Source organism: Schistocerca americana, unplaced genomic scaffold (genome assembly GCF_021461395.2).
Source record: "Schistocerca americana isolate TAMUIC-IGC-003095 unplaced genomic scaffold, iqSchAmer2.1 HiC_scaffold_13, whole genome shotgun sequence".
Classification (NCBI taxonomy): Eukaryota; Metazoa; Arthropoda; class Insecta; order Orthoptera; family Acrididae; genus Schistocerca; species Schistocerca americana.
In genome coordinates, this window is record NW_025725371.1 from 15,150,410 (window position 1) to 15,222,498 (window position 72,089).

Genomic DNA, 72,089 nt, shown 5'->3' on the forward strand with positions numbered 1-72,089 from the left:
ATTCCTCTAACACTAGTTATAGATTCCGATGATTCACTTCAGCTTTTGTGTAAACCTCTGACCTTCTTATTGACGATGAAACACAGAAATTGCATCGGAATTAAATACAAAAGGCACAATGCCGACTTACGTACAAGAAAACTGACTCTTCTTACTGTCTATGTTTTGAACCATTCCTGTGACACTAGTTATAGAATCCGATGCTTCACTTCAGGTTCACTATATCCATCTGACCTTCTTACTGACGATGAAACACTGAAATTGCATCGGATTTAAATACAAAAGGCACAATGCCGACTTAAGTACAAGAAAACTGACTCCTCACACTGTCTATGTTTTGAACCATTCCTGTGACAGTAGTTATACATTCCGATGCTTCACTTCGGGTTTACTGTATCCCTCTGACCTTCTTATTGACGATGAAACACAGAAATAGCATCGGAATTAAATAGAAAAGGCACAATGCCGACTAACGTACAAGAAAACTGACTCTTCTTACTGTCTAAGTTTTGAACCATTCCTGTGACACTAGTTATAGATTCCGATGCTTCACGTCAGGTTTACTGAATCCCTCTGACCTTCTTAATGACGATGAAACACAGAAATTGAAGCGGAATTAAATAGAAAAGGCAGAATGCCGACTTAAGTACAAGAAAACTGACTGTCCTTACTGTCTATGTTTTGAACAATTCCTGAGACACTAGTTATAGATTCCGATGCTTCACTTCAGGATTACTGTATCCCTCTGACCTTCTTATTCACGATGATACACAGAGATTGCATCGGAATTAAATACAAAAGGCACAATGCCGACTTAAGTACGAGAAAACTGACTCTTCTTACTGTCTATGTTTTGGACCATACCTGTGACTCTAGTTATAGATTCCGATGCTTCACTTCAGGTTTACTGTATACCGCTGACCTTCTTATTGACGATGAAACACATAAATTGCATCGGAATTAAATACAAAAGCCACAATGCCGACTTAAGTACAAGATAACTGACTCTTCTTACTGTCTATGCTTTGAACCATTCCTGTGACACTAGTTATAGATTCCGATTCTTCACTTCAGCTTTACTGTATCCCTCTGACCATCTTATTGACGATGAAACACAGATATTGCATCGGAATTAAATACAAAAGGCACAATGCCGACTTACGTACAAGAAAACTGACTCTTCTTACTGTCTAAGCTTTGAACCATTCCTGTGACACTAGTTATAGATTCCGATGCTTCACTTCAGGTTTACTGTATCCCTCTGACCTTCTTAATGACAATGAAACACAGAAATTGCATCGGAATTATATATAAAAGGCACAATGCCGACTTAAGTACAAGAAAACTGACTCTTCTTACTGTCTATGTTTTGAACCATTCCTGTGACACTAGTTATAGATTCCGATGCTTCACTTCAGGTTTACTGTATCCCTCTGACCTTTTTATTGACGATGAAACACAGAAATTGCATCGGAATTAAATACAAAAGGCACAATGCCGACTTATGTACAAGAAAACAGACTCTTCTTACTGTCTATGCTTGGAACCATTCCTGTGACACTAGTTATAGATTCCGATGCTTCACTTAAGGTTTACTGTATCCCTCTGACCTTCATATTGACGATGAAACACCAAAATTGCATCGGAAATAAATAGAAAAGGCACAATGCCGACTTAAGTACAAGAAAACGGACTCTTCTTACTGTCTATGTTTTGAACCATTCCTGTGACACTAGTTATAGATTCCGATGCTTCACTTCAGGATTACTGTATCCCCCTGACCTTCTTATTGACGATGAAACACAGAAATTGCATCGGAATTACATACAAAAAAGCACAATGCTGACTTAAGTACAAGCAAACTGACTCATCTTACTGTCTATGTTTTGAACCATAAATGTGACACTAGTTATAGATTCCGATGCTTCACTTCAGGTTTACTGTATACCTCTGACCTTCTTATTGACGATGAAACACAGTAATTGCATCGGAAATAAATACAAAAGGCACATTGCCGACTTAAGTACAAGAAAACTGACTCTTCTTACTGTCTATCTTTTGAACAATTCCTGTGACACTAGTTATAGATTCCGATGCTTCACTTCAGGTTTACCGTATCCCTCCGACCTTCTTATTTACGATGAAAAACAGAAATTGCATCGGATTAAATACAAAAGGCACAATGCCGACTTAAGTACAAGAAAACTGATCTTCTTACAATCTATGTTTTGAACCATTCCTCTGACACTAGTTATAGAATCCGATGCTTCACTACAGGTTCACTATATCCCTCTGACCTTCTTACTGACGATGAAACACTAAAATTGCATCGGATTTAAATACAAAAGGCACAATGCCGACTTCACTACAAGAAAACTGACTCTTTTTACTGTCTATGTTTTGAACCATTCCTGTGACACTAGTTATAGATTCCGATGCTTCACTTCAGGTTTACTGTATCCCTCTGACATTCTTATTGACGATGAAACACAGAAATTGCATCGGAATAAAATACAAAACTCACAATGCCGACTTAAGTACAAGAAAACTGACTCCTCACACTGTCTATGTTTTGAACCATTCCTGTGACACTAGTTATAGATTCCGATGCTTCACTTCAAGTTTACTGTATACCTCTGACATTCTTATTGACGATGAAACACAGAAATTGCATCGAAATTAAATAGAAAAGGCAAAATGCCGACTTAAGTACCAGAAAACTAACTCTTCTTACTGTCTATGTTTTGAACCATTCCTGTGACACTAGTTATAGAATCCGATGTTTCACTTCAGGTTTACTGTATCCCTCTGACCTTCTTATTGACGATGAAACACAGAAATTGCATCGGAATTAAATACAAAAGTCACAATGCCGACTTAAGTACAAGGAAACTGACTCTTCTTACTTTCTATGTCTTGAACCATTCATGTGTCACTCGTTATAGATTCCGATGCTTTACGTCAGGTTTATTGTATCCCTCTGACCTTCTTATTGAGGATGATACACAGAAATTGCTTCGGAATTACATACAAAAGGCACAATGCCGATTTAAGTACAAGATAACTGACTCTTCTTACTGTCTATGTTTGAACCATTCCTGTGACACTAGTTATAGATTCCGATGCTTCACTTCAGGTTTACTGTATCCCTCTGACCTTCTTATTGACGATGAAACACAGAAATTGCATCGGAATAAAATACAAAAGGCACAATGCCGACTTAAGTACAAGATAAGTGACTCTTCTTACTGTCTATGTTTTTAACCATTCCTCTAACACTAGTTATAGATTCCGATGATTCACTTCAGCTTTAGTGTAAACCTCTGACCTTCTTATTGACGATGAAACACAGAAATTGCATCGGAATTAAATACAAAAGGCACAATGCCGACTTACGTACAAGAAAACTGACTCTTCTTACTGTCTAAGTTTTGAACCATTCCTGTGACACTAGTTATAGAATCCGATGCTTCACTTCAGGTTCACTATATCCATCTGACCTTCTTACTGACGATGAAACACTGAAATTGCATCGGATTTAAATACAAAAGGCACAATGCCGACTTAACTACAAGAAAACTGACTCTTCTTACTGTCTATGTTTTGAACCATTCCTGTGGCACTAGTTATAGATTCCGATGCTTCACTTCAGATTTACTGTATGCCTCTGACCTTCTTATTGACGATGAAACACAGAAATTGCATCGGAATTAAATACAAAACTCACAATGCCGACTTAAGTACAAGAAAACTGACTCCTCATACTGTCTATGTTTTGAACCATTCCTGTGACACTAGTTATAGATTCCGATGCTTCACTTCAGGTTTACTGTATACCTCTGACCTTCTTATTGACGATGAAACACAGAAATTGCATCGAAATTAAATACAAAAGGCACAATGCCGACTTATGTACAAGAAAACAGACTCTTCTTACTGTCTATGCTTTGAACCATTCCTGTGACACTAGTTATAGATTCCGATGCTTCACTTAAGGTTTACTGTATCCCTCTGACCTTCATATTGACGATGAAACACCACAATTGCATTGGAAATAAATAGAAAAGGCACAATGCCGACTTAAGTACAAGAAAACGGACTCTTCTTACTGTCTATGTTTTGAACCATTCCTGTGACACTAGTTATAGATTCCGATGCTTCACTTCAGGATTACTGTATCCCTCTGACCTTCTTATTGACGATGAAACACAGAAATTGCATCGGAATTAAATACAAAAAAGCACAATGCTGACTTAAGTACAAGCAAACTGACTCATCTTACTGTTTATGTTTTGAACCATAAATGTGACACTAGTTATAGATTCCGATGCTTCACTTCAGGTTTACTGTATACCTCTGACCTTCTTATTGACGATGAAACACAGAAATTGCATCGAAATTAAATAGAAAAGGCAAAATGCCGACTTAAGTACAAGAAAACTGACTCTTCTTACTGTCTATGTTTTGAACCATTCCTGTGACACTAGTTATAGAATCCGATGTTTCACTTCAGGTTTACTGTATCCCTCTGACCTTCTTATTGACGATGAAACACAGAAATTGCATCGGAATTAAATACAAAAGGTACAATGCCGACTTAAGTACAAGGAAACTGACTCTTCTTACTGTCTATGTCTTGAAGCATTCATGTGTCACTCGTTATAGATTCCGATGCTTTACTTCAGGTTTACTGTATCCCTCTGACCTTCTTATTGAGGATGAAACACAGAAATTGCTTCGGAAATAAATACAAAAGGCACAATGCCGACTTAAGTACAAGATAACTGACTCTTTTAACTGTCTAAGTTTGAACCATTCCTGTGACACTAGTTATACATTCCGATGCTTCACTTCAGGTTTACTGTATCCCTCTGACCTTCTTATTGACGATGAAACACAGAAATTGCATCGGAATTAAATAGAAAAGGCACAATGCCGACTAACGTACAAGAAAACTGACTCTTCTTACTGTCTAAGTTTTGAACCATTCCTGTGACACTAGTTATAGATTCCGATGCTTCACTTCAGGTTTGCTGAATCCCTCTGACCTTCTTAATGACGATGAAACACAGAAATTGAAGCGGAATTAAATAGAAAAGGCAGAATGCCGACTTAAGTACAAGAAAACTGACTGTCCTCACTGTCTATGTTTTGAACAATTCCTGAGACACTAGTTATAGATTCCGATGCTTCACTTCAGGTTTACTGTATCCCTCTGACCTTCTTATTGACGATGATACACAAAGATTGCATCGGAATTAAATACAAAAGGCACAATGATGACTTAAGTACGAGAAAACTGACTCTTCTTACTGTCTATGTTTTGGACCATACCTGTGACTCTAGTTATAGATTCCGATGCTTCACTTCAGGTTTACTGTTTACCGCTGACCTTCTTATTGACGATGAAACACATAAATTGCATCGGAATTAAATACAAAAGCCACAATGCCGACTTAAGTACAAGATAACTGACTCTTCTTACTGTCTATGCTTTGAACCATTCCTGTGACACTAGTTATAGATTCCGATTCTTCACTTCAGCTTTACTGTATCCCTCTGACCATCTTATTGACAATGAAACACAGATATTGCATCGGAATTAAATACAAAAGGCACAATGCCGACTTACGTACAAGAAAACTGACTCTTCTTACTGTCTAAGTTTTGAACCATTCCTGTGACACTAGTTATAGATTCCGATGCTTCACTTCAGGTTTACTGTATCCCTCTGACCTTCTTAATGACAATGAAATACAGAAATTGAATCGGAATTAAATAGAAAAGGCACAATGCCGACTTAAGTACAAGAAAACTGACTCTTCTTACTATCTATGTTTTGAACAATGCCTGTGAAACTAGTTATAGATTCCGATGCTTCACTTCATGTTTACCGTATCCCTCCGACCTTCTTATTGACGATGAAACACAGAAATTGCATCGGAATTATATATAAAAGGCACAATGCCGACTTAAATACAAGAAAACTGACTCTTCTTACTGTCTATGTTTTGAACCATTCCTGTGACACTAGTTATAGATTCCGATGCTTCACTTCAGGTTTACTGTATCCCTCTGACCTTTTTATTGACGATGAAACACAGAAATTGCATCGGAATTAAATACAAAAGGCACAATGCCGACTTATGTACAAGAAAACAGACTCTTCTTACTGTCTATGATTTGAACCATTCCTGTGACACTAGTTATAGATTCCGATGCTTCACTTAAGGTTTACTGTATCCCTCTGACCTTCATATTGACGATGAAACACCAAAATTGCATCGGAAATAAATAGAAAAGGCACAATGCCGACTTAAGTACAAGAAAACGGACTCTTCTTACTGTCTATGTTTTGAACCATTCCTGTGACACTAGTTATAGATTCCGATGCTTCACTTCAGGATTACTGTATCCCTCTGACCTTCTTATTGACGATGAAACTCAGAAATTGCATCGGAATTAAATACAAAAAAGCACAATGCTGACTTAAGTACAAGCAAACTGACTCATCTTACTGTCTATGTTTTGAACCATAAATGTGACACTAGTTATAGATTCCGATGCTTCACTTCAGGTTTACTGTATACCTCTGACCTTCTTATTGACGATGAAACACAGTAATTGCATCGGAAATAAATACAAAAGGCACAATGCCGACTTAAGTACAAGAAAACTGACTCTTCTTACTGTCTATCTTTTGAACAATTCCTGTGACACTAGTTATAGATTCCGATGCTTCACTTCAGGTTACCGTATCCCTCCGACCTTCTTATTTACGATGAAAAACAGAAATTGCATCGGATTAAATACAAAAGGCACAATGCCGACTTAAGTACAAGAAAACTGATCTTCTTACAATCTATGTTTTGAACCATTCCTGTGACACTAGTTATAGAATCCGATGCTTCACTACAGGTTCACTATATCCCTCTGACCTTCTTACTGACGATGAAACACTAAAATTGCATCGGATTTAAATACAAAAGGCACAATGCCGACTTCACTACAAGAAAACTGACTCTTTTTACTGTCTATGCTTTGAACCATTCCTGTGACACTAGTTATAGATTCCGATGCTTCACTTCAGGTTTACTGTATGCCTCTGACCTTCTTATTGACGATGAAACACAGAAATTGCATCGGAATTAAATACAAAACTCACAATGCCGACTTAAGTACAAGAAAACTGACTCCTCACACTGTCTATGTTTTGAACCATTCCTGTGACACTAGTTATAGATTCCGATGCTTCACTTCAAGTTTACTGTATACCTCTGACATTCTTATTGACGATGAAACACAGAAATTGCATCGAAATTAAATAGAAAAGGCAAAATGCCGACTTAAGTACCAGAAAACTAACTCTTCTTACTGTCTATGTTTTGAACCATTCCTGTGACACTAGTTATAGAATCCGATGTTTCACTTCAGGTTTACTGTATCCCTCTGACCTTCTTATTGACGATGAAACACAGAAATTGCATCGGAATTAAATACAAAAGTCACAATGCCGACTTAAGTACAAGGAAACTAACTCTTCTTACTGTCTATGTCTTGAACCATTCATGTGTCACTCGTTATAGATTCCGATGCTTTACGTCAGGTTTATTGTATCCCTCTGACCTTCTTATTGAGGATGATACACAGAAATTGCTTCGGAATTACATACAAAAGGCACAATGCCGATTTAAGTACAAGATAACTGACTCTTCTTACTGTCTATGTTTGAACCATTCCTGTGACACTAGTTATAGATTCCGATGCTTCACTTCAGGTTTACTGTATCCCTCTGACCTTCTTATTGACTATGAAACACAGAAATTGCATCGGAATAAAATACAAAAGGCACAATGCCGACTTAAGTACAAGATAAGTGACTCTTCTTACTGTCTATGTTTTTAACCATTCCTCTAACACTAGTTATAGATTCCGATGATTCACTTCAGCTTTTGTGTAAACCTCTGACCTTCTTATTGACGATGAAACACAGAAATTGCATCGGAATTAAATACAAAAGGCACAATGCCGACTTACGTACAAGAAAACTGACTCTTCTTACTGTCTATGTTTTGAACCATTCCTGTGACACTAGTTACAGAATCCGATGCTTCACTTCAGGTTCACTATATCCATCTGACCTTCTTACTGACGATGAAACACTGAAATTGCATCGGATTTAAATACAAAAGGCACAATGCCGACTTAAGTACAAGAAAACTGACTCCTCACACTGTCTATGTTTTGAACCATTCCTGTGACAGTAGTTATACATTCCGATGCTTCACTTCGGGTTTACTGTATCCCTCTGACCTTCTTATTGACGATGAAACACAGAAATAGCATCGGAATTAAATAGAAAAGGCACAATGCCGACTAACGTACAAGAAAACTGACTCTTCTTACTGTCTAAGTTTTGAACCATTCCTGTGACACTAGTTATAGATTCCGATGCTTCACGTCAGGTTTACTGAATCCCTCTGACCTTCTTAATGACGATGAAACACAGAAATTGAAGCGGAATTAAATAGAAAAGGCAGAATGCCGACTTAAGTACAAGAAAACTGACTGTCCTTACTGTCTATGTTTTGAACAATTCCTGAGACACTAGTTACAGATTCCGATGCTTCACTTCAGGTTTACTGTATCCCTCTGACCTTCTTATTCACGATGATACACAGAGATTGCATCGGAATTAAATACAAAAGGCACAATGCCGACTTAAGTACGAGAAAACTGACTCTTCTTACTGTCTATGTTTTGGACCATACCTGTGACTCTAGTTATAGATTCCGATGCTTCACTTCAGGTTTACTGTATACCGCTGACCTTCTTATTGACGATGAAACACATAAATTGCATCGGAATTAAATACAAAAGCCACAATGCCGACTTAAGTACAAGATAACTGACTCTTCTTACTGTCTATGCTTTGAACCATTCCTGTGACACTAGTTATAGATTCCGATTCTTCACTTCAGCTTTACTGTATCCCTCTGACCATCTTATTGACGATGAAACACAGATATTGCATCGGAATTAAATACAAAAGGCACAATGCCGACTTACGTACAAGAAAACTGACTCTTCTTACTGTCTAAGCTTTGAACCATTCCTGTGACACTAGTTATAGATTCCGATGCTTCACTTCAGGTTTACTGTATCCCTCTGACCTTCTTAATGACAATGAAACACAGAAATTGCATCGGAATTATATATAAAAGGCACAATGCCGACTTAAGTACAAGAAAACTGACTCTTCTTACTGTCTATGTTTTGAACCATTCCTGTGACACTAGTTATAGATTCCGATGCTTCACTTCAGGTTTACTGTATCCCTCTGACCTTTTTATTGACGATGAAACACAGAAATTGCATCGGAATTAAATACAAAAGGCACAATGCCGACTTATGTACAAGAAAACAGACTCTTCTTACTGTCTATGCTTGGAACCATTCCTGTGACACTAGTTATAGATTCCGATGCTTCACTTAAGGTTTACTGTATCCCTCTGACCTTCATGTTGACGATGAAACACCAAAATTGCATCGGAAATAAATAGAAAAGGCACAATGCCGACTTAAGTACAAGAAAACGGACTCTTCTTACTGTCTATGTTTTGAACCATTCCTGTGACACTAGTTATAGATTCCGATGCTTCACTTCAGGATTACTGTATCCCCCTGACCTTCTTATTGACGATGAAACACAGAAATTGCATCGGAATTACATACAAAAAAGCACAATGCTGACTTAAGTACAAGCAAACTGACTCATCTTACTGTCTATGTTTTGAACCATAAATGTGACACTAGTTATAGATTCCGATGCTTCACTTCAGGTTTACTGTATACCTCTGACCTTCTTATTGACGATGAAACACAGTAATTGCATCGGAAATAAATACAAAAGGCACATTGCCGACTTAAGTACAAGAAAACTGACTCTTCTTACTGTCTATCTTTTGAACAATTCCTGTGACACTAGTTATAGATTCCGATGCTTCACTTCAGGTTTACCGTATCCCTCCGACCTTCTTATTTACGATGAAAAACAGAAATTGCATCGGATTAAATACAAAAGGCACAATGCCGACTTAAGTACAAGAAAACTGATCTTCTTACAATCTATGTTTTGAACCATTCCTCTGACACTAGTTATAGAATCCGATGCTTCACTACAGGTTCACTATATCCCTCTGACCTTCTTACTGACGATGAAACACTAAAATTGCATCGGATTTAAATACAAAAGGCACAATGCCGACTTCACTACAAGAAAACTGACTCTTTTTACTGTCTATGTTTTGAACCATTCCTGTGACACTAGTTATAGATTCCGATGCTTCACTTCAGGTTTACTGTATGCCTCTGACATTCTTATTGACGATGAAACACAGAAATTGCATCGGAATAAAATACAAAACTCACAATGCCGACTTAAGTACAAGAAAACTGACTCCTCACACTGTCTATGTTTTGAACCATTCCTGTGACACTAGTTATAGATTCCGATGCTTCACTTCAAGTTTACTGTATACCTCTGACATTCTTATTGACGATGAAACACAGAAATTGCATCGAAATTAAATAGAAAAGGCAAAATGCCGACTTAAGTACCAGAAAACTAACTCTTCTTACTGTCTATGTTTTGAACCATTCCTGTGACACTAGTTATAGAATCCGATGTTTCACTTCAGGTTTACTGTATCCCTCTGACCTTCTTATTGACGATGAAACACAGAAATTGCATCGGAATTAAATACAAAAGTCACAATGCCGACTTAAGTACAAGGAAACTGACTCTTCTTACTTTCTATGTCTTGAACCATTCATGTGTCACTCGTTATAGATTCCGATGCTTTACGTCAGGTTTATTGTATCCCTCTGACCTTCTTATTGAGGATGATACACAGAAATTGCTTCGGAATTACATACAAAAGGCACAATGCCGATTTAAGTACAAGATAACTGACTCTTCTTACTGTCTATGTTTGAACCATTCCTGTGACACTAGTTATAGATTCCGATGCTTCACTTCAGGTTTACTGTATCCCTCTGACCTTCTTATTGACGATGAAACACAGAAATTGCATCGGAATAAAATACAAAAGGCACAATGCCGACTTAAGTACAAGATAAGTGACTCTTCTTACTGTCTATGTTTTTAACCATTCCTCTAACACTAGTTATAGATTCCGATGATTCACTTCAGCTTTAGTGTAAACCTCTGACCTTCTTATTGACGATGAAACACAGAAATTGCATCGGAATTAAATACAAAAGGCACAATGCCGACTTACGTACAAGAAAACTGACTCTTCTTACTGTCTAAGTTTTGAACCATTCCTGTGACACTAGTTATAGAATCCGATGCTTCACTTCAGGTTCACTATATCCATCTGACCTTCTTACTGACGATGAAACACTGAAATTGCATCGGATTTAAATACAAAAGGCACAATGCCGACTTAACTACAAGAAAACTGACTCTTCTTACTGTCTATGTTTTGAACCATTCCTGTGGCACTAGTTATAGATTCCGATGCTTCACTTCAGATTTACTGTATGCCTCTGACCTTCTTATTGACGATGAAACACAGAAATTGCATCGGAATTAAATACAAAACTCACAATGCCGACTTAAGTACAAGAAAACTGACTCCTCATACTGTCTATGTTTTGAACCATTCCTGTGACACTAGTTATAGATTCCGATGCTTCACTTCAGGTTTACTGTATACCTCTGACCTTCTTATTGACGATGAAACACAGAAATTGCATCGAAATTAAATAGAAAAGGCAAAATGCCGACTTAAGTACAAGAAAACTGACTCTTCTTACGGTCTATGTTTTGAACCATTCCTGTGACACTAGTTATAGAATCCGATGTTTCACTTCAGGTTTACTGTATCCCTCTGACCTTCATATTGACGATGAAACACCAAAATTGCATCGGAAATAAATAGAAAAGGCACAATGCCGACTTAAGTACAAGAAAACGGACTCTTCTTACTGTCTATGTTTTGAACCATTCCTGTGACACTAGTTATAGATTCCGATGCTTCACTTCAGGATTACTGTATCCCTCTGACCTTCTTATTGACGATGAAACACAGAAATTGCATCGGAATTAAATACAAAAAAGCACAATGCTGACTTAAGTACAAGCAAACTGACTCATCTTACTGTCTATGTTTTGAACCATAAATGTGACACTAGTTATAGATTCCGATGCTTCACTTCAGGTTTACTGTATACCTCTGACCTTCTTATTGACGATGAAACACAGTAATTGCATCGGAAATAAATACAAAAGGCACAATGCCGACTTAAGTACACGAAAACTGACTCTTCTTACTGTCTATCTTTTGAACAATTCCTGTGACACTAGTTATAGATTCCGATGCTTCACTTCAGGTTGACCGTATCCCTCCGACCTTCTTATTTACGATGAAAAACAGAAATTGCATCGGATTAAATACAAAAGGCACAATGCCGACTTAAGTACAAGAAAACTGATCTTCTTACAATCTATGTTTTGAACCATTCCTGTGACACTAGTTATAGAATCCGATGCTTCACTACAGGTTCACTATATCCCTCTGACCTTCTTACTGACGATGAAACACTAAAATTGCATCGGATTTAAATACAAAAGGCACAATGCCGACTTCACTACAAGAAAACTGACTCTTTTTACTATCTATGTTTTGAACCATTCCTGTGACACTAGTTATAGATTCCGATGCTTCACTTCAGGTTTACTGTATGCCTCTGACCTTCTTATTGACGATGAAACACAGAAATTGCATCGGAATTAAATACAAAGCTCACAATGCCGACTTAAGTACAAGAAAACTGACTCCTCATACTGTCTATGTTTTGAACCATTCCTGTGACACTAGTTATAGATTCCGATGCTTCACTTCAAGTTTACTGTATACCTCAGACCTTCTTATTGACGATGAAACACAGAAATTGCATCGAAATTAAATAGAAAAGGCAAAATCCCGACTTAAGTACCAGAAAACTAACTCTTCTTACTGTCTATGTTTTGAACCATTCCTGTGACACTAGTTATAGAATCCGATGTTTCACTTCAGGTTTACTGTATCCCTCTGACCTTCTTATTGACGATGAAACACAGAAATTGCATCGGAATTAAATACAAAAGTCACAATGCCGACTTAAGTACAAGGAAACTGACTCTTCTTACTGTCTATGTCTTGAACCATTCATGTGTCGCTCGTTATATATTCCGATGCTTTAAGTCAGGTTTATTGTATCCCTCTGACCTTCTTATTGAGGATGATACACAGAAATTGCTTCGGAATTACATACAAAAGGCACAATGCCGATTTAAGTACAAGATAACTGTCTCTTCTTACTGTCTATGTTTGAACCATTCCTGTGACACTAGTTATAGATTCCGATGCTTCACTTCAGGTTTACTGTATCCCTCTGACCTTCTTATTGCCGATGAAACACAGAAATTGCATCGGAATAAAATACAAAAGGCACAATGCCGACTTAAGTACAAGATAAGTGACTCTTCTTACTGTCTATGTTTTTAACCATTCCTCTAACACTAGTTATAGATTCCGATGATTCACTTCAGCTTTAGTGTAAACCTCTGACCTTCTTATTGACGATGAAACACAGAAATTGCATCGGAATTAAATACAAAAGGCACAATGCCGACTTACGTACAAGAAAACTGACTCTTCTTACTGTCTAAGTTTTGAACCATTCCTGTGACACTAGTTATAGAATCCGATGCTTCACTTCAGGTTCACTATATCCATCTGACCTTCTTACTGACGATGAAACACTGAAATTGCATCGGATTTAAATACAAAAGGCACAATGCCGACTTAACTACAAGAAAACTGACTCTTCTTACTGTCTATGTTTTGAACCATAAATGTGACACTAGTTATAGATTCCGATGCTTCACTTCAGGTTTACTGTATACCTCTGACCTTCTTATTGACGATGAAACACAGTAATTGCATCGGAAATAAATACAAAAGGCACATTGCCGACTTAAGTACAAGAAAACTGACTCTTCTTACTGTCTATCTTTTGAACAATTCCTGTGACACTAGTTATAGATTCCGATGCTTCACTTCAGGTTTACCGTATCCCTCCGACCTTCTTATTTACGATGAAAAACAGAAATTGCATCGGATTAAATACAAAAGGCACAATGCCGACTTAAGTACAAGAAAACTGATCTTCTTACAATCTATGTTTTGAACCATTCCTCTGACACTAGTTATAGAATCCGATGCTTCACTACAGGTTCACTATATCCCTCTGACCTTCTTACTGACGATGAAACACTAAAATTGCATCGGATTTAAATACAAAAGGCACAATGCCGACTTCACTACAAGAAAACTGACTCTTTTTACTGTCTATGTTTTGAACCATTCCTGTGACACTAGTTATAGATTCCGATGCTTCACTTCAGGTTTACTGTATGCCTCTGACATTCTTATTGACGATGAAACACAGAAATTGCATCGGAATAAAATACAAAACTCACAATGCCGACTTAAGTACAAGAAAACTGACTCCTCACACTGTCTATGTTTTGAACCATTCCTGTGACACTAGTTATAGATTCCGATGCTTCACTTCAAGTTTACTGTATACCTCTGACATTCTTATTGACGATGAAACACAGAAATTGCATCGAAATTAAATAGAAAAGGCAAAATGCCGACTTAAGTACCAGAAAACTAACTCTTCTTACTGTCTATGTTTTGAACCATTCCTGTGACACTAGTTATAGAATCCGATGTTTCACTTCAGGTTTACTGTATCCCTCTGACCTTCTTATTGACGATGAAACACAGAAATTGCATCGGAATTAAATACAAAAGTCACAATGCCGACTTAAGTACAAGGAAACTGACTCTTCTTACTTTCTATGTCTTGAACCATTCATGTGTCACTCGTTATAGATTCCGATGCTTTACGTCAGGTTTATTGTATCCCTCTGACCTTCTTATTGAGGATGATACACAGAAATTGCTTCGGAATTACATACAAAAGGCACAATGCCGATTTAAGTACAAGATAACTGACTCTTCTTACTGTCTATGTTTGAACCATTCCTGTGACACTAGTTATAGATTCCGATGCTTCACTTCAGGTTTACTGTATCCCTCTGACCTTCTTATTGACGATGAAACACAGAAATTGCATCGGAATAAAATACAAAAGGCACAATGCCGACTTAAGTACAAGATAAGTGACTCTTCTTACTGTCTATGTTTTTAAACATTCCTCTAACACTAGTTATAGATTCCGATGATTCACTTCAGCTTTAGTGTAAACCTCTGACCTTCTTATTGACGATGAGACACAGAAATTGCATCGGAATTAAATACAAAAGGCACAATGCCGACTTACGTACAAGAAAACTGACTCTTCTTACTGTCTAAGTTTTGAACCATTCCTGTGACACTAGTTATAGAATCCGATGCTTCACTTCAGGTTCACTATATCCATCTGACCTTCTTACTGACGATGAAACACTGAAATTGCATCGGATTTAAATACAAAAGGCACAATGCCGACTTAACTACAAGAAAACTGACTCTTCTTACTGTCTATGTTTTGAACCATTCCTGTGGCACTAGTTATAGATTCCGATGCTTCACTTCAGATTTACTGTATGCCTCTGACCTTCTTATTGACGATGAAACACAGAAATTGCATCGGAATTAAATACAAAACTCACAATGCCGACTTAAGTACAAGAAAACTGACTCCTCATACTGTCTATGTTTTGAACCATTCCTGTGACACTAGTTATAGATTCCGATGCTTCACTTCAGGTTTACTGTATACCTCTGACCTTCTTATTGACGATGAAACACAGAAATTGCATCGAAATTAAATAGAAAAGGCAAAATGCCGACTTAAGTACAAGAAAACTGACTCTTCTTACGGTCTACGTTTTGAACCATTCCTGTGACACTAGTTATAGAATCCGATGTTTCACTTCAGGTTTACTGTATCCCTCTGACCTTCATATTGACGATGAAACACCAAAATTGCATCGGAAATAAATAGAAAAGGCACAATGCCGACTTAAGTACAAGAAAACGGACTCTTCTTACTGTCTATGTTTTGAACCATTCCTGTGACACTAGTTATAGATTCCGATGCTTCACTTCAGGATTACTGTATCCCTCTGACCTTCTTATTGACGATGAAACACAGAAATTGCATCGGAATTAAATACAAAAAAGCACAATGCTGACTTAAGTACAAGCAAACTGACTCATCTTACTGTCTATGTTTTGAACCATAAATGTGACACTAGTTATAGATTCCGATGCTTCACTTCAGGTTTACTGTATACCTCTGACCTTCTTATTGACGATGAAACACAGTAATTGCATCGGAAATAAATACAAAAGGCACAATGCCGACTTAAGTACACGAAAACTGACTCTTCTTACTGTCTATCTTTTGAACAATTCCTGTGACACTAGTTATAGATTCCGATGCTTCACTTCAGGTTGACCGTATCCCTCCGACCTTCTTATTTACGATGAAAAACAGAAATTGCATCGGATTAAATACAAAAGGCACAATGCCGACTTAAGTACAAGAAAACTGATCTTCTTACAATCTATGTTTTGAACCATTCCTGTGACACTAGTTATAGAATCCGATGCTTCACTACAGGTTCACTATATCCCTCTGACCTTCTTACTGACGATGAAACACTAAAATTGCATCGGATTTAAATACAAAAGGCACAATGCCGACTTCACTACAAGAAAACTGACTCTTTTTACTATCTATGTTTTGAACCATTCCTGTGACACTAGTTATAGATTCCGATGCTTCACTTCAGGTTTACAGTATGCCTCTGACCTTCTTATTGACGATGAAACACAGAAATTGCATCGGAATTAAATACAAAACTCACAATGCCGACTTAAGTACAAGAAAACTGACTCCTCATACTGTCTATGTTTTGAACCATTCCTGTGACACTAGTTATAGATTCCGATGCTTCACTTCAAGTTTACTGTATACCTCAGACCTTCTTATTGACGATGAAACACAGAAATTGCATCGAAATTAAATAGAAAAGGCAAAATCCCGACTTAAGTACCAGAAAACTAACTCTTCTTACTGTCTATGTTTTGAACCATTCCTGTGACACTAGTTATAGAATCCGATGCTTCACTTCAGGTTTACTGTATCCCTCTGACCTTCTTATTGACGATGAAACACAGAAATTGCATCGGAATTAAATACAAAAGTCACAATGCCGAGTTAAGTACAAGGAAACTGACACTTCTTACTGTCTATGTCTTGAACCATTCATGTGTCACTCGTTATATATTCCGATGCTTTACGTCAGGTTTATTGTATCCCTCTGACCTTCTTATTGAGGATGATACACAGAAATTGCTTCGGAATTACATACAAAAGGCACAATGCCGATTTAAGTACAAGATAACTGACTCTTCTTACTGTCTATGTTTGAACCATTCCTGTGACACTAGTTATAGATTCCGATGCTTCACTTCAGGTTTACTGTATCCCTCTGACCTTCTTATTGCCGATGAAACACAGAAATTGCATCGGAATAAAATACAAAAGGCACAATGCCGACTTAAGTACAAGATAAGTGACTCTTCTTACTGTCTATGTTTTTAACCATTCCTCTAACACTAGTTATAGATTCCGATGATTCACTTCAGCTTTAGTGTAAACCTCTGACCTTCTTATTGACGATGAAACACAGAAATTGCATCGGAATTAAATACAAAAGGCACAATGCCGACTTACGTACAAGAAAACTGACTCTTCTTACTGTCTAAGTTTTGAACCATTCCTGTGACACTAGTTATAGAATCCGATGCTTCACTTCAGGTTCACTATATCCATCTGACCTTCTTACTGACGATGAAACACTGAAATTGCATCGGATTTAAATACAAAAGGCACAATGCCGACTTAACTACAAGAAAACTGACTCTTCTTACTGTCTATGTTTTGAACCATTCCTGTGGCACTAGGTATAGATTCCGATGCTTCACTTCAGATTTACTGTATGCCTCTGACCTTCTTATTGACGATGAAACACAGAAATTGCATCGGAATTAAATACAAAACTCACAATGCCGACTTAAGTACAAGAAAACTGACTCCTCATACTGTCTATGTTTTGAACCATTCCTGTGACACTAGTTATAGATTCCGATGCTTCACTTCAGGTTTACTGTATACCTCTGACCTTCTTATTGACGATGAAACACAGAAATTGCATCGAAATTAAATAGAAAAGGCAAAATGCCGACTTAAGTACCAGAAAACTAACTCTTCTTACTGTCTATGTTTTGAACCATTCCTGTGACACTAGTTATAGAATCCGATGTTTCACTTCAGGTTTGCTGTATCCCTCTGACCTTCTTATTGACGATGAAACACAGAAATTGCATCGGAATTAAATACAAAACTCACAATGCCGACTTAAGTACAAGAAAACTGACTCCTCATACTGTCTATGTTTTGAACCATTCCTGTGACACTAGTTATAGATTCCGATGCTTCACTTCAAGTTTACTGTATACCTCAGACCTTCTTATTGACGATGAAACACAGAAATTGCATCGAAATTAAATAGAAAAGGCAAAATCCCGACTTAAGTACCAGAAAACTAACTCTTCTTACTGTCTATGTTTTGAACCATTCCTGTGACACTAGTTATAGAATCCGATGTTTCACTTCAGGTTTACTGTATCCCTCTGACCTTCTTATTGACGATGAAACACAGAAATTGCATCGGAATTAAATACAAAAGTCACAATGCCGACTTAAGTACAAGGAAACTGACTCTTCTTACTGTCTATGTCTTGAACCATTCATGTGTCACTCGTTATATATTCCGATGCTTTACGTCAGGTTTATTGTATCCCTCTGACCTTCTTATTGAGGATGATACACAGAAATTGCTTCGGAATTACATACAAAAGGCACAATGCCGATTTAAGTACAAGATAACTGACTCTTCTTACTGTCTATGTTTGAACCATTCCTGTGACACTAGTTATAGATTCCGATGCTTCACTTCAGGTTTACTGTATCCCTCTGACCTTCTTATTGCCGATGAAACACAGAAATTGCATCGGAATAAAATACAAAAGGCACAATGCCGACTTAAGTACAAGATAAGTGACTCTTCTTACTGTCTATGTTTTTAACCATTCCTCTAACACTAGTTATAGATTCCGATGATTCACTTCAGCTTTAGTGTAAACCTCTGACCTTCTTATTGACGATGAAACACAGAAATTGCATCGGAATTAAATACAAAAGGCACAATGCCGACTTACGTACAAGAAAACTGACTCTTCTTACTGTCTAAGTTTTGAACCATTCCTGTGACACTAGTTATAGAATCCGATGCTTCACTTCAGGTTCACTATATCCATCTGACCTTCTTACTGACGATGAAACACTGAAATTGCATCGGATTTAAATACAAAAGGCACAATGCCGACTTAACTACAAGAAAACTGACTCTTCTTACTGTCTATGTTTTGAACCATTCCTGTGGCACTAGGTATAGATTCCGATGCTTCACTTCAGATTTACTGTATGCCTCTGACCTTCTTATTGACGATGAAACACAGAAATTGCATCGGAATTAAATACAAAACTCACAATGCCGACTTAAGTACAAGAAAACTGACTCCTCATACTGTCTATGTTTTGAACCATTCCTGTGACACTAGTTATAGATTCCGATGCTTCACTTCAGGTTTACTGTATACCTCTGACCTTCTTATTGACGATGAAACACAGAAATTGCATCGAAATTAAATAGAAAAGGCAAAATGCCGACTTAAGTACCAGAAAACTAACTCTTCTTACTGTCTATGTTTTGAACCATTCCTGTGACACTAGTTATAGAATCCGATGTTTCACTTCAGGTTTACTGTATCCCTCTGACCCTCTTATTGACGATGAAACACAGAAATTGCATCGGAATTAAATACAAAAGTCACAATGCCGACTTAAGTACAAGGAAACTGATTCTTCTTACTGTCTATGTCTTGAACCATTCATGTGTCACTCGTTATAGATTCCGATGCTTTACGTCAGGTTTATTGTATCCCTCTGACCTTCTTATTGAGGATGATACACAGAAATTGCTTCGGAATTACATACAAAAGGCACAATGCCGATTTAAGTACAAGATAACTGACTCTTCTTACTGTCTATGTTTGAACCATTCCTGTGACACTAGTTATAGATTCCGATGCTTCACTTCAGGTTTACTGTATCCCTCTGACCTTCTTATTGACGATGAAACACAGAAATTGCATCGGAATAAAATACAAAAGGCACAATGCCGACTTAAGTACAAGATAAGTGACTCTTCTTACTGTCTATGTTTTTAACCATTCCTCTAACACTAGTTATAGATTCCGATGATTCACTTCAGCTTTAGTGTAAACCTCTGACCTTCTTATTGACGATGAAACACAGAAATTGCATCGGAATTAAATACAAAAGGCACACTGCCGACTTACGTACAAGAAAACTGACTCTTCTTACTGTCTAAGTTTTGAACCATTCCTGTGACACTAGTTATAGAATCCGATGCTTCACTTCAGGTTCCCTATATCCATCTGACCTTCTTACTGACGATGAAACACTGAAATTGCATCGGATTTAAATACAAAAGGCACAATGCCGACTTAACTACAAGAAAACTGACTCTTCTTACTGTCTATGTTTTGTAACCATTCCTGTGGCACTAGTTATAGGTTCCGATGCTTCACTTCCGATTTACTGTATGCCTCTGTCCTTCTTATTGACGATGAAACACAGAAATTGCATCGGAATTAAATACAAAACTCACAATACCGACTTAAGTACAAGAAAACTGACTCCTCATACTGTCTATGTTTTGAACCATTCCTGTGACACTAGTTATAGATTCCGATGCTTCACTTCAGGTTTACTGTATACCTCTGACCTTCTTATTGACGATGAAACACAGAAATTGCATCGAAATTAAATAGAAAAGGCAAAATGCCGACTTAAGTACCAGAAAACTAACTCTTCTTACTGTCTATGTTTTGAACCATTCCTGTGACACTAGTTATAGAATCCGATGTTTCACTTCAGGTTTACTGTATCCCTGTGACCTTCTTATTGACGATGAAACACAGAAATTGCATCGGAATTAAATACAAAAGTCACAATGCCGACTTAAGTACAAGGAAACTGACTCTTCTTACTGTCTATGTCTTGAACCATTCATGTGTCACTCGTTATAGATTCCGATGCTTTGCGTCAGGTTTATTGTATCCCTCTGACCTTCTTATTGAGGATGATACACAGAAATTGCTTCGGAATTACATACAAAAGGCACAATGCCGATTTAAGTACAAGATAACTGACTCTTCTTACTGTCTATGTTTGAACCATTCCTGTGACACTAGTTATAGATTCCGATGCTTCACTTCAGGTTTACTGTATCCCTCTGACCTTCGTATTGACGATGAAACACAGAAATTGCATCGGAATAAAATACAAAAGGCACAACGCCGTCTTAAGTACAAGATAAGTGACTCTTCTTACTGTCTATGTTTTTAACCATTCCTCTAACACTAGTTATAGACTCCGATGATTCACTTCAGCTTTAGTGTAAACCTCTGACCTTCTTATTGACGATGAAACACAGAAATTGCATCGGAATTAAATACAAAAGGCACAATGCCGACTTACGTACAAGAAAACTGACTCTTCTTACTGTCTAAGTTTTGAACCATTCCTGTGACACTAGTTATAGAATCCGATGCTTCACTTCAGGTTCACTATATCCATCTGACCTTCTTACTGACGATGAAACACTGAAATTGCATCGGATTTAAATACAAAAGGCACAATGCCGACTTAACTACAAGAAAACTGACTCTTCTTACTGTCTATGTTTTGAACCATTCCTGTGACACTAGTTATAGATTCCGATGCTTCACTTCAGGTTTACTGAATCCCTCTGACCTTCTTAATGACGATGAAACACAGAAATTGAAGCGGAATTAAATAGAAAAGGCAGAATGCCGACGTAAGTACAAGAAAACTGACTGTCCTTACTGTCTATGTTTTGAACAATTCCTGAGACACTAGTTATAGATTCCGATGCTTCACTTCAGGTTTACTGTATCCCTCTGACCTTCTTATTGACGATGATACACAGAGATTGCATCGTAATTAAATACAAAAGGCACAATGCCGACTTAAGTACGAGAAAACTGACTCTTCTTACTGTCTATGTTTTGGACCATACCTGTGACTCTAGTTATAGATTCCGATGCTTCACTTCAGGTTTACTGTATACCGCGGACCTTCTTATTGACGATGAAACACATAAATTGCATCGGAATTAAATACAAAAGCCACAATGCCGACTTAAGTACAAGATAACTGACTCTTCTTACTGTCTATGCTTTGAACCATTCCTGTGACACTAGTTATAGATTCCGATTCTTCACTTCTGCTTTACTGTATCCCTCTGACCATCTTATTGACGATGAAACACAGAAATTGCATCGGAATTAAATACAAAAGGCACAATGCCGACTTACGTACAAGAAAACTGACTCTTCTTACTGTCTAAGTTTTGAACCATTCCTGTGACACTAGTTAGAGATTCCGATGCTTCACTTCAGGTTTACTGTATCCCTCTGACCTTCTTAATGACAATGAAATACAGAAATTGAATCGGAATTAAATAGAAAAGGCACAATGCCGACTTAAGTACAAGAAAACTGACTCTTCTTACTATCTATGTTTTGAACAATGCCTGTGAAACTAGTTATAGATTCCGATGCTTCACTTCATGTTTACCGTATCCCTCCGACCTTCTTATTGACGATGAAACACAGAAATTGCATCGGAATTATATATAAAAGGCACAATGCCGACTTAAGTACAAGAAAACTGACTCTTCTTACTGTCTATGTTTTGAACCATTCCTGTGACACTAGTTATAGATTCCGATGCTTCACTTCAGGTTTACTGTATCCCTCTGACCTTTTTATTGACGATGAAACACAGAAATTGCATCGGAAATAAATAGAAAAGGCACAATGCCGACTTAAGTACAAGAAAACGGACTCTTCTTACTGTCTATGTTTTGAACCATTCCTGTGACACTAGTTATAGATTCCGATGCTTCACTTCAGGATTACTGTATCCCTCTGACCTTCTTATTGACGATGAAACACAGAAATTGCATCGGAATTAAGTACAAAAAAGCACAATGCTGACTTAAGTACAAGCAAACTGACTCATCTTACTGTCTATGTTTTGAACCATAAATGTGACACTAGTTTTAGATTCCGATGCTTCACTTCAGGTTTACTGTATACCTCTGACCTCCTTATTGACGATGAAACACAGTAATTGCATCGGAAATAAATACAAAAGGCACAATGCCGACTTAAGTACAAGAAAACTGACTCTTCTTACTGTCTATCTTTTGAACAATTCCTGTGACACTAGTTATAGATTCCGATGCTTCACTTCAGGTTTACCGTATCCCTCCGACCTTCTTACTTACGATGAAAAACAGAAATTGCATCGGATTAAATACAAAAGGCACAATGCCGACTTAAGTACAAGAAAACCGATTTTCTTACAATCTATGTTTTAGACCATTCCTGTGACACTAGTTATAGAATCCGATGCTTCACTACAGGTTCACTATATCCCTCTGACCTTCTTACTGACGACGAAACACTAAAATTGCAACGGATTTAAATACAAGAGGCACAATGCCGACTTCACTACAAGATAACTGACTCTTTTTACTGTCTATGTTTTGAACCATTCCTGTGACACTAGTTATAGATTCCGATGCTTCACTTCAGGTTTACTGTATGCCTCTGACCTTCTTATTGACGATGAAACACAGAAATTGCATCGGAATTAAATACAAAACTCACAATGCCGACTTAAGTACAAGAAAACTGACTCCTCATACTGTCTATGTTTTGAACCATTCCTGTGACACTAGTTATAGATTCCGATGCTTCACTTCAAGTTTACTGTATACTTCTGACCTTCTTATTGACGATGAAACACACAAATTGCATCGAAATTAAATAGAAAAGGCAAAATGCCGACTTAAGTACAAGAAAACTGACTCTTCTTACTGTCTATGTTTTGAACCATTCCTGTGACACTAGTTATAGAATCCGATGTTACACTTCAGGTTTACTGACTCCCTCTGACCTTCTTATTGACGATGAAACACAGAAATTGCATCGGAATTAAATACAAAAGTCACAATGCCGACTTAAGTACAAGGAAACTGACTCTTTTTACTGTCTATGTCTTGAACCATTCATGTGTCACTCGTTATAGATTCCGATGCTTTACGTCAGGTTTACTGTATCCCTCTGACCTTCTTATTGAGGATGATACACAGAAATTGCTTCGGAATTACATACAAAAGGCACAATGCCGATTTAAGTACAAGATAACTGACTCTTCTTACGGTCTATGTTTTTAACCATTCCTCTAACACTAGTTATAGATTCCGATGATTCACTTCAGCTTTAGTGTATCCCTCTGACCTACTTATTCACGATGAAACACAGAAATTGCATCGGAATTAAATACAAAAGGCACAATGCCGACTTACGTACAAGAAAACTGACTCTTCTTACTGTCTAAGTTTTGAACCATTCCTGTGACACTAGTTATAGAATCCGATGCTTCACTTCAGGTTCACTATATCCATCTGACCTTCTTACTGACGATGAAACACTGAAATTGCATCGGATTTAAATACAAAAGGCACAATGCCGACTTAAGTACAAGAAAACTGACTCTTCTTACTGTCTATGTTTTGAACCATTCCTGTGGCACTAGTTACAGATTCCGATGCTTCACTTCAGATTTACTGTATGCCTCTGACCTTCTTATTGACGATGAAACACAGAAATTGCATCGGAATTAAATACAAAACTCACAATGCCGACTTTAGTACAAGAAAACTGACTCCTCATACTGTCTATGTTTTGAACCATTCCTGTGACACTAGTTATAGATTCCGATGCTTCACTTCAGGTTTACTGTATACCTCTGACCTTCTTATTGACGATGAAACACAGAAATTGCATCGAAATTAAATAGAAAAGGCAAAATGCCGACTTATGTACAAGAAAACTGACTCTTCTTACTGTCTATGTTTTGAACCATTCCTGTGTCACTAGTTATAGAATCCGACGTTTCACTTCAGGTTTACTGTATCCCTCTGACCTTCTTATTGACGATGAAACACAGAAATTGCATCGGAATTAAATACAAATGGTACAATGCCGACTTAAGTACAAGGAAACTGACTCTTCTTACTGTCTATGTCTTGAAGCATTCATGTGGCACTCGTTATAGATTCCGATGCTTTACTTCAGGTTTACTGTATCCCTCTGACCTTCTTATTGAGGATGAAACACAGAAATTGCTTCGGAATTAAATACAAAAGGCACAATGCCGACTTAAGTACAAGATAACTGACTCTTCTTACTGTCTATGTTTGAACCATTCCTGTGACACTAGTTATACATTCCGATGCTTCACTTCAGGTTTACTGTATCCCTCTGACCTTCTTATTGACGATGAAACACAGAAATTGCATCGGAATAAAATACAAAAGGCAAAATGCCGACTTAAGTACAAGATAAGTGACTCTTCTTACTGTCTATGTTTTGAACCATTCCTGTGACACTAGTTATGGGTTCCGAAGATTCCCTTCAGCTTTACTGTATCCCTCTGACCTTCTAATTGACGATGAAACACAGAAATTGCATCGGAAGTAAATACAAAAGGCACAATGCCGACTAACGTACAAGAAAACTGACTCTTCTTACTGTCTAAGTTTTGAACCATTCCTGTGACACTAGTTATAGATTCCGATGCTTCACTTCAGGTTTACTGAATCCCTCTGACCTTCTTAATGACGATGAAACACAGAAATTGAAGCGGAATTAAATAGAAAAGGCAGAATGCCGACTTAAGTACAAGAAAACTGACTGTCCTTACTGTCTATGCTTTGAACAATTCCTGAGACACTAGTTATAGATTCCGATGCTTCACTTCAGGTTTACTGTATCCCTCTGTCCTTCTTATTGACGATGATACACAGAGATTGCATCGGAATTAAATACAAAAGGCACAATGCCGACTTAAGTACGAGAAAACTGACTCTTCTTACTGTCTATGTTTTGGACCATACCTGTGACTCTAGTTATAGATTCCGATGCTTCACTTCAGGTTTACTGTATACCGCTGACCTTCTTATTGACGATGAAACACATAAATTGCATCGGAATTAAATACAAAAGCCACAATGCCGACTTAAGTACAAGAAAACTGACTCTTCTTACAGTCTATGTTTTGAACCATTCATGTGACACTAGTTATAGATTCCGGTGCTTCACTGTAGGTTTACTGTATCCCTCTGACCTTCTTATTGACGATGAAACACAGAAATTGTATCGGAATTAAATGCAAAAATGCACAATGCCAACTTAAGTACAAGAAAAATTACTCTTCTTACTGTCTATGTTTTTAACAATTCCTGTGACACTAGTTATAGATTCCAATGCTTCACTTCAGGTTAACCGTATCCCTCCGACCTTCTTATTGACGATGAAACACAGAAATTGCATCGGATTAAATACGAAAGGCACAATGCCGACTTAGGTACAAGAAAACTGACTCTTCTTACTGTCTATGCTTTGAACCATTCCTGTGACATTAGTTATAGAATCCGATGCTTCACTTCAGGTTCACTATATCCCTCCGACCTTCTTATTGACGATGAAACACAGAAATTGCATCGGATTAAATACGAAAGGCACAATGCCGACTTAGGTACAAGAAAACTGACTCTTCTTACTGTCTATGCTTTGAACCATTCCTGTGACACTAGTTATAGATTCCGATTCTTCACTTCTGCTTTACTGTATCCCTCTGACCATCTTATTGACGATGAAACACAGATATTGCATCGGAATTTAATACAAAAGGCACAATGCCGACTTACGTACAAGAAAACTGACTCTTCTTACTGTCTAAGTTTTGAACCATTCCTGTGACACTAGTTATAGATTCCGATGCTTCACTTCAGGTTTACTGTATCCCTCTGACCTTCTTAATGACAATGAAATACAGAAATTGAATCGGAATTAAATAGAAAAGGCACAATGCCGACTTAAGTACAAGAAAACTGACTCTTCTTACTATCTATGTTTTGAACAATGCCTGTGAAACTAGTTATAGATTCCGATGCTTCACTTCATGTTTACCGTATCCCTCCGACCTTCTTATTGACGATGAAACACAGAAATTGCATCGGAATTATATATAAAAGGCACAATGCCGACTTAAGTACAAGAAAACTGACTCTTCTTACTGTCTATGTTTTGAACCATTCCTGTGACACTAGTTATAGATTCCGATGCTTCACTTCAGGTTTACTGTAACCCTCTGACCTTTTTATTGACGATGAAACACAGAAATTGCATCGGAAATAAATAGAAAAGGCACAATGCCGACTTAAGTACAAGAAAACGGACTCTTCTTACTGTCTATGTTTTGAACCATTCCTGTGACACTAGTTATAGATTCCGATGCTTCACTTCAGGATTACTGTATCCCTCTGACCTTCTTATTGACGATGAAACACAGAAATTGCATCGGAATTAAGTACAAAAAAGCACAATGCTGACTTAAGTACAAGCAAACTGACTCATCTTACTGTCTATGTTTTGAACCATAAATGTGACACTAGTTATAGATTCCGATGCTTCACTTCAGGTTTACTGTATACCTCTGACCTTCTTATGGACGATGAAACACAGTAATTGCATCGGAAATAAATACAAAAGGCACAATGCCGACTTAAGTACAAGAAAACTGACTCTTCTTACTGTCTATCTTTTGAACAATTCCTGTGACACTAGTTATAGATTCCGATGCTTCTCTTCAGGTTTACCGTATCCCTCCGACCTTCTTATTTACGATGAAAAACAGAAATTGCATCGGATTAAATACAAAAGGCACAATGCCGACTTAAGTACAAGAAAACCGATTTTCTTACAATCTATGTTTTAAACCATTCCTGTGACACTAGTTATAGAATCCGATGCTTCACTACAGGTTCACTATATCCCTCTGACCTTCTTACTGACGATGAAACACTAAAATTGCAACGGATTTAAATACAAGAGGCACAATGCCGACTTCACTACAAGATAACTGACTCTTTTTACTGTCTATGTTTTGAACCATTCCTGTGACACTAGTTATAGATTCCGATGCTTCACTTCAGGTTTACTGTATGCCTCTGACCTTCTTATTGACGATGAAACACAGAAATTGCATCGGAATTAAATACAAAACTCACAATGCCGACTTAAGTACAAGAAAACTGACTCCTCATACTGTCTATGTTTTGAACCATTCCTGTGACACTAGTTATAGATTCCGATGCTTCACTTCAAGTTTACTGTATACTTCTGACCTTGTTATTGACGATGAAACACACAAATTGCATCGAAATTAAATAGAAAAGGCAAAATGCCGACTTAAGTACAAGAAAACTGACTCTTCTTACTGTCTATGTTTTGAACCATTCCTGTGACACTAGTTATAGAATCCGATGTTTCACTTCAGGTTTACTGTATCCCTCTGACCTTCTTATTGACGATGAAACACAGAAATTGCATCGGAATTAAATACAAAAGTCACAATGCCGACTTAAGTACAAGGAAACTGACTCTTTTTACTGTCTATGTCTTGAACCATTCATGTGTCACTCGTTATAGATTCCGATGCTTTACGTCAGGTTTACTGTATCCCTCTGACCTTCTTATTGAGGATGATACACAGAAATTGCTTCGGAATTACATACAAAAGGCACAATGCCGATTTAAGTACAAGATAACTGACTCTTCTTACGGTCTATGTTTTTAACCATTCCTCTAACACTAGTTATAGATTCCGATGATTCACTTCAGCTTTAGTGTATCCCTCTGACCTTCTTATTCACGATGAAACACAGAAATTGCATCGGAATTAAATACAAAAGGCACAATGCCGACTTACGTACAAGAAAACTGACTCTTCTTACTGTCTAAGTTTTGAACCATTCCTGTGACACTAGTTATAGAATCCGATGCTTCACTTCAGGTTCACTATATCCATCTGACGTTCTTACTGACGATGAAACACTGAAATTGCATCGGATTTAAATACAAAAGGCACAATGCCGACTTAAGTACAAGAAAACTGACTCTTCTTACTGTCTATGTTTTGAACCATTCCTGTGGCACTAGTTACAGATTCCGATGCTTCACTTCAGATTTACTGTATGCCTCTGACCTTCTTATTGACGATGAAACACAGAAATTGCATCGGAATTAAATACAAAACTCACAATGCCGACTTTAGTACAAGAAAACTGACTCCTCATACTGTCTATGTTTTGAACCATTCCTGTGACACTAGTTATAGATTCCGATGCTTCACTTCAGGTTTACTGTATACCTCTGACCTTCTTATTGACGATGAAACACAGAAATTGCATCGAAATTAAATAGAAAAGGCAAAATGCCGACTTATGTACAAGAAAACTGACTCTTCTTACTGTCTATGTTTTGAACCATTCCTGTGTCACTAGTTATAGAATCCGACGTTTCACTTCAGGTTTACTGTATCCCTCTGACCTTCTTATTGACGATGAAACACAGAAATTGCATCGGAATTAAATACAAAAGTCACAATGCCGACTTAAGTACAAGGAAACTGACTCTTTTTACTGTCTATGTCTTGAACCATTCATGTGTCACTCGTTATAGATTCCGATGCTTTACGTCAGGTTTACTGTATCCCTCTGACCTTCTTATTGAGGATGAAACACAGAAATTGCTTCGGAATTAAATACAAAAGGCACAATGCCGACTTAAGTACAAGATAACTGACTCTTCTTACTGTCTATGTTTGAACCATTCCTGTGACACTAGTTATGCATTCCGATGCTTCACTTCAGGTTTACTGTATCCCTCTGACCTTCTTATTGACGATGAAACACAGAAATTGCATCGGAATAAAATACAAAAGGCAAAATGCCGACTTAAGTACAAGATAAGTGACTCTTCTTACTGTCTATGTTTTGAACCATTCCTGTGACACTAGTTATGGGTTCCGAAGATTCCCTTCAGCTTTACTGTATCCCTCTGACCTTCTAATTGACGATGAAACACAGAAATTGCATCGGAAGTAAATACAAAAGGCACAATGCCGACTAACGTACAAGAAAACTGACTCTTCTTACTGTCTAAGTTTTGAACCATTCCTGTGACACTAGTTATAGATTCCGATGCTTCACTTCAGGTTTACTGATTCCCTCTGACCTTCTTAATGACGATGAAACACAGAAATTGAAGCGGAATTAAATAGAAAAGGCAGAATGCCGACTTAAGTACAAGAAAACTGACTGTCCTTACTGTCTATGCTTTGAACAATTCCTGAGACACTAGTTATAGATTCCGATGCTTCACTTCAGGTTTACTGTATCCCTCTGTCCTTCTTATTGACGATGATACACAGAGATTGCATCGGAATTAAATACAAAAGGCACAATGCCGACTTAAGTACGAGAAAACTGACTCTTCTTACTGTCTATGTTTTGGACCATACCTGTGACTCTAGTTATAGATTCCGATGCTTCACTTCAGGTTTACTGTATACCGCTGACCTTCTTATTGACGATGAAACACATAAATTGCATCGGAATTAAATACAAAAGCCACAATGCCGACTTAAGTACAAGAAAACTGACTCTTCTTACAGTCTATGTTTTGAACCATTCATGTGACACTAGTTATAGATTCCGGTGCTTCACTGTAGGTTTACTGTATCCCTCTGACCTTCTTATTGACGATGAAACACAGAAATTGTATCGGAATTAAATGCAAAAATGCACAATGCCAACTTAAGTACAAGAAAAATTACTCTTCTTACTGTCTATGTTTTTAACAATTCCTGTGACACTAGTTATAGATTCCAATGCTTCACTTCAGGTTAACCGTATCCCTCCGACCTTCTTATTGACGATGAAACACAGAAATTGCATCGGATTAAATACGAAAGGCACAATGCCGACATAGGTACAAGAAAACTGACTCTTCTTACTCTCTATGCTTTGAACCATTCCTGTGACATTAGTTATAGAATCCGATGCTTCACTTCAGGTTCACTATATCCCTCTGACCTTCTTATTGACGACGAAACACAGAAATTGCATCGGAATTAAATACAAAAGGCACATTGCCGACTTAAGTACAAGAAAACTGACTCTTCTTACTGTCTATGTTTTGAACCATTCCTGTGACACTAGTTATTGATTCCGATGCTTCAGGTTTACTGTATGCCTCTGACCTTCTTATTGATGATGAAACACAGAAATTGCATCGGAATTAAATACAAAAGGCACAATGCCTACTTAAGTACAAGAAAACTAACTTTTCTTACTGTCTATGTTTTGAACCATTCCTGTGACACTAGTTATAGATTCCGATGCTTTACTTCAGGTTTACTGTATCCCTCTGACCTTCTTATTGAGGATGAAACACAGAAATTGCATCGGAATTAAATACAAATGGCACAATGCCGACTTAAGTACAAGAAATCTGACTCTTCTTACTGTCTATGCTTTGAACCATTCCTGTGACACTAGTTATAGATTCCGATGCTTCACTTCAGATTTACTGTATCCCTCTAACCTTCATATTGACGATGAAACACAGAAATTGCATCGGAAATAAATAGAAAAGGTACAATGCCGACTTAAGTACAAGAAAACGGACTCTTCTTATTGTCTATGTTTTGAACCATTCCTGTGACACTAGTTATCGATTCCGATGCTTCACTTCAGGTTTACTGTATCCCTCTGACCTTCTTATTGACGATGAAACACAGAAATTGCATCGGAATTAAATACAAAATGCACAATACCGACTTAAGTACAAGAAAACTGACTCTTCTCACTGTCTATGTCTTGAACCATTCCTGTGACACTAGTTATAGATTACGATGCTTCACTTCAGGTTTACTGTATCCCTCTGACCTTCTTATTGACGATGAAACACAGAAATTGCATCGGATTTAAATACAAAAGGCACAATGCCGACTTAAGTACAAGAAAATTGACTATTCTTACTGTCTATGTTTTGAACAATTCCTGTGACACTAGTTATAGATTCCGATGCTTCACTTCAGGTCCACCGTATCCCTCCGTCCTTCTTATTTACGATGAAACACAGAAATTGCATTGGATTAAATACAAAAGGCACAATCCGACTTAAGTAAAAGAAAACTGATCTTCTTACTGTCTATGCTTTGAACCATTCCTGTGACACTAGTTACAGAATCCGATGCTTCACTTCAGGTTCACTATTTCCCTCTGACCCTCTTACAGACGATGAAACACTGAAAATTACACCGGATTTAAATACAAAAGGCACAATGCCGACTTAACTACAAGAGAACTGACTCTTCTTACTGTCTATGTTTTAAAATATTCCTGTGAAACTAGTTATAGATTCCGATGCTTCACTTCAGGTTTACTGTATGCCTCTGACCATCTTATTGACGATGAAACACAGAAATTGCATCGGAATTAAATACGAAAGGCACAATGCCGAATTAAGTACAATAAAACTGATTCCTCATACTGTCTATGATTTGAACCATTCCTGTGACACTAGTTATAGATTCCGATGCTTCACTTCATGTTTACTGTATACCTCTGACCTTCTTATTGACGATGAAACACAGAAATTGCATCGGAATAAAATACAAAAGGCACAATGCCGCCTTAAGTACAAGATAACTGACTCTTCTTACTGTCTATGCTTTGAACCATTCCTATGACACTAGTTATAGATTCCGATTCTTCACTTCAGCTTTACTGTATCCCTCTGACCAACTTATTGACGATGAAACACAGATATTGCATCGGAATTAAATACAAAAGGCACAATGCCGACTTACGTACAAGAAAACTTACTCTTCTTACTGTCTAAGTTTTGAACCATTCCTGTGACACTAGTTATAGATTCCGATGCTTCACTTCAGGTTTACTGTATCCCTCTGACCTTTTTATTGACGATGAGACACAGAAATTGCATCGGAATTAAATACAAAAGGCACAATGCCGACTTAAGTACAAGAAAACAGACTCTTCTTACTGTCTATGATTTGATCCATTCCTGTGACACTAGTTATAGATTCCGATGCTTCACTTCAGGTTTACTGTATACCTCTGACCTTCTTATTGAAGATGAAACACAGAAATTGCATCGAAATTAAATAGAAAAGGCAAAATGCCGACTTAAGTACAAGAAAACTGACCCTTCTTACTGTCTACGTTTTGAATTATTCCTGTGACACTAGTTATAGAATCCGATGTTTCACTTCAGGTTTACTGTATCCCTCTGACCTTCTTATTGACGATGAAACACAGAAATTGCATCGGAAATAAATACAAAAGTCACAGTGCCGACTTAAGTATTAGGAAACTGACTCTTCTTACTGTCTATGTCTTGAAGCATTCATGTGTCACTCGTTATAGATTCGGATGCTTTACTTCAGGTTTACTGTATCCCTCTGACCTTCTTATTGAGGATGAAACACAGAAATTGCTTCGGAATTACATACAAAACTCACAGTGCCGACTTAAGTACAAGATAACTGACTCTTCTTACTGTCTATGTTTGAACCAATCCTGTGACACTAGTTATAGATTCCGATGCTTCACTTCAGGTTTACTGTATCCCTCTGACCTTCTTATTGACGATGAAACACAGAAATTGCATCGGAATAAAATACAAAAGGCACAATGCCGACTTAAGTATAAGATAAGTGACTCTTCTTACTGTCTATGTTTTCAACCATTCCTGTAACACTAGTTATAGATTCCGATGATTCACTTCAGCTTTACTGTATCCCTCTGACCTTCTTATTGACGATGAAACACAGAAATTGCATCGGAATTAAATACAAAAGGCACAATGCCGACTTACGTACAAGAAAACTGACTCTTCTTACTGTCTAAGTTTTGAACCATTCCTGTGACACTAGTTATAGAATCCGATGCTTCACTTCAGGTTCACTATATCCATCTGACCTTCTTACTGACGATGAAACACTGAAATTGCATCGGATTTAAATACAAAAGGCACAATGCCGACTTAACTACAAGAAAACTGACTCTTCTTACTGTCTATGTTTTGAACCATTCCTGTGGCACTAGTTATAGATTCCGATGCTTCACTTCAGATTTACTGTATGCCTCTGACCTTCTTATTGACGATGAAACACAGAAATTGCATCGGAATTAAATACAAAACTCACAATGCCGACTTAAGTACAAGAAACTGACTCCTCATACTGTCTATGTTTTGAACCATTCCTGTGACACTAGTTATAGATTCCTATGCTTCACTTCAGGTTTACTGTATACCTCTGACCTTCTTATTGACGATGAAACACAGAAATTGCATCGAAATTAAATAGAAAAGGCAAAATGCCGACTTAAGTACAAGAAAACTGACTCTTCTTACTGTCTATGTTTGAACCATTCCTGTGACACTAGTTATAGAATCCGATGTTTCACTTCAGGTTTACTGTATCCCTCTGAAATTCTTATTGACGATGAAACACAGAAATTGCATCGGAATTAAATACAAAAGGTACAATGCCGACTTAAGTACAAGGAAACTGACTCTTCTTACTGTCTATGTCTTGAAGCATACATGTGTCACTCGTTATAGATTCCGATGCTTTACTTCAGGTTTACTGTATCCCTCTGACCTTCTTATTGAGGATGAAACACAGAAATTGCTTCGGAATTAAATACAAAAGGCACAATGCCGTCTTAAGTACAAGATAACTGACTCTTCTTACTGTCTATGTTTGAACCATTCCTGTGACACTAGTTATACATTCCGATGCTTCACTTCAGGTTTACTGTATCCCTCTGACCTTCTTATTGACGATGAAACTCAGAAATTGCATAGGAATTAAATGCAAAAGGCACAATGGCAACTTAAGTACAAGAAAAATTACTCTTCTTACTGTCTATGTTTTGAACAATTCCTGTGACGCTAGTTATAGATTCCGATGCTTCACTTTAGGTTAACCGTATCCCTCCGACCTTCTTGTTGACTATGAAACACAGAAATTGCATCGGATTAAATACGAAAGGCACACTGCCGACTTAGGTACAAGAAAACTGACTCTTCTTACTGTCTATGCTTTGAACCATTCCTGTGACATTAGTTATAGAATCCAATGCTTCACTTCAGGTTCACTATATCCCTCTGACCTTCTTATTGACGACGAAACTCAGAAATTGCATCGGAATTAAATACAAAAGGCACAATGCCGTCTTAAGTACAAGAAAACTGACTCTTCTTACTGTCTATGTTTGAACCATTCCTGTGACACTAGTTATAGATTCCGATGCTTCATTTCAGGTTTACTGTATCGCTCTGAGCTTTTTATTGACGATGAAACACAGATATTGCGACGGAAATAAATACAAAGTGCAAAATGCCGACTTAAGTACAAGAAAACTGACTCTTCTTACTGTCTAATTTTTGAACCATTCCTGTGACACTAGTTATAGATTCTGATGCTTCGCTCCAGGTTTACTGTATCCCTCTGACCTTCTTATTGACGATGAAACACAGAAAATTCATCGGAATTAGATACAAAAGGCACAATGCCAACTTAATTACAAGAAAACTGACTCTTCTTACTGTCTATGTTCGAACCATTCCTGTGAAGCTAGTTATATATTCTGCTGCTTCACTTCGGGTTTACTGTATCCCTCTGACCTTCTTATTGACGATCAAACACAGAAATTGCATCGGAGTTACATACATAAGGCACAATGCCGACATAAGTACAAGAAAACTGACTCTTCTTACAGTCTACGCTTTGAACCATTCGTGTAACACTAGTTATAGATTCAAATGCTTCACTTCTGGTTTACTGTATCGCTCTGACCTTGTTATTGACGATGAAACACTGATATTGCATCGGAATTAAATACAAAAGGCACAATGCCGATTTAAGTACAAGAAAACTAACTCTTCTTACTGTCAATGTTTTGAACCATTCCTGTGACAGTAGTTATAGATTCCGATGCTTCACTTCAGGTTTACTGTATCCCCCTGACCTTCTTATTGACGATCAAACACAGAAATTGCTTCGGAATTAAATACAAAAGGCACAATGCCGACTTAAGTACAAGAAAACTGACTCTTCTCACTGTCTGTGTCTTGTACCATTCCTGTGACACTAGTTATAGATTCCGATGGTTCACTTCAGGTTTACTGTATCCATCAGACCTTCTTATTGACGATGAAACACAGAAATTGCATCGGAATTAAATATAAAAGGCACAATGCTGACTTATGTACAAGAAAACTGACTCTTCTTACTGTCTATGATTGAACCATTCCTGTGACACTAGTTATAGATTCCGATGCTTCACTTCAGGTTTACTGCATCCCTCCGACCTTCTCATTGACGATGAAACACTGAAATTGCATCGGAATTAAATACAAAAGGCACAATGCCGACTTAAGTACAAGAAAACTGCCTCTTCTTTCTGTCTATGTTTGAACCATTCCTGAGACACTAGTTATAGATTCCGATGCTTCACTTCAGGTTTGCTGTATCCCTCTGACCATCTTATTGACGATGAAACACAGATATTGCGTCGGAATTAAATACAAAAGGCACAATGCCGACTCAAGTACAAGAAAACTGACTCTTCCTACAGTCTATGTTTTGAACAATGCCGGTGACACTAGTTATAGATTCCGATGCTTCACTTCAGGTTTACCGTATCCCTCTGACCTTCTTGTTGACGATGAAACACAGAAATTGCATCGGATTAAATACAAAAGGCACAATGCCGACTTAAGTACAAGAAAACTGATCTTCTTACTGTCTATGTTTGAACCATTCCTGTGACACTAGTTATAGATTCCGATGCTTCACTTCTGGTTTACTGTATCGCTCTGACCTTGTTATTGACGATGAAACACTGATATTGCATCGGAATTAAATACAAAAGGCACAATGCCGATTTAAGTACAAGAAAACTGACTCTTCTTACTGTCTATGTTTTGAACCATTCCTGTGACAGTAGTTATAGATTCCGATGCTTCACTTCAGGTTTACTGCATCCCTCTCACCTTCTTATTGACGATGAAACACAGAAATTGCATCGGAATTAAATACAAAAGGCACAATGCCGACTTAAGTACAAGAAAACTGACTCTTCTCACTGTCTATGTCTTGAACAATTCCTGTGACAGTAGTTATAGATTTCGATGCTTCACTTCAGGTTTACTGTATCCATCAGACTTTCTTATTGACGATGAAACACAGAAATTGCATCGGAATTAAATACAAAAGGCACAATGCCGACTTAAGTACAAGAAAACTGACTCTTCTTACTATCTATGTTTTGAACAATGCCTGTGAAACTACTTATAGATTCCGATGCTTCACTTCATGTTTACCGTATCCCTCCGAACTTCTTATTGACGATGAAACACAGAAATTGCTTCGGAATTATATATAAAAGGCACAATGCCGACTTAAGTACAAGAAAACAGACTCTTCTTACTGTCTATGATTTGAACCATTCCTGTGACACTAGTTATAGATTCCAATGCTTCACTTAAGGTTTACTGTATCCCTCTGACCTTCTTATTGACGATGAAACACCAAAATTGCATCGGAAATAAATAGAAAAGGCACAATGCCGACTTAAGTACAAGAAAACGGACTCTTCTTACTGTCTATGTTTTGAACCATTCCTGTGACACTAGTTATAGATTCCGATGCTTCACTTCAGGATTACTGTATCCCTCTGACCTTCTTATTGACAATGAAACACAGAAATTGCATCGGAATAAAATACAAAAAAGCACAATGCTGACTTAAGTACAAGCAAACTGACTCATCTTACTGTCTATGTTTTGAGCCATAAATGTGACACTAGTTATAGATTTCAATGCTTCACTTCAGGTTTACTGTATACCTCTGACCTTCTTATTGACGATGAAACACAGTAATTGCATCGGAAATAAATACGAAAGGCACAATGCCGACTTAAGTACAAGAAAACTGACTCTTCTTACTGTCTATGATTTGAACAATTCCTGTGACACTAGTTATAGATTCCGATGCTTCACTTCAGGTTTACCGTATCCCTCCGACCTTCTTATTTACGATGAAAAACAGAAATTGCATCGGATTAAATACAAAAGGCACAATGCCGACTTAAGTACAAGAAATCTGATCTTCTTACAATCTATGTTTTGAACCATTCCTGTGACACTAGTTATAGAATCCGATGCTTCACTTCAGAATCACTATATCTCTCTGACCTTCTTACCGACGATGCAACACTGAAATTGCATCGGATTTAAATACAAAAGGCACAATGCCGACTTAACTACAAGAAAACTGACTCTTCTTACTGTCTATGTTTTGAACCATTCCTGTGACACCAGTTATAGATTCCGATGCTTCACTTCAGGTTTACTGTATGCCTCTGACCTTCTTATTGACGATGAAACACAGAAATTGCATCGGAATTAAATACAAAACTCACAATGCCGACTTAAGTACAAGAAAACTGACTCCTCATACTGTCTATGTTTTGAACCATTCCTGTGACACTAGTTATAGATTCCGATGCTTCACTTCAGGTTTACTGTATACCTCTGACCTTCTTATTGACGATGAAACACAGAAATTGCATCGAAATTAAATAGAAAAGGCAAAATGCCGACTTAAGTACAAGAAAACTGACTCTTCTTATTGTCTATGTTTTGAACCATTCCTGTGACACTAGTTATAGAATCCGATGTTTCCCTTCAGGTTTACTGTATCCCTCTGACCATCTTATTGACGATGAAACACAGAAATTGCATCGGAATTAAATACAAAAGTCACAATGCCGACTTAAGTACAAGGAAACTGACTCTTCTTACTGTCTATGGCTTGAACCATTCATGTGTCACTCGTTATAGATTCGGATGCTTTACTTCAGGTTTACTGTATCCCTCTGACCTTCTTATTGAGGATGAAACACAGAAATTGCTTCGGAATTACATACAAAAGGCACAATGCCGACTTAGGTACAAGATAACTGACGCTTCTTACTGTCTATGTTTGAACCATTCCTGTGACACTAGTTATAGATTCCGATGCTTCCCTTCAGGTTTACTGTATCCCTCTGACCTTCTTATTGACGATGAAACACAGAAATTGCATCGGAATAAAATACAAAAGGCACAATGCCGACTTAAATACAAGATAAGTGACTCTTCTTACTGTCTATGTTTTCAAAGATTCCTGTAACACTAGTTATAGATTCCGATGATTCACTTCAGCTTTACTGTATCCCTCTGACCTTGTTATTGACGATGAAACACAGAAATTGCATCGGAATTAAATACAAAAGGCACAATGCCGACTTACGTACAAGAAAACTGACTCTTCTTACTGTCTAAGCTTTGAACCATTCCTGTGACACTAGTTATAGAATCCGATGCTTCACTTCAGGTTCACTATATCCATCTGACCTTCTTACTGACGATGAAACACTGAAATTGCATCGGATTTAAATACAAAAGGCACAATGCCGACTTAACTACAAGAAAACTGACTCTTCTTACTGTCTATGTTTTGAACCATTCCTGTGGCACTAGTTATAGATTCCGATGCTTCACTTCAGATTTACTGTATGCCTCTGACCTTCTTATTGACGATGAACCACTGATATTGCATCGGAATTAAATACAAAACTCACAATGCCGACTTAAGAACAAGAAAACTGACTCCTAATACTGTCTATGTTTTGAACCATTCCTGTGACACTAGTTATAGATTCCGATGCTTCACTTCAGGTTTACTGTATACCTCTGACCTTCTTATTGACGATGAAACACAGAAATTGCATCGAAATTAAATAGAAAAGGCAAAATGCCGACTTAAGTACAAGAAAACTGACTCTTCTTACTGTCTATGTTTGAACCATTCCTGTGACACAAGTTATAGAATCCGATCTTTCACTTCAGGTTTGCTGTATCCCACTGACCTTCTTATTGACGATGAAACACAGAAATTGCATCGGAATTAAATACAAAAGGTACAATGCCGACTTAAGTACAAGGAAACTGACTCTTCTTACGGTCTATCTCTTGAAGCATTCATGTGTCACTCGTTATAGATTCTGATGCTTTACTTCAGGTTTACTGTATCCCTCTGACCTTCTTATTGAGGATGAAACACAGAAATTGCTTCGGAATTAAATACAAAAGGCACAATGCCGACTTAAGTACAAGATAACTGACTCTTCTTACTGTCTATGTTTGAACCATTCCTGTGACACTAGTTATACATTCCGATGCTTCACTTCAGGTTTACTGCATCCCTCTGACCTTCTTATTGACGATGAAACACAGAAATTGCATAGGAATGAAATGCAAAAGGCACAATGCCAACTTAAGTACAAAAAAAATTACTCTTCTTACTGTCTATGCTTTGAACAATTCCTGTGACACTAGTTATAGATTCCGATGCTTCACTTCAGGTTAACCGTATCCCTCCGACCTTCTTATTGACGGTGAAACACAGAAATTGCATCGGATTAATTACGAAAGGCACAATGCCGACTTAGGTACAAGAAAACTGACTCTTCTTACTGTCTATGCTTTGAACCATTCCTGTGACATTAGTTATAGAATCCGATGCTTCACTTCAGGTTCACTATATCCCTCTGACCTTCTTATTGACGACGAAACACAGAAATTGCATCGGAATTAAATACAAAAGGCACAATGCCGACTTAAGTACAAGAAAACTGACTCTTCTTACTGTCTATGTTTTGAACCATTCCTGTGACACTAGTTATAGATTCCGATGCTTCAGGTTTACTGTATGCCTCTGACCCTTCTTATTGACGATGAAACACAGATATTGCATCGGAATTAAATACAAAAGGCACAATGCCTACTTAAGAACAAGAAAACTGACTCTTCTTACTGTCTATGTTTTGAACCATTCCTGTGACACTAGTTATAGATTCCGATGCTTTACTTCAGGTTTACTGTATCCCTCTGACCTTCTTATTGAGGATGAAACACAGAAATTGCATCGGAATTAAATACAAAAGGCACAATGCCGACTTAAGTACAAGAAAACTGACTCTTCTTACTGTCTATGCTTTGAACCATTCCTGTGACACTAGTTATAGATTCCGATGCTTCACTTCAGATTTATTGTATCCCTCTAACCTTCTTATTGACGATGAACCACAGAAATTGCATCGGAATTAAATGGAAAAGGTACAATGCCGACTTAAGTACAAGAAAACGGACTCTTTTTACTGTCTATGTTTTGAACCATTCGTGTGACACTAGTTATAGATTCCGATGCTTCACTTCAGGTTTATTGTATCCGTCTGACCTTCTTATTGACGATGAAAGACAGAAATTGCATCGGAATTAAATACAAAAAAGCACCTTGCTGACTTAAGTACAAGAAAACTGACTCATCTTACTGTCTATGTTTTGAACCATACCTGTGACACAAGTTATAGATTCCGATGCTTCACATCAGGTTTACTGTATACCTCTGACCTTCCTATTGACGATGAAACACAGAAATTGCATCGGAAATAAATACAAAAGGCACAATGCCGACTTAAGTACAAGAAAACTGTCTCTCTTTACTGTCTATGTTTAGAACCATTCCTGTGACAGTAGTTATAGATGTTGAAGCTTCTCTTCAGGTTTACTGTATCTTTCTGACGTTCTTATTGACGATGAAACACAGAAATTGCATCGGAATTAAATACAAAAGGCACAATACCGACTTAAGTACAAGAAAACTGACTCTTCTCACTGTCTATGACTTGAACCATTCCTGTGACACTAGTTATAGGTTACGATGCTTCACTTCAGGTTTACTGTATCCCTCTGACCTTCTTATTGACGATGAAACACAGAAATTGCTTCGGATTTAAATATAAAAGGCACAATGCCGACTCTAGTACAAGAAAACTGACTCTTCTTACTGTCTATGTTTGAACCATTCCAGTGACACTAGTTATAGATTCCGATGCTTCACTTCAGGTTTACTGTATCCCTCTGAGCTTCTTATTGACGATGAAACACAGAAATTGCATAGGAATTAAATACATGAGGCACAACGCCGACTTAAGTACAAGAAAACTGACTCTTCTTACTGTCTATGTTTGGAACCATTCCTGTGACACTAGTTATAGATTCCGATGCTTCACTCATGTTTTCTGTATCCCTCTGACCTTCTTATTAACGATGAAACACAGAAATGGCATCCGAATTTAATACAAAGGCACAATGCCGACTTAACTACAAGAAAACTGACTCTTCTTACTGTCTAACTTTTGAACCATTCCTGTGACACTAGTTATAGATTCAGATCCTTCGCTTCAGGTTTACTGTATCCCTCTGACTTTCTTATTGACGATGAAACACAGAAAATGCATCGGAATTAGATACAAAAGGCACAATGCCGACTTAATTACAAGAAAACTGACTCTTCTTACTGTCTATGTTTGAACCATTCCTGTGACGCTAGTTATAGATTCCGATGCTTCACTTCAGGTTTTCTGTATCCCTCTGACCTTCTTATTGACGATGAAACACAGAAATTGCATCGGAATAAAATACAAAAGGCACAATGCCCACTTAAGGACAAGAAAACTCACTTTTCTTACTGTCTATGTTCGAACCATTCCTGTGACACTAGTTATGGATTCTGCTGCTTCACTTCAGGTTTACTGTATCCCTCTGACCTTCTTATTGACGATCAAACACAGAAATTGCATCGGAGTTACATACAGAAGGCACAATGCCGACATAATTACAAGAAAACTGACTCTTCTTACAGTCTACGGTCTGAACCATTCGTGTAACACTAGTTATAGATTCCGATGCTTCACTTCTGGTTTACTGTATCGCTCTGACCTTGTTATTGACGATGAACCACTGATATTGCATCGGAATTAAATACAAAAGGCACAATGCCGACTTTAGTACAAGAAAACTGACTCTTCTTACTGTCTATGCTTTGAATTATTCCTGTGACACTAGTTATAGATTCCGATGCTTCACTTCAGATTTACTGTATCCCTCTAACCTTCTTATTGACGATGGACCACAGAAATTGCATCGGAATTAAATGGAAAAGGTACAATGCCGACTTAAGTACAAGAAAACGGACTCTTTTTACTGTCTATGTTTTGATCCATTCGTGTGACACTAGTTATAGATTCCGATGCTTCACTTCAGGTTTACTGTATCCGTCTGACCATCTTATTGACGATGAAAGACAGAAATTGCATCGGAATTAAATACAAAAAAGCACAATGCTGACTTAAGTACAAGAAAACTGACTCATCTTACTGTCTATGTTTTGAACCATACCTGTGACACTAGTTATAGATTCCGATGCTTCACATCAGGTTTACTGTATACCTCTGACCTTCCTATTGACGATGAAACACAGAAATTGCATCGGAAATAAATACAAAAGGCACAATGCCGACTTAAGTACAAGAAAACTGTCTCTCTTTACTGTCTATGTTTAGAACCATTCCTGTGACAGTAGTTATAGATGTTGAAGCTTCTCTTCAGGTTTACTGTATAACTCTGACGTTCTTATTGACGATGAAACACAGAAATTGCATCGGAATTAAATACAAAAGGCACAATACCGACTTAAGTACAAGAAAACTGACTCTTCTCACTGTCTATGACTTGAACCATTCCTGTGACACTAGTTATAGGTTACGATGCTTCACTTCAGGTTTACTGTATCCCTCTGACCTTCTTATTGACGATGAAACACAGAAATTGCATCGGATTTAAATGGAAAAGGTACAATGCCGACTTAAGTACAAGAAAACGGACTCTTTTTACTGTCTATGCTTTGAACCATTCGTGTGACACTAGTTATAGATTCCGATGCTTCACTATATGTTTATTGTATCCCTTGGACCTTCTTATTGACGATCAAACACAGAAATTGCTTCGGAATTAAATACAAAAGGCACAATGCCGACTTAAGTACAAGAAAACTGACTCTTCTCACTGTCTATGTCTTGTACCATTCCTGTGACACTAGTTATAGATTCCGATGGTTCACTTCAGGTTTACTGTATCCCTCTGACCTTCTTATTGACGATGAAACACAGAAATTGCATCGGATTTAAATATAAAAGGCACAATGCCGACTCTAGTACAAGAAAACTGACTCTTCTTACTGTCTATGTTTGAACCATACCAGTGACACTAGTTATAGATTCCGATGCTTCACTTCAGGTTTACTGTATCCCTCTGAGCGTCTTAATGACGATGAAGCACAGAAATTGCATCGGAATTAAATACATGAGGCACAACGCCGACTTAAGTACAAGAAAACTGACTCTTCTTACTGTCTATGTTTTGAACCATTCCTGTGACACTAGTTATAGATTCCGATGCTTCACTCATGTTTTCTGTATCCCTCTGACCTTCTTATTAACGATGAAACACAGAAATGGCATCCGAATTTAATACAAAGGCACAATGCCGACTTAACTACAAGAAAACTGACTCTTCTTACTGTCTAACTTTTGAACCATTCCTGTGACACTAGTTATAGATTCCGATGCTTCGCTTCAGGTTTACTGTTTCCCTCTGACTTTCTTATTGACGATGAAACACAGAAAATTCATCGGAATTAGATACAAAAGGCACAATGCCGACTTAATTACAAGAAAACTGACTCTTCTCACTGTCTATGTTTGAACCATTCCTGTGACGCTAGTTATAGATTCCGATGCTTCACTTCAGGTTTTTTGTATCCCTCTGACCTTCTTATTGACGATGAAACGCAGAAATTGCATCGGAATTAAATACAAAAGCCACAATGCCCACTTAAGGACAAGAAAACTCACTCTTCTTACTGTCTATGTTCGAACCATTCCTGTGACACTAGTTATAGATTCTGCTGCTTCACTTCAGGTTTACTGTATCCCTCTGACCTTCTTATTGACGATCAAACACAGACATTGCATCGGAGTTACATACAAAAGGCACAATGCCGACATAATTACAAGAAAACTGACTCTTCTTACAGTCTACGCTTTGAACCATTCGTGTAACACTAGTTATAGATTCCGATGCTTCACTTCTGGTTTACTGTATCGCTCTGACCTTGTTATTGACGATGAAACACTGATATTGCATCGGAATTAAATACAAAAGGCGCAATGCCGATTTAAGTACAAGAAAACTAACTCTTCTTACTGTCTATGTTTTGAACCATTCCTGTGACAGTAGTAATAGATTCCGATGCTTCACTTCAGGTTTACTGTATCCCCCTGACCTTCTTATTGACGATCAAACACAGAAATTGCTTCGGAATTAAATACAAAAGGCACAATGCCGACTTAAGTACATGAAAACTGACTCTTCTCACTGTCTATGTCTTGTACCATTCCTGTGACACTAGTTATAGATTTCGATGCTTCACTTCAGGTTTACTGTATCCAACAGACTTTCTTATTGACGATGAAACACAGAAATTGCATCGGAATTAAATACAAAAGGCACAATGCCGACTTAAGTACAAGAAAACTGCCTCTTCTTACTGTCTATGATTGAACCATTCCCGTGACACTAGTTATAGATTCCGATGCTTCACTTCAGGTTTACTGCATCCCTTTGACCTTCTTATTGACGATGAAACACAGAAATTGCATCGGAATTAAATACAAAAGGCACAATGCCACTTAAGTACAAGAAAACTAACTCTTCTTACTGTCTATGTTTTGAACCAATCCTGTGACGCTAGTTATAGATTCTGCTGCTTCACTTCAGGTTTACTGTATCCCTCTGACCTTCTTATTGACGATGAAACACAGATATTGCGTCGGAATTAAATACAAAAAGCACAATGCTGACTTAAGTTCAAGAAAACTGACTCTTCTTACTGTCTATGTTTTGAACAATGCCGGTGACACTAGTTATAGATTTCGATGCTTCACTTCAGGTTTACCGTATCCCTCCGACCTTCTTATTGACGATGAAACACAGAAATTGCATCGGGTTAAATACAAAAGGCACAATGCCGACTTAAGTACAAGAAAACTGATCTTCTTACTGTCTATGCTTTGAACCATTCCTGTGTCACTAGTTATAGAATCCGATGCTTCACTTCAGTTTCACTATATCCCTCTGACCTTCTTATTGACGATGAAACACTGAAATTCCATCGGAATTAAATACAAAAGGCACAATGCCGACTTAAGTACAAGAAAACTGATCTTCTTACTGTCTATGTTTTGAACCATTTCTGTGACACTAGTTATAGAATCCGATGCTTCACTTCAGTTTCACTATATCCCTCTGACCTTCTTATTGACGATGAGTCACAGAAATTGCATCGGAATTAAATACAAAAGGCACAATGCCGATTTAAGTACAAGAAAACTGAGTCTTCTTACTTTCTATGTTTTGAACCATACCTGTGACACTAGTTATAGATTCCGATGCTTCACTGTAGCTTTACTGTATCCCTCTGACCTGTTTATTGACGATGAAACACAGAAATTGAATCGGAATTAAATACAAAAGGCACAATGCCGACTTAAGTACAAGAAAACCGACTCTTCTTACTATCTATGATTTGAACAATGCCTGTGACACTAGTTGTAGATTCCGATGCTTGACTTCAGGTTTACCGTATCCCTCCGACCTTCTTATTGACGATGAAACACAGAAATTGCATCGGAATTCAATAGAAAAGGCACAATGCCGACTTTAGTACAAGAAAACGGACTCTTCTTACTGTCCATGTCTTGAACCATTCCTGTGACACTAGTTATAGATTCCGATGCTTCACTTCAGGTTTACTGTATCCCTCTGACCTTCTTATTGACGATGAAACACAGAAATTGCATCGGAATTAAATCCTAAAAGCACAATGCCGACTTAAGTACAAGTAAACTGACTCATATTACTGTCTATGTTCTGAACCATACCTGTGACACTAGTTATAGATTACGATGCTTCACTTCAGATTTACTGTTTACCTCTGTCCTTCGTATTGACGATGAAACACAGAAACTGCATCTGAAATAAATACAAAAGGCACAATGCCGCCTTAATTACAAGAAAACTGACTCTTCTTACTGTCTATGTTTTGAACCATTCATGTGACACTAGTTATAGATTCCGATTCTTCACTGCAGGTTTACTGTATCCCTCAGACCTTCTTATTGACGATGAAACACAGAAATTGCATCGGAATTAAATACAAAAGTCACAATGCCGAATTAAGTACAAGGAAACTGACTCTTCTTACTGTCTATGTCTTGAACCATTCATGTGTCACTCGTTATGGATTCGCATGCTTTACTTCAGGTTTACTGTATCCCTCTGACCTTCTTATTGAGGATGAAACACAGAAATTGCTTCGGAATTACATACAAAAGGCACAATGCCGACTTAAGTACAAGATAACTGACGCTTCTTACTGTCTATGTTTGAACCATTCCTGTGACACTAGTTATAGATTCCGATGCTACACTTCAGGTTTACTGTATCCCTCTGACCTTCTTATTGACGATGAAACACAGAAATTGCATCGGAATAAAATACAAAAGGCACAATGCCGACTTAAATACAAGATAAGTGACTCTTCTTACTGTCTATGTTTTCAAAGATTCCTGTAACACTAGTTATAGATTCCGATGATTCACTTCAGCTTTACTGTATCCCTCTGACCTTGTTAATGACGATGAAACACAGAAATTGCATCGGAATTAAATACAAAAGGCACAATGCCGACTTACGTACAAGAAAACTGACTCTTCTTACTGTCTAAGCTTTGAACCATTCCTGTGACACTAGTTATAGAATCCGATGCTTCACTTCAGGTTCACTATATCCCTCTGACCTTCTTACTGACGATGAAACACTGAAATAGCATCGGATTTAAATACAAAAGGAACAATGCTGACTTAACTACAAGAAAACTGACTCTTCTTACTGTCTATGTTTTGAACCATTCCTGTGGCACTAGTTATAGATTCCGATGCTTCACTTCAGATTTACTGTATGCCTCTGACCTTCTTATTGACGATGAAACACAGAAATTGCATCGGAATTAAATACAAAACTCACAATGCCGACTTAAGTACAAGAAAACTGACTCCTAATACTGTCTATGTTTTGAACCATTCCTGTGACACTAGTTATAGATTCCGATGCTTCACTTCAGGTTTACTGTATACCTCTGACCTTCTTATTGACGATGAAACACAGAAATTGCATCGAAATTAAATAGAAAAGGCAAAATGCCGACTTAAGTACAAGAAAACTGACTCTTCTTACTGTCTATGTTTGAACCATTCCTGTGACACTAGTTATAGAATCCGATCTTTCACTTCAGGTTTACTGTATCCCTCTGACCTTCTTATTGACGATGAAACACAGAAATTGCATCGGAATTAAATACAAAAGGTACAATGCCGACTTAAGTACAAGGAAACTGACTCTTCTTACTGTCTATGTCTTGAAGCATTCATGTGTCACTCGTTATGGATTCTGATGCTTTACTTCAGGTTTACTGTATCCCTCTGACCTTCTTATTGAGGATGAAACACAGAAATTGCTTCGGAATTAAATACAAAAGGCACAATGCCGACTTAAGTACAAGATAACTGACTCTTCTTACTGTCTATGTTTGAACCATTCCTGTGACACTAGTTATACATTCCGATGCTTCACTTCAGGTTTACTGTATCCCTCTGACCTTCTTATTGACGATGAAACACAGAAATTGCATAGGAATGAAATGCAAAAGGCACAATGCCAACTTAAGTACAAGAAAAATTACTCTTCTTACTGTCTATGTTTTGAACAATTCCTGTGACACTAGTTATAGATTCCGATGCTTCACTTCAGGTTAACCGTATCCCTCTGACCTTCTTATTGACGGTGAAACACAGAAATTGCATCGGATTAAATACGAAAGGCACAATGCCGACTTAGGTACAAGAAAACTGACTCTTCTTACTGTCTATGATTTGAACCATTCCTGTGAAATTAGTTATAGAATCCGATGCTTCACTTCAGGTTCACTATATCCCTCTGACCTTCTTATTGACGACGAAACACAGAAATTGCATCGGAATTAAATACAAAAGGCACAATGCCAACTTAAGTACAAGAAAACTGACTCTTCTTACTGTCTATGTTTTGAACCATTCCTGTGACACTAGTTATAGATTCCGATGCTTCAGGTTAACTGTATGCCTCTGACCTTCATATTGACGATGAAACACAGATATTGCATCGGAATTAAATACAAAAGGCACAATGAATACTTAAGTACAAGAAAACTGACTCTTCTTACTGTCTATGTTTTGAACCATTCCTGTGACACTAGTTATAGATTCCGATGCTTTACTTCAGGTTTACTGTATCCCTCTGACCTTTTTATTGAGGATGAAACACAGAAATTGCATCGGAATTAAATACAAAAGGCACAATGCCGACATAAGTACAAGAAAACTGACTCTTCTTACTGTCTATGCTTTGAACCATTCCTGTGACGCTAGTTATAGATTTCGATGCTTCACTTCAGATATACTGTATCCCTCTAACCTTCTTATTGACGATGAACCACAGAAATTGCATCGGAATTAAATGGAAAAGGTACAATGCCGACTTAAGTACAAGAAAACGGACTCTTTTTACTGTCTATGTTTTGAACCATTCGTGTGACACTAGTTATAGATTCCGATGCTTCACTTCAGGTTTACTGTATCCGTCTGACCTTCTTATTGACGATGAAAGACAGAAATTGCGCCTGAATTAAATACAAAAAAGCACAATGCTGACTTAAGTACAAGAAAACTGACTCATCTTACTGTCTATGTTTTGAACCATACCTGTGACACTAGTTATAGATTCCGATGCTTCACATCAGGTTTACTGTATACCTCTGACCTTCCTATTGACGATGAAACACAGATTTTGCATCGGAAATAAATACAAAAGGCACAATGCCGTCTTAAGTACAAGAAAACTGTCTCTCTTTACTGTCTATGTTTAGAACCATTCCTGTGACAGTAGTTATAGATGTTGAAGCTTCTCTTCAGGTTTACTGTATCTTTCTGACGTTCTTATTGACGATGAAACACAGAAATTGCATCGGAATTAAATACAAAAGGCGCAATACCGACTTAAGTACAAGAAAACTGACTCTTCTCACTGTCTATGACTTGAACCATTCCTGTGACACTAGTTATAGGTTACGATGCTTCACTTCAGGTTTACTGTATCCCTCTGACCTTCTTATTGACGATGAAACACAGAAATTGCATCGGATTTAAATATAAAAGGCACAATGCCGACTCTAGTACAAGAAAACTGACTCTTCTTACTGTCTATGTTTGAACCATTCCAGTGACACTAGTTATAGATTCTGCTGCTTCACTTCAGGTTTACTGTATCCCTCTGACCTTCTTATTGACGATCAAACACAGAAATTGCATCGGAGTTACATACAGAAGGCACAATGCCGACATAATTACAAGAAAACTGACTCTTCTTACAGTCAACGCTTTGAACCATTCGTGTAACACTAGTTATAGATTCCGATGCTTCACTTCTGGTTTACTGTATCGCTCTGACCTTGTTATTGACGATGAACCACTGATATTGCATCGGAATTAAATACAAAAGGCACAATGCCGACTTAAGTACAAGAAAACTGACTCTTGTTACTGTCTATGCTTTGAATTATTCCTGTGACACTAGTTATAGATTCCGATGCTTCACTTCAGATTTACTGTATCCCTCTAACCTTCTTATTGACGATGAACCACAGAAATTGCATCGGAATTAAATGGAAAAGGTACAATGCCGACTTAAGTACAAGAAAATGGACTCTTTTTACTGTCTATGTTTTGAACCATTCGTGTGACACTAGTTATAGATTCCGATGCTTCACTTCAGGTTTACTGTATCCGTCTGACCATCTTATTGACGATGAAAGACAGAAATTGCATCGGAATTAAATACAAAAAAGCACAATGCTGACTTAAGTACAAGAAAACTGACTCATCTTACTGTCTATGTTTTGAACCATACCTGTGACACTAGTTATAGATTCCGATGCTTCACATCAGGTTTACTGTATACCTCTGACCTTCTTATTGACGATGAAACACAGAAATTGCATCGGAATTAAATACAAAAGCCACAATGCCCACTTAAGGACAAGAAAACTCACTCTTCTTACTGTCTATGTTTTGAACCAATCCTGTGACACTAGTTATAGATTCTGCTGCTTCACTTCAGGTTTACTGTATCCCTCTGACCTTCTTATTGACGATGAAACACAGATATTGCGTCGGAATTAAATACAAAAAGCACAATGCTGACTTAAGTTCAAGAAAACTGACTCTTCTTACTGTCTATGTTTTGAACAATGCCGGTGACACTAGTTATAGATTTCGATGCTTCACTTCAGGTTTTCCGTATCCCTCCGACCTTCTTATTGACGATGAAACACAGAAATTGCATCGGGTTAAATACAAAAGGCACAATGCCGACTTAAGTACAAGAAAACTGATCTTCTTACTGTCTATGCTTTGAACCATTCCTGTGTCACTAGTTATAGAATCCGATGCTTCACTTCAGTTTCACTATATCCCTCTGACATTCTTATTGACGATGAAACACTGAAATTCCATCGGAATTAAATACAAAAGGCACAATGCCGACTTAAGTACAAGAAAACTGATCTTCTTACTGTCTATGTTTTGAACCATTTCTGTGACACTAGTTATAGAATCCGATGCTTCACTTCAGTTTCACTATATCCCTCTGACCTTCTTATTGACGATGAGTCACAGAAATTGCATCGGAATTAAATACAAAAGGCACAATGCCGACTTAAGTACAAGAAAACTGAGTCTTCTTACTTTCCATGTTTTGAACCATACCTGTGACACTAGTTATAGATTCCGATGCTTCACTGTAGCTTTACTGTATCCCTCTGACCTGTTTATTGACGATGAAACACAGAAATTGCATCGGAATTAAATCCTATAAGCACAATGCCGACTTAAGTACAAGTAAACTGACTCATATTACTGTCTATGTTCTGAACCATACCTGTGACACTAGTTATAGATTCCGATGCTTCACTTCAGGTTTACTGTTTACCTCTGTCCTTCGTATTGACGATGAAACACAGAAATTGCATCGGAAATAAATACAAAAGGCACAATGCCGCCTTAATTACAAGAAAACTGACTCTTCTTACTGTCTATGTTTTGAACCATTCATGTGACACTAGTTATAGATTCCGATTCTTCACTGCAGGTTTACTGTAGCCCTCTGACCTTCTTATTGACGATGAAACACAGAAATTGCATCGGAATTAAATACAAAAGTCACAATGCCGACTTAAGTACAAGGAAACTGACTCTTCTTACTGCCTATGTCTTGAACCATTCATGTGTCAGTCGTTATGGATTCGGATGCTTTACTTCAGGTTTACTGTATCCCTCTGACCTTCTTATTGAGGATGAAACACAGAAATTGCTTCGGAATTACATACAAAAGGCACAATGCCGACTTAAGTACAAGATAACTGACGCTTCTTACTGTCTATGTTTGAACCATTCCTGTGACACTAGTTATAGATTCCGATGCTTCACTTCAGGTTTACTGTATCCCTCTGAACTTCTTATTGACGATGAAACACAGAAATTGCATCGGAATAAAATACAAAAGGCACAATGCCGACTTAAATACAAGATAAGTGTCTCTTCTTACTGTCTATGTTTTCAAAGATTCCTGTAACACTAGTTATAGATTCCGATGATTCACTTCAGCTTTACTGTATCCCTCTGACCTTGTTATTGACGATGAAACACAGAAATTGCATCGGAATTAAATACAAAAGGCACAATGCCGACTTACGTACAAGAGAACTGACTCTTCTTACTGTCTAAGATTTGAACCATTCCTGTGACACTAGTTATAGAATCCGATGCTTCACTTCAGGTTCACTATATCCCTCTGACCTTCTTACTGACGATGAAACACTGAAATAGCATCGGATTTAAATACAAAAGGAACAACGCTGACTTAACTACAAGAAAACTGACTCTTCTTACTGTCTATGTTTTGAACCATTCCTGTGGCACTAATTATAGATTCCGATGCTTCACTTCAGATTTACTGTATGCCTCTGACCTTCTTATTGACGATGAAACACAGAAATTGCATCGGAATTAAATACAAAACTCACAATGCCGACTTAAGTACAAGAAAACTGACTCCTAATACTGTCTATGTTTTGAACCATTCCTGTGACACTAGTTATAGATTCCGATGCTTCACTTCAGGTTTACTGTATACCTCTGACCTTCTTATTGACGATGAAACACAGAAATTGCATCGAAATTAAATAGAAAAGGCAAAATGCCGACTTAAGTACAAGAAAACTGACTCTTCTTACTGTCTATGTTTGAACCATTCCTGTGACACTAGTTATAGAATCCGATCTTTCACTTCAGGTTTACTGTATCCCTCTGACCTTCTTATTGACGATGAAACACAGAAATTGCATCGGAATTAAATACAAAAGGTACAATGCCGACTTAAGTACAAGGAAACTGACTCATCTTACTGTCTATGTTCGAACCATTCCTGTGACACTAGTTATTGATTCTGCTGCTTCACTTCAGGTTTACTGTATCCCTCTGACCTTCTTATTGACGATCAAACACAGAAATTGCATCGGAGTTACATACAAAAGGCACAATGCCGACATAATTACAAGAAAACTGACTCTTCTTACAGTCTACGCTTTGAACCATTCGTGTAACACTAGTTATAGATTCCGATGCTTCACTTCTGGTTTACTGTATCGCTCTGACCTTGTTATTGACGATGAAACACTGATATTGCATCGGAATTAAATACAAAATGCACAATGCCGATTTAAGTACAAGAAAACTAACTCTTCTTACTGTCTATGTTTTGAACCATTCCTGTGACAGTAGTTATAGATTCCGATGCTTCACTTCAGGTTTACTGTATCCCCCTGACCTTCTTATTGACGATCAAACACAGAAATTGCTTCGGAATTAAATACAAAAGGCACAATGCCGACTTAAGTACATGAAAACTGACTCTTCTCACTGTCTATGTCTTGTACCATTCCTGTGACACTAGTTATAGATTACGATGCTTCACTTCAGGTTTACTGTATCCATCAGACTTTCTTATTGACGATGAAACACAGAAATTGCATCGGAATTAAGTACAAAAGGCACAATGCCGACTTAAGTACAAGAAAACTGCCTCTTCTTACTGTCTATGACTGAACCATTCCCGTGACACAAGTTATAGATTCCGATGCTTCACTTCAGGTTTACTGCATCCCTTTGACCTTCTTATTGACGATGAAACACAGAAATTGCATCGGAATTAAATACAAAAGGCACAATGCCACTTAAGTACAAGAAAACTAACTCTTCTTACTGTCTATGTTTTGAACCAATCCTGTGACACTAGTTATAGATTCTGCTGCTTCACTTCAGGTTTACTGTATCCCTCTGACCTTCTTATTGACGATGAAACACAGATATTGCGTCGGAATTAAATACAAAAAGCACAATGCTGACTTAAGTTCAAGAAAACTGACTCTTCTTACTGTCTATGTTTTGAACAATGCCGGTGACACTAGTTATAGATTTCGATGCTTCACTTCAGGTTTACCGTATCCCTCCGACCTTCTTATTGACGATGAAACACAGAAATTGCATCGGGTTAAATACAAAAGGCACAATGCCGACTTAAGTACAAGAAAACTGATCTTCTTACTGTCTATGCTTTGAACCATTCCTGTGTCACTAGTTATAAAATCCGATGCTTCACTTCAGTTTCACTATATCCCTCTGACCTTCTTATTGACGATGAAACACTGAAATTCCATCGGAATTAAATACAAAAGGCACAATGCCGACTTAAGTACAAGAAAACTGATCTTCTTACTGTCTATGTTTTGAACCATTTCTGTGACACTAGTTATAGAATCCGATGCTTCACTTCAGTTTCACTATATCCCTCTGTCCTTCTTATTGACGATGAGTCACAGAAATTGCATCGGAATTAAATACAAAAGGCACAATGCCGACTTAAGTACAAGAAAACTGAGTCTTCTTACTTTCTATGTTTTGAACCATACCTGTGACACTAGTTATAGATTCCGATGCTTCACTGTAGCTTTACTGTATCCCTCTGACCTGTTTATTGACGATGAAACACAGAAATTGAATCGGAATTAAATACAAAAGGCACAATGCCGACTTGAATACAAGATAAGTGACTCTTCTTACTGTCTATGTTTTCAAAGATTCCTGTAACACTAGTTATATATTCCGATGATTCACTTCAGCTTTACTGTATCCCTCTGACCTTGTTATTGACGATGAAACACAGAAATTGCATCGGAATTAAATACAAAAGGCACAATGCCGACTTACGTACAAGAGAACTGACTCTTCTTACTGTCTAAGCTTTGAACCATTCCTGTGACACTAGTTATAGAATCCGATGCTTCACTTCAGGTTCACTATATCCCTCTGACCTTCTTACTGACGATGAAACACTGAAATAGCATCGGATTTAAATACAAAAGGAACAACGCTGACTTAACTACAAGAAAACTGACTCTTCTTACTGTCTATGTTTTGAACCATTCCTGTGGCACTAATTATAGATTCCGATGCTTCACTTCAGATTTACTGTATGCCTCTGACCTTCTTATTGACGATGAAACACAGAAATTGCATCGGAATTAAATACAAAACTCACAATGCCGACTTAAGTACAAGAAAACTGACTCCTAATACTGTCTATGTTTTGAACCATTCCTGTGACACTAGTTATAGATTCCGATGCTTCACTTCAGGTTTACTGTATCCCCCTGACCTTCTTATTGACGATGAAACACTGATATTGCATCGGAATTAAATACAAAAGGCACAATGCCGATTTAAGTACAAGAAAACTAACTCTTCTTACTGTCTATGTTTTGAACCATTCCTGTGACAGTAGTTATAGATTCCGATGCTTCACTTCAGGTTTACTGTATCCCCCTGACCTTCTTATTGACGATCAAACACAGAAATTGCTTCGGAATTAAATACAAAAGGCACAATGCCGACTTAAGTACATGAAAACTGACTCTTCTCACTGTCTATGTCTTGTACCATTCCTGTGACACTAGTTATAGATTACGATGCTTCACTTCAGGTTTACTGTATCCATCAGACTTTCTTATTGACGATGAAACACAGAAATTGCATCGGAATTAAATACAAAAGGCACAATGCCGACTTAAGTACAAGAAAACTGCCTCTTCTTACTGTCTATGATTGAACCATTCCCGTGACACAAGTTATAGATTCCGATGCTTCACTTCAGGTTTACTGCATCCCTTTGACCTTCTTATTGACGATGAAACACAGAAATTGCATCGGAATTAAATACAAAAGGCACAATGCCACTTAAGTACAAGAAAACTAACTCTTCTTACTGTCTATGTTTTGAACCAATCCTGTGACACTAGTTATAGATTCTGCTGCTTCACTTCAGGTTTACTGTATCCCTCTGACCTTCTTATTGACGATGAAACACAGATATTGCGTCGGAATTAAATACAAAAAGCACAATGCTGACTTAAGTTCAAGAAAACTGACTCTTCTTACTGTCTATGTTTTGAACAATGCCGGTGACACTAGTTATAGATTTCGATGCTTCACTTCAGGTTTACCGTATCCCTCCGACCTTCTTATTGACGATGAAACACAGAAATTGCATCGGGTTAAATACAAAAGGCACAATGCCGACTTAAGTACAAGAAAACTGATCTTCTTACTGTCTATGCTTTGAACCATTCCTGTGTCACTAGTTATAAAATCCGATGCTTCACTTCAGTTTCACTATATCCCTCTGACCTTCTTATTGACGATGAAACACTGAAATTCCATCGGAATTAAATACAAAAGGCACAATGCCGACTTAAGTACAAGAAAACTGATCTTATTACTGTCTATGTTTTGAACCATTTCTGTGACACTAGTTATAGAATCCGATGCTTCACTTCAGTTTCACTATATCCCTCTGTCCTTCTTATTGACGATGAGTCACAGAAATTGCATCGGAATTAAATACAAAAGGCACAATGCCGACTTAAGTACAAGAAAACTGAGTCTTCTTACTTTCTATGTTTTGAACCATACCTGTGACACTAGTTATAGATTCCGATGCTTCACTGTAGCTTTACTGTATCCCTCTGACCTGTTTATTGACGATGAAACACAGAAATTGAATCGGAATTAAATACAAAAGGCACAATGCCGACTTAAGTACAAGAAAACCGACTCTTCTTACTATCTATGATTTGAGCAATGCCTGTGACACTAGTTGTAGATTCCGATGCTTGACTTCAGGTTTACCGTATCCCTCCGACCTTCTTATTGACGATGAAACACAGAAATTGCATCGGAATTCAATAGAAAAGGCACAATGCCGACTTTAGTACAAGAAAACGGACTCTTCTTACTGTCCATGTTTGAACCATTCCTGTGACACAAGTTATAGATTCCGATGCTTCACTTCAGGTTTACTGTATCCCTCTGACCTTCTTATTGACGATGAAACACAGAAATTGCATCGGAATTAAATCCTATAAGCACAATGCCGACTTAAGTACAAGTAAACTGACTCATATTACTGTCTATGTTCTGAACCATACCTGTGACACTAGTTATAGATTCCGATGCTTCACTTCAGGTTTACTGTTTACCTCTGTCCTTCGTATTGACGATGAAACACAGAAATTGCATCGGAAATAAATACAAAAGGCAAAATGCCGCCTTAATTACAAGAAAACTGACTCTTCTTACTGTCTATGTTTTGAACCATTCATGTGACACTAGTTATAGATTCCGATTCTTCACTGCAGGTTTACTGTATCCCTCTGACCTTCTTATTGACGATGAAACACAGAAATTGCATCGGAATTAAATACAAAAGGTACAATGCCGACTTAAGTACAAGGAAACTGACTCTTCTTACTGTCTATGTCTTGAAGCATTCATGTGTCACTCGTTATGGATTCTGATGCTTTACTTCAGGTTTACTGTATCCCTCTGACCTTCTTATTGAGCATGAAACACAGAAATTGCTTCGGAATTAAATACAAAAGGCACAATGCCGACTTAAGTACAAGATAACTGACTCTTCTTACTGTCTATGTTTGAACCATTCCTGTGACACTAGTTATACATTCCGATGCTTCACTTCAGGTTTACTGTATCCCTCTGACCTTCTTATTGACGATGAAACACAGAAATTGCATAGGAATGAAATGCAAAAGGCACAATGCCAACTTAAGTACAAGAAAAATTACTCTTCTTACTGTCTATGTTTTGAACAATTCCTGTGACACTAGTTATAGATTCCGATGCTTCACTTCAGGTTAACCGTATCCCTCCGACCTTCATATTGACGGTGAAACACAGAAATTGCATCGGATTAAATACGAAAGGCACAATGCCGACTTAGGTACAAGAAAACTGACTCTTCTTACTGTCTATGTTTTGAACCATTCCTGTGACACTAGTTATAGATTCCGATGCTTCAGGTTTACTGTATGCCTCTGACCTTCATATTGACGATGAAACACAGATATTGCATCGGAATTAAATACAAAAGGCATAATGCCTACTTAAGTACAAGAAAACTGACTCTTCTTACTGTCTATGTTTTGAACCATTCCTGTGGCACTAGTTATAGATTCCGATGCTTTACTTCAGGTTTACTGTATCCCTCTGACCTTCTTATTGAGGATGAAACACAGAAATTGCATCGGAATTAAATACAAAAGGCACAATGCCGACTTAAGTACAAGAAAACTGACTCTTCTTACTGTCTATGCTTTGAACCATCCTGTGACGCTAGTTATAGATTCCGATGCTTCACTTCAGATATACTGTATCCCTCTAACCTTCTTATTGACGATGAACCACAGAAATTGCATCGGAATTAAATGGAAAAGGTACAATGCCGACTTAAGTACAAGAAAACGGACTCTTTTTACTGTCTATGTTTTGAACCATTCGTGTGACACTAGTTATAGATTCCGATGCTTCACTTCAGGTTTACTGTATCCGTCTGACCTTCTTATTGACGATGAAAGACAGAAATTGCGCCTGAATTAAATACAAAAAAGCACAATGCTGACTTAAGTACAAGAAAACTGACTCATCTTACTGTCTATGTTTTGAACCATACCTGTGACACTAGTTATAGATTCCGATGCTTCACATCAGGTTTACTGTATACCTCTGACCTTCCTATTGACGATGAAACACAGAAATTGCATCGGAAATAAATACAAAAGGCACAATGCCGACTTAAGTACAAGAAAACTGTCTCTCTTTACTGTCTATGTTTAGAACCATTCCTGTGACAGTAGTTATAGATGTTGAAGCTTCTCTTCAGGTTTACTGTATCTTTCTGACGTTCTTATTGACGATGAAACACAGAAATTGCATCGGAATTAAATACAAAAGGTACAATACCGACTTAAGTACAAGAAAACTGACTCTTCTCACTGTCTATGACTTGAACCATTCCTGTGACACTAGTTATAGGTTACGATGCTTCACTTCAGGTTTACTGTATCCCTCTGACCTTCTTATTGACGATGAAACACAGAAATTGCATCGGATTTAAATATAAAAGGCACAATGCCGACTCTAGTACAAGAAAACTGACTCTTCTTACTGTCTATGTTTGAACCATTCCAGTGACACTAGTTATAGATTCTGCTGCTTCACTTCAGGTTTACTGTATCCCTCTGACCTTCTTATTGACGATCAAACACAGAAATTGCATCGGAGTTACATACAGAAGGCACAATGCCGACATAATTACAAGAAAACTGACTCTTCTTACAGTCTACGCTTTGAACCATTCGTGTAACACTAGTTATAGATTCCGATGCTTCACTTCTGGTTTACTGTATCGCTCTGACCTTGTTATTGACGATGAACCACTGATATTGCATCGGAATTAAATACAAAAGGCACAATGCCGACTTAAGTACAAGAAAACTGACTCTTCTTACTGTCTATGCTTTGAATTATTCCTGTGACACTAGTTATAGATTCTGATGCTTCACTTCAGATTTACTGTATCCCTCTAAACTTCTTATTGACGATGAAACACAGAAATTGCATCGGAATTAAATGGAAAAGGTACAATGCCGACTTAAGTACAAGAAAACGGACTCTTTTTACTGTCTATGTTTTGAACCATTCGTGTGACACTAGTTATAGATTCCGATGCTTCACTTCAGGTTTACTGTATCCGTCTGACCTTCTTATTGACGATGAAAGACAGAAATTGCATCGGAATTAAATACAAAAAAGCACAATGCTGACTTAAGTACAAGAAAACTGACTCATCTTAGTGTCTATGTTTTGAACCATACCTGTGACACTAGTTATAGATTCCGATGCTTCACATCAGGTTTACTGTATACCTCTGACCTTCCTATTGACGATGAAACACAGAAATTGCATCGGAAATAAATACAAAAGGCACAATGCCGACTTAAGTACAAGAAAACTGTCTCTCTTTACTGTCTATGTTTAGAACCATTCCTGTGACAGTAGTTATAGATGTTGAAGCTTCTCTTCAGGTTTACTGTATCCCTCTGACGTTCTTATTGACGATGAAACACAGAAATTGCATCGGAATTAAATACAAAAGGCACAATACCGACTCAAGTACAAGAAAACTGACTCTTCTCACTGTCTATGACTTGAACCATTCCTGTGACACTAGTTATAGGTTACGATGCTTCACTTCAGGTTTACTGTATCCCTCTGACCTTCTTATTGACGATGAAACACAGAAATTGCATCGGATTTAAATATAAAAGGCACAATGCCGACTCTAGTACAAGAAAACTGACTCTTCTTACTGTCTATGTTTTGAACCATTCCTGTGACACTAGTTATAGATTCCGATGCTTCACTCATGTTTTCTGTATCCCTCTGACCTTCTTATTAACGAAGAAACACAGAAATGGCATCCGAATTTAATACATAGGCACAATGCCGACTTAACTACAAGAAAACTGACTCTTCTTACTGTCTAACTTTTGAACCATTCCTGTGACACTAGTTATAGATTCCGATGCTTCGCTTCAGGTTTACTGTATCCCTCTGACTTTCTTATTGACGATGAAACACAGAAAATTCATCGGAATTAGATACAAAAGGCACAATGCCGACTTAATTACAAGAAAACTGACTCTTCTTACTGTCTATGTTTGAACCATTCCTGTGACGCTAGTTATAGATTCCGATGCTTCACTTCAGGTTTTCTGTATCCCTCTGACCTTCTTATTGACGATGAAACACAGAAATTGCATCGGAATTAAATACAAAAGCCACAATGCCCACTTAAGGACAAGAAAACTCACTCTTCTTACTGTCTATGTTCGAACCATTCCTGTGACACTAGTTATAGATTCTGCTGCTTCACTTCAGGTTTACTGTATCCCTCTGACCTTCTTATTGACGATCAAACACAGAAATTGCATCGGAGTTACATACAAAGGGCACAATGCCGACATAATTACAAGAAAACTGACTCTTCTTACAGTCTACGCTTTGAACCATTCGTGTAACACTAGTTATAGATTCCGATGCTTCACTTCTGGTTTACTGTATCGCTCTGACCTTGTTATTGACGATGAAACACTGATATTGCATCGGAATTAAATACAAAAGGCACAATGCCGATTTAAGTACAAGAAAACTAACTCTTCTTACTGTCTATGTTTTGAACCATTCCTGTGACAGTAGTTATAGATTCCGATGCTTCACTTCAGGTTTACTGTATCCCCCTGACCTTCTTAGTGACGATCAAACACAGAAATTGCTTCGGAATTAAATACAAAAGGCACAATGCCGACTTAAGTACATGAAAACTGACTCTTCTCACTGTCTATGTCTTGTACCATTCCTGTGACACTAGTTATAGATTTCGATGCTTCACTTCAGGTTTACTGTATCCATCAGACTTTCTTATTGACGATGAAACACAGAAATTGCATCGGAATTAAATACAAAAGGCACAATGCCGACTTAAGTACAAGAAAACTGCCTCTTCTTACTGTCTATGATTGAACCATTCCCGTGACACTAGTTATAGATTCCGATGCTTCACTTCAGGTTTACTGCATCCCTTTGACCTTCTTATTGACGATGAAACACAGAAATTGCATCGGAATTAAATACAAAAGGCACAATGCCACTTAAGTACAAGAAAACTAACTCTTCTTACTGTCTATGTTTTGAACCAATCCTGTGACACTAGTTATAGATTCTGCTGCTTCACTTCAGGTTTACTGTATCCCTCTGACCTTCTTATTGACGATGAAACACAGATATTGCGTCGGAATTAAATACAAAAAGCACAATGCTGACTTAAGTTCAAGAAAACTGACTCTTCTTACTGTCTATGTTTTGAACAATGCCGGTGACACTAGTTATAGATTTCGATGCTTCACTTCAGGTTTACCGTATCCCTCCGACCTTCTTATTGACGATGAAACACAGAAATTGCATCGGGTTAAATACAAAAGGCACAATGCCGACTTAAGTACAAGAAAACTGATCTTCTTACTGTCTATGCTTTGAACCATTCCTGTGTCACTAGTTATAGAATCCGATGCTTCACTTCAGTTCCACTATATCCCTCTGACCTTCTTATTGACGATGAAACACTGAAATTCCATCGGAATTAAATACAAAAGGCACAATGCCGACTTAAGTACAAGAAAAGTGATCTTCTTACTGTCTATGTTTTGAACCATTTCTGTGACACTAGTTATAGAATCCGATGCTTCGCTTCAGTTTCACTATATCCCTCTGACCTTCTTATTGACGATGAGTCACAGAAATTACATCGGAATTAAATACAAAAGGCACAATGCCGACTTAAGTACAAGAAAACTGAGTCTTCTTACTTTCTATGTTTTGAACCATACCTGTGACACTAGTTATAGATTCCGATGCTTCACTGTAGCTTTACTGTATCCCTCTGACCTGTTTATTGACGATGAAACACAGAAATTGAATCGGAATTAAATACAAAAGGCACAATGCCGACTTAAGTACAAGAAAACCGACTCTTCTTACTATCTATGATTTGAACAATGCCTGTGACACTAGTTGTAGATTCCGATGCTTGACTTCAGGTTTACCGTATCCCTCCGACCTTCTTATTGACGATGAAACACAGAAATTGCATCGGAATTCAATAGAAAAGGCACAATGCCGACTTTAGTACAAGAAAACGGACTCTTCTTACTGTCCATGTTTTGAACCATTCCTGTGACACTAGTTATAGATTCCGATGCTTCACTTCAGGTTTACTGTATCCCTCTGACCTTCTTATTGACGATGAAACACAGAAATTGCATCGGAATTAAATCCTAAAAGCACAATGCCGACTTAAGTACAAGTAAACTGACTCATATTACTGTCTATGTTCTGAACCATACCTGTGACACTAGTTATAGATTCCGATGCTTCACTTCAGGTTTACTGTTTACCTCTGTCCTTCGTATTGACGATGAAACACAGAAATTGCATCAGAAATAAATACAAAAGGCACAATGCCGCCTTAATTACAAGAAAACTGTCTCTTCTTACTGTCTATGTTTTGAACCATTCATGTGACACTACTTATAGATTCCGATTCTTCACTGCAGGTTTACTGTATCCCTCTGACCTTCTTATTGACGATGAAACACAGAAATTGCATCGGAATTAAATACAAAAGTCACAATGCCGACTTAAGTACAAGGAAACTGACTCTTCTTACTGTCTATGTCTTGAACCATTCATGTGTCACTCGTTATGGATTCGGATGCTTTACTTCAGGTTTACTGTATCCCTCTGACCTTCTTATTGAGGATGAAACACAGAAATTGCTTCGGAATTACATACAAAAGGCACAATGCCGACTTAAGTACAAGATAACTGACGCTTCTTACTGTCTATGTTTGAACCATTCCTGTGACACTAGTTATAGATTCCGATGCTTCACTTCAGGTTTACTGTATCCCTCTGACCTTCATATTGACGATGAAACACAGAAATTGCATCGGAATAAAATACAAAAGGCACAATGCCGACTTAAATACAAGATAAGTGACTCTTCTTACTGTCTATGTTTTCAAAGATTCCTGTAACACTAGTTATAGATTCCGATGATTCACTTCAGCTTTACTGTATCCCTCTGACCTTGTTATTGACGATGAAACACAGAAATTGCATCGGAATTAAATACAAAAGGCACAATGCCGACTTACGTACAAGAAAACTGACTCTGCTTACTGTCTAAGCTTTGAACCATTCCTGTGACACTAGTTATAGAATCCGATGCTTCACTTCAGGTTCACTATATCCCTCTGACCTTCTTACTGACGGTGAAACACTGAAATAGCATCGGATTTAAATACAAAAGGAACAATGCTGACTTAACTACAAGAAAACTGACTCTTCTTACTGTCTATGTTTTGAACCATTCCTGGGGCACTAGTTATAGATTCCGATGCTTCACTTGAGATTTACTGTATGCCTCTGACCTTCTTATTGACGATGAAACACAGAAATTGCATCGGAATTAAATACAAAACTCACAATGCCGACTTAAGTACAAGAAAACTGACTCCTAATACTGTCTATGTTTTGAACCATTCCTGTGACACTAGTTATAGATTCCGATGCTTCACTTCAGGTTTACTGTATACCTCTGACCTTCTTATTGACGATGAAACACAGAAATTGCATCGAAATTAAATAGAAAAGGGAAAATGCCGACTTAAGTACAAGAAAACTGACTCTTCTTACTGTCTATGTTTGAACCATTCCTGTGACACTAGTTATAGAATCCGATCTTTCACTTCAGGTTTACTGTATCCCTCTGACCTTCTTATTGACGATGAAACACAGAAATTGCATCGGAATTAAATACAAAAGGTACAATGGCGACTTAAGTACAAGGAAACTGACTCTTCTTACTGTCTATGTCTTGAAGCATTCATGTGTCACTCGTTATGGATTCTGATGCTTTACTTCAGGTTTACTGTATCCCTCTGACCTTCTTATTGAGGATGAAACACAGAAATTGCTTCGGAATTAAATACAAAAGGCACAATGCCGACTTAAGTACAAGATAACTGACTCTTCTTACTGTCTATGTTTGAACCATTCCTGTGACACTAGTTATACATTCCGATGCTTCACTTCAGGGTTACTGTATCCCTCTGACCTTCTTATTGACGATGAAACACAGAAATTGCATAGGAATGAAATGCAAAAGGCACAATGCCAACTTAAGTACAAGAAAAATTACTCTTCTTACTGTCTATGTTTTGAACAATTCCTGTGACACTAGTTATAGATTCCGATGCTTCACTTCAGGTTAACCGTATCCCTCCGACCTTCTTATTGACGGTGAAACACAGAAATTTCATCGGATTAAATACGAAAGGCACAATGCCGACTTAGGTACAAGAAAACTGACTCTTCTTACTGTCTATGCTTTGAACCATTCCTGTGACATTAGTTATAGAATCCGATGCTTCACTTCAGGTTCACTATATCCCTCTGACCTTCTTATTGACGACGAAACACAGAAATTGCATCGGAATTAAATACAAAAGGCACAATGCCGACTTAAGTACAAGAAAACTGACTCTTCTTACTGTCTATGTTTTGAACCATTCCTGTGACACTAGTTATAGATTGCGATGCTTCAGGTTTACTGTATGCCTCTGACCTTCATATTGACGATGAAACACAGATATTGCATCGGAATTAAATACAAAAGGCACAATGCCTACTTAAGTACAAGAAAACTGACTCTTCTTACTGTCTATGTTTTGAACCATTCCTGTGACACTAGTTATAGATTCCGATGCTTTACTTCAGGTTTACTGTATCCCTCTGACCTTCTTATTGAGGATGAAACACAGAAATTGCATCGGAATTAAATACAAAAGGCACAATGCGGACTTAAGTACAAGAAAACTGACTCTTCTTACAGTCTATGCTTTGAACCATTCCTGTGACGCTAGTTATAGATTCCGATGCTTCACTTCAGATATACTGTATCCCTCTAACCTTCTTATTGACGATGAACCACAGAAATTGCATCGGAATTAAATGGAAAAGGTACAATGCCAACTTAAGTACAAGAAAACGGACTCTTTTTACTGTCTATGTTTTGAACCATTCGTGTGACACTAGTTATAGATTCCGATGCTTCACTTCAGGTTTACTGTATCCGTCTGACCTTCTTATTGACGATGAAAGACAGAAATTGCGCCTGAATTAAATACAAAAAAGCACAATGCTGACTTAAGTACAAGAAAACTGACTCATCTTACTGTCTATGTTTTCAACCATACCTGTGACACTAGTTATAGATTCCGATGCTTCACATCAGGTTTACTGTATACCTCTGACCTTCCTATTGACGAGGAAACACAGAAATTGCATCGGAAATAAATACAAAGGCACAATGCCGACTTAAGTACAAGAAAACTGTCTCTCTTTACTGTCTATGTTTAGAACCATTCCTGTGACAGTAGTTATAGATGTTGAAGCTTCTCTTCAGGTTTACTGTATCTTTCTGACGTTCTTATTGACGATGAAACACAGAAATTGCATCGGAATTAAATACAAAAGGCACAATACCGACTTAAGTACAAGAAAACTGACTCTTCTCACTGTCTATGACTTGAACCATTCCTGTGACACTAGTTATAGGTTACGATGCTTCACTTCAGGTTTACTGTATCCCTCTGACCTTCTTATTGACGATGAAACACAGAAATTGCATCGGATTTAAATATAAAAGGCACAATGCCAACTCTAGTACAAGAAAACTGACTCTTCTTACTGTCTATGTTTGAACCATTCCAGTGACACTAGTTATAGATTCCGATGCTTCACTTCAGGTTTACTGTATCCCTCTGAGCTTCTTATTGACGATGAAACACAGAAATTGCATCGGAATTAAATACATGAGGCACAACGCCGACTTAAGTACAAGAAAACTGACTCTTCTTACTGTCTATGTTTGGAACCATTCCTGTGACACTAGTTATAGATTCCGATGCTTCACTCATGTTTTCTGTATCCCTCTGACCTTCTTATTAACGATGAAACACAGAAATGGCATCCGAATTTAATACAAAGGCACAATGCCGACTTAACTACAAGAAAACTGACTCTTCTTACTGTCTAACTTTTGAACCATTCCTGTGACACTAGTTATAGATTCCGATGCTTCGCTTCAGGTTTACTGTATCCCTCTGACTTTCTTATTGACGATGAAACACAGAAAATGCATCGGAATTAGATACAAAAGGCACAATGCCGACTTAATTACAAGAAAACTGACTCTTCTTACTGTCTATGTTTGAACCATTCCTGTGACGCTAGTTATAGATTCCGATGCTTCACTTCAGGTTTTCTGTATCCCTCTGACCTTCTTATTGACGATGAAACACAGAAATTGCATCGGAATTAAATACAAAAGGCACAATGCCCACTTAAGGACAAGAAAACTCACTCTTCTTACTGTCTATGTTCGAACCATTCCTGTGACACTAGTTATAGATTCTGCTGCTTCACTTCAGGTTTACTGTATCCCTCTGACCTTCTTATTGACGATCAAACACAGAAATTGCATCGGAGTTACATACAGAAGGCACAATGCCGACATAATTACAAGAAAACTGACTCTTCTTACAGTCTACGCTTTGAACCATTCGTGTAACACTAGTTATAGATTCCGATGCTTCACTTCTGGTTTACTGTATCGCTCTGACCTTGTTATTGACGATGAAACACTGATATTGCATCGGAATTAAATACAAAAGGCACAAAGCCGATTTAAGTACAAGAAAACTAACTCTTCTTACTGTCTATGTTTTGAACCATTCCTGTGACAGTAGTTATAGATTCCGATGCTTCACTTCAGGTTTACTGTATCCCCCTGACCTTCTTATTGACGATCAAACACAGAAATTGCTTCGGAATTAAATACAAAAGGCACAATGCCGACTTAAGTACAAGAAAACTGACTCTTCTCACTGTCTATGTCTTGTACCATTCCTGTGACACTAGTTATAGATTCCGATGGTTCACTTCAGGTTTACTGTATCCATCAGACCTTCTTATTGACGATGAAACACAGAAATTGCATCGGAATTAAATGGAAAAGGTACAATGCCGACTTAAGTACAAGAAAACGGACTCTTTTTACTGTCTATGTTTTGAATTATTCGTGAGACACTAGTTATAGATTCCGATGCTTCACATCAGGTTTACTGTATCCGTCTGACCTTCTTATTGACGATGAAAGACAGAAATTGCATCGGAATTAAATACAAAAAAGCACAATGCTGACCTAAGTACAAGAAAACTGACTCATCTTACTGTCTATGTTTTGAACCATACCTGTGACACTAGTTATAGATTCCGATGCTTCACATCAGGTTTACTGTATACCTCTGACCTTCCTATTGACGATGAAACACAGAAATTGCAAAGGAAATAAATACAAAAGGCACAATGCCGACTTAAGTACAAGAAAACTGTCTCTCTTTACTGTCTATGTTTAGAACCATTCCTGTGACAGTAGTTTTAGATGTTGAAGCTTCTCTTCAGGTTTACTGTATCCCTCTGACGTTCTTATTGACGATGAAACACAGAAATTGCATCGGAATTAAATACAAAAGGCACAATACCGACTTAAGTACAAGAAAACTGACTCTTCTCACTGTCTATGACTTGAACCATTCCTGTGACACTAGTTATAGGTTACGATGCTTCACTTCAGGTTTACTGTATCCCTCTGACCTTCTTATTGACGATGAAACACAGAAATTGCATCGGATTTAAATATAAAAGGCACAATGCCGACTCTAGTACAAGAAAACTGACTCTTCTTACTGTCTATGTTTGAACCATTCCAGTGACACTAGTTATAGATTCCGATGCTTCACTTCAGGTTTACTGTATCCCTCTGAGCTTCTTATTGACGATGAAACACAGAAATAGCATCGGAATTAAATACATGAGGCACAACGCCGACTTAAGTACAAGAAAACTGACTCTTCTTACTGTCTATGTTTTGAACCATTCCTGTGACACTAGTTATAGATTCCGATGCTTCACTCATGTTTTCTGTATCCCTCTGACCTTCTTATCAACGATGAAACACAGAAATGGCATCCGAATTTAATACAAAGGCACAATGCCGACTTAACTACAAGAAAACTGACTCTTCTTACTGTCTAACTTTTGAACCATTCCTGTGACACTAGTTATAGATTCCGATGCTTCGCTTCAGGTTTACTGTATCCCTCTGACTTTCTTATTGACGATGAAACACAGAAAATTCATCGGAATTAGATACAAAAGGCACAATGCCGACTTAATTACAAGAATACTGACTCTTCTTACTGTCTATGTTTGAACCATTCCTGTGACGCTAGTTATAGATTCCGATGCTTCACTTCAGGTTTTCTGTATCCCTCTGACCTTCTTATTGACGATGAAACACAGAAATTGCATCGGAATTAAATACAAAAGGCACAATGCCCACTTAAGGACAAGAAAACTCACTCTTCTTACTGTCTATGTTCGAACCATTCCTGTGACACTAGTTATAGATTCTGCTGCTTCACTTCAGGTTTACTGTATCCCTCTGACCTTCTTATTGACGATCAAACACAGAAATTGCATCGGAGTTACATACAAAAGGCACAATGCCGACATAATTACAAGAAAACTGACTCTTCTTACAGTCTACGCTTTGAACCATTCGTGTAACACTAGTTATAGATTCCGATGCTTCACTTCTGGTTTACTGTATCGCTCTGACCTTGTTATTGACGATGAAACACTGATATTGCATCGGAATTAAATACAAAAGGCACAATGCCGATTTAAGTACAAGAAAACTAACTCTTCTTACTGTCTATGTTTTGAACCATTCCTGTGACAGTAGTTATAGATTCCGATGCTTCACTTCAGGTTTACTGTATCCCCCTGACCTTCTTATTGACGATCAAACACAGAAATTGCTTCGGAATTAAATACAAAAGGCACAATGCCGACTTAAGTACATGAAAACTGACTCTTCTCACTGTCTATGTCTTGTACCATTCCTGTGACACTAGTTATAGATTTCGATGCTTCACTTCAGGTTTACTGTATCCATCAGACTTTCTTATTGACGATGAAACACAGAAATTGCATCGGAATTAAATACAAAAGGCACAATGCCGACTTAAGTACAAGAAAACTGCCTCTTCTTACTGTCTATGATTGAACCATTCCCGTGACACTAGTTATAGATTCCAATGCTTCACTTCAGGTTTACTGCATCCCTTTGACCTTCATATTGACGATGAAACACAGAAATTGCATCGGAATTAAATACAAAAGGCACAATGCCTCTTAAGTACAAGAAAACTAACTCTTCTTACTGTCTATGTTTTGAAAAAATCCTGTGACACTAGTTATAGATTCTGCTGCTTCACTTCAAGTTTACTGTATCCCTCTGACCTTCTTATTGACGATGAAACACAGATATTGCGTCGGAATTAAATACAAAAAGCACAATGCCGACTTAAGTTCAAGAAAACTGACTCTTCTTACTGTCTATGTTTTGAAAAATGCCGGTGACACTAGTTATTGATTTCGATGCTTCACTTCAGGTTTACCGTATCCCTCCGACCTTCGTATTGACGATGAAACACAGAAATTGCATCGGGTTAAATACAAAAGGCACAATGCCGACTTAAGTACAAGAAAACTGATCTTCTTACTGTCTATGCTTTGAACCATTCCTGTGTCACTAGTTATAGAATCCGATGCTTCACTTCAATTTCACTATATCCCTCTGACCTTCTTATTGACGATGAAACACTGAAATTCCATCGGAATTAAATACAAAAGGCACAATGCCGACTTAAGTACAAGAAAACTGATCTTCTTACTGTCTATGTTTTGAACCATTTCTGTGACACTAGTTATAGAATCCGATGCTTCACTTCAGTTTCACTATATCCCTCTGACCTTCTTATTGACGATGAGTCACAGAAATTGCATCGGAATTAAATACAAAAGGCACAATGCCGACTTAAGTACAAGAAAACTGAGTCTTCTTACTTTCTATGTTTTGAACCATACCTGTGACACTAGTTATAGATTCCGATGCTTCACTGTAGCTTTACTGTATCCCTCTGACCTTCTTATTGACGATGAAACACAGAAATTGAATCGGAATTAAATACAAAAGGCACAATGCCGACTTAAGTACAAGAAAACCGACTCTTCTTACTATCTATGATTTGAACAATGCCTGTGACACTAGTTGTAGATTCCGATGCTTGACTTCAGGTTTACCGTATCCCTCCGACCTTCTTATTGACGATGAAACACAGAAATTGCATCGGAATTCAATAGAAAAGGCACAATGCCGACTTTAGTACAAGAAAACGGACTCTTCTTACTGTCCATGTTTTGAACCATTCCTGTGACACTAGTTATAGATTCCGATGCTTCACTTCAGGTTTACTGTATCCCTCTGACCTTCTTATTGACGATGAAACACAGAAATTGCATCGGAATTAAATCCTAAAAGCACAATGCCGACTTAAGTACAAGTAAACTGACT